General features: G+C 38.2%; 5 protein-coding genes across 6 annotated transcripts in view; 2 read left to right on the top strand and 3 right to left on the bottom strand.

Moving 5' to 3' along the window:
- LOC122028984 (amino acid transporter AVT1H-like) overlaps window positions 1-8 on the bottom strand; it is a 1,640-nt gene extending 1,632 nt beyond the window's left edge. Inside the window, exon 1 of the mRNA XM_042587951.1 lies at window positions 1-8. This exon is cut by the window's left edge and continues 62 nt beyond it. Coding sequence (XP_042443885.1) covers window positions 1-8 — 8 coding nt within the window.
- An 8,459-nt stretch (window positions 9-8,467) lies between these two features.
- LOC122028985 (transcription factor SKN7-like) lies at window positions 8,468-9,645 on the top strand. Its single transcript, XM_042587952.1, has 5 exons — window positions 8,468-8,622; window positions 8,764-9,046; window positions 9,112-9,258; window positions 9,358-9,477; window positions 9,592-9,645. Exons 1-5 carry the CDS (start codon window positions 8,468-8,470, stop codon window positions 9,643-9,645), a joined length of 759 nt encoding a protein of 252 aa, XP_042443886.1.
- Window positions 9,646-12,182: 2,537 nt separating this feature from the next.
- On the bottom strand, window positions 12,183-14,142 carry LOC122029815 (amino acid transporter AVT1H-like). Its single transcript, XM_042588945.1, has 3 exons — window positions 13,799-14,142; window positions 13,099-13,709; window positions 12,183-12,886 (listed from the first exon to the last, which is right to left on the bottom strand). The coding sequence occupies exons 1-3, from the start codon at window positions 14,064-14,066 to the stop codon at window positions 12,347-12,349; spliced, it is 1,419 nt and encodes a 472-aa protein (XP_042444879.1). The 5' UTR covers window positions 14,067-14,142; the 3' UTR covers window positions 12,183-12,346.
- Window positions 14,143-22,654: 8,512 nt separating this feature from the next.
- On the bottom strand, window positions 22,655-29,543 carry LOC122029348 (protein transport protein Sec61 subunit alpha-like). Its single transcript, XM_042588298.1, has 7 exons — window positions 29,392-29,543; window positions 28,069-28,443; window positions 24,248-24,475; window positions 23,827-24,181; window positions 23,619-23,743; window positions 23,387-23,522; window positions 22,655-23,094 (listed from the first exon to the last, which is right to left on the bottom strand). Exons 2-7 carry the CDS (start codon window positions 28,410-28,412, stop codon window positions 22,855-22,857), a joined length of 1,428 nt encoding a protein of 475 aa, XP_042444232.1. The 5' UTR covers window positions 28,413-28,443; window positions 29,392-29,543; the 3' UTR covers window positions 22,655-22,854.
- Window positions 29,544-31,479: 1,936 nt separating this feature from the next.
- On the top strand, window positions 31,480-32,502 carry LOC122030168 (transcription factor MYB20-like). Of its 2 annotated transcripts, XM_042589338.1 has the most exons (3): window positions 31,480-31,649; window positions 31,738-31,867; window positions 31,946-32,502. In XM_042589338.1, exons 1-3 carry the CDS (start codon window positions 31,517-31,519, stop codon window positions 32,403-32,405), a joined length of 723 nt encoding a protein of 240 aa, XP_042445272.1. In that variant the 5' UTR covers window positions 31,480-31,516; the 3' UTR covers window positions 32,406-32,502. The 2 variants fall into 2 exon arrangements, with proteins under 2 accessions (XP_042445272.1, XP_042445271.1); XM_042589337.1 differs by having other exon boundaries at window positions 31,738-32,502.
- Window positions 32,503-72,089: the final 39,587 nt, after the last annotated feature.

Consider the following 72,089-nt stretch of genomic DNA (forward strand, 5'->3'; position numbering starts at 1 on the left):
TTATTCATAAATATTGTTCAAAAATATTATTCAAGAATATTGTTGATGAATATTAAATATCTTAACACATATACATTTAAGTTTGTTCATTTAAGTTAATGTATTATTTTAACTTATTCATTTAATCGATGTTATATATGAAATCGAACGGATATGAATAAATTCTTACTAAATTAAACATTAAATTTGCTCGATTCATTTATATCCCTGCGTGAACATTTGATTTATCGGCAACGGCATTGTTCCTGTCTGCTTATCATTCCTTGAAGTCTAATCTGTGTTTTGTCTCTCTCCCACATGCGAGGGCACATCAGCCACTTCCACATTGGTTGCGAGCTTATCTGTTGCTGCGCCATTTGCAATTTCAGGATTCTCATAGCGGTCCACTTCCAAGATTTGCAATCTTTATCCTTGGTAAATTTGCTCTCGTGGTGTTTCTATATTTCCCAGACCCATCCGAATGGGCAAGTGTATCTTTCCTTGTCTGCTTCTGCACAAGACACAAGCATCCATAAACCATAAGTTGGCTTATTCGTAGCCAAGTCCACTTCTTCCCAAATTGGTCGATTTCTTCCTTGATCTGTGTTGTGCTCATTTGAATAGAAATTTTTATTACTAGAATTTTGGTCTTTAAGGACACACATAAACATCTTTATAGTATACTTTTAGTGACACTAAAACTATAGTAACATCATCAAAAAATATATTGAAATCCGATGTTAACATAGACCCTCTAGTATTCTTGACATTTGTATAATATCATTATAAAATATTTATGCTAACTTCAAAAGTGCCTTAAATATAGGAATATAATGACATTCGAAAATATCACAAAATATTTCATAGACATTTGTGCATGTCTTTTTATTATCTAAATAAGGACAAATATAAATATCACATAAACTAATTTATATTGAAAATTATAAATATTTTAAATTTTTATATAAAGACAATAAAATATGTTAGTAATGATAATTTATAAGGATATTTTAAATTGTCATCTTATATAATCTATAATGACATTATTAAATGCCAATTATAATATTTTATAAAAATATTAAATAGAAACATTTAGAATACTCTATAATAAATTACTAATATTTATTCAGAATACAAAATATTCATTACATAATAGAAAAAGTTACACATTATCACAATTTAACCATCATCATAATTCACCATAATAAGAATAGAAACTGATACGGTGCATGAGAAGGGGGTCAGGCGGATGACGTGGTCAAAGGTCAAGCCCATGGGATGGTCAAAAGTCTATACCCTTAGAGGTCAAAAGTCAAGCTTGCGTGGTCATGGTCAGAGTCTCAGCTGACGGGGCAGTCAAAAGATAAGATTACAAGTTGGATAAGATTCAGCCTCAATGGCAATTAAGGGCAGGGCCCACAGGCCAGGTAAAGGTGCGGAAGGAAAGGCCTCTGGCGTAGAACAGACTTGGCGTACAGGTCGGGACGTACAAACCAAGGATTACAGAGGACCGAAGCAGGTCGGTATACAGACCTGGCTTACAGGTCAGGAGGTACAAATCATAGATTATAGAGGACAGAAGCAGGTTGGTATACAGACCTGGCGTACAGGTCGGGACGTACGAATCATAGATTACAAAGGACAGAAGCAGGTTGGTATACAGACCTAGCGTACAAGTCGGGACGTACGAACCATGGATTATAGAGGACAGAAGCAGGTTGGTAGGTGATATCTACCAAGGATACAGGTCGAGACTTCTAGCCTTACGGCACAAGATACATGCACAAGCGTACAAGTCAGGAGTGTGTTTACCAAGGATACAGGTCGAGACTTCTAGCCTTATGGCTCAGGATACTTGGATCGATGAAACGTACAGATCGGGATGTGTTAGTCAAAGATACATATTAGGATTTATAGCCTCGAGATACATGGATCGATGAAATGTGCAGGTCGGGATGTGCCAGCTAAAGATACAGGTCAGGATTCATAGCCTCATGGTCCAAGATAAGCAGAATTGGATGCAGGCATACAGTTCGGGAGTGTGCTTACCAAGGATACAGGTCGAGACTTCTAGCCTTACGACACAAGATACCTGCATAAGCGTACAGGTCGGGAGTGTGCTTACCAAGGATACAGGTCGAGACTTCTAGCCTTACAGCACAAGATACATGCACAAGCGTATAGGTCAGGAGTGTGCTTACCAAGGATACAGGTCGGGATTTATAGCCTTATGGCTCAGGATACTTGGATCGATGAAACGTATAGGTCGGGATGTGTTAGTCAAAGATACAGATCAGGATTTATAGCCTTATGGCTCGGGATACATGGATCGATGAAACGTGCAGGTAGGGATGTGCCAGCTAAAGATATAGGTCAGGATTCATAGCCTCATGGTCCAAGATAAGCAGAATTGGATGCAGGCATACAGGTCGGGTTGGATGAAGTCAGACGTACAGCTTTGGAGTCAGGATAAACAGAACCGAACTAAGGTATACGGGGCGCGATACGTAATGCAAATAAGAGGCAAGACCGGTCGGGAGTCTACAATATGAGATGCATAGGACAAGGTTAGATGTACAAGTCGGGAGGCGATATCATATCAGGGTTAGCAAGATATCAGATCAGGGTTATCAAGTCCAAAGACTCAGCTTAGTAATCACGAGCGGAGGATACCAGACACTACATGACAAGCAAGCAAGGGAATCGTAACTGCTTGTTAGAGAATAATCAGAGTGTCAAAAAATATGTCAACAGTCGGGGCTCATTACCCCTTTGGTCCTGTCATCGGCCTATGAAAAGATGCTGCATGTCATTCACCGCCAGACAAAGCCTGACATCCGACATTCCCTGACACCCGCCAGACCCCAGAAACATCCGTTGTAGTATAAAAATGGATGCTTTGTCCCTTACGCAGGTACACTCACTCGTCATTTCTTACTCATCTTTTCTTTCCGTCCTTTCTCTGTGCTTCTGGGGAAAAAGTACCTGACTTGAGTGTCGAGGGCCTGATCCGGGGACTTTTTCCCTGATTTCTGGTCTCTGACGACTCGGGGGCTCGTCTAAGTGTGCACAGAGCCCTAGCGTCATCATCCTGGTCATCACCCTTCGTCATCCTCCCGTGTGAACCCTTCCGGAGAGTGCCAGATAGATCGGACTCCGCAGCGACTTTTCGTCAACCCCCAGTACATCGAGGTCCGCCTTCATCCGACTCAGCTTCCGGACGGGATCAGAAACGTTTTACATCCAAAATATCCAATTCATTCACCATATCATCACAATTCATTGCATCATCACAAAAGTACAAATGCAATACTAATGTAAAAGTATTGAATCCAATGCTAACTAAATACTAACAAATCATTGAGTTTTAAAATTAACAAAGTCTTATAAAATAAAAACTCAACTAATTTACTATCAACCATCTTCAACCATCATATGCAAAATCCAAGTACATGTCACCTACAAATACAATCAATAAATTTGTATAAGTAAATTAAATAATGAAAATATAAACCTAATAAACATAATTTAAAAGATTGAAAATCATATCAAACGCGAAACATATAAAGTATCATTCTATATGCACTAATAGAAAGTTTCGCTTATTGCTAACTGTAAATACATTTCATATTTATTTAAAATTTTAATAACATTGTAAAAATAAAAAATTAATAATATTTCACTAAAAGGTTAAAATCATACCAGATGACAAGACCAAGCTATCATTCCTCCAAGTGTATCATCAAAGATCATGAGGTTTAATTAAATTTTCTTATCAAAGATACGGAAGGATAAAGGGTAGACATCCAATAAATCTACGTGACCACAACTCTAGGAACTAACTTGTAAATTAAAAGATTTTGAAATAATAATAATCAAAAGAAGAAGAAGTAGAAAAATAAATTAATTAAGAAAAGGGAAGAAACACATGTATTTCCCTTGACTTTTCAACTTTTAAAAAAAATACTTGTGAGAGAAAGATATCAAAAGCAGGAAGCTTACCCAGCTCCTTTAGAACGTCTAGAACTCTGATTTATTATGATGCGAACATCATGCACTGGATAAACAAAAATCCATTATGAGAAACATCGTAAGATATCCAGATTTCTAATGTAAATTCTTGATTTAGCACAACTGTTAAGCCTACCTAACTGTTGTAAAGAAGTTTTCTTTAAACAATAAAATAAAGTAAGAAAAAAATCTTACCAAATCTAAATGTCCTTTGAAATAAATTTAACTGGATCTGTTGCTAAATTAGTATAGTTATGATTGTCAACTAGCCAAGTTGAGCTAAGCTCGACTATTTCAAGCTTGTTTATTACACTAAGCTTTCTGCAACCAAAAATTAAGGTTCTTAGTAGGGATGAGGATACATGTAGAAGAAAGTAGGAACAAACATGTCCTCCATTTCGTTACCTAGGGAAATACTAGAAAATGGAGGCTCTATGAGCCTTTTCTTCTTTATTAAGTTTGAAGAAACTAATTTAAATAATGCTCTTTAATTTATGCATTCCTGATCAAATTTATTTGACAATTATCTTCCAAATCCAAAGAGACCATGACATCATTTGATATGAATACGCATAGATCATTCAAATATAACTTATCCTTTAATGATTAGACTATTAAGTACTTTATTTTTCAGAATGTCAATCACAATTTACATGGTCGATGATGATGTTGTGGTTGAATATCAATAGTTGAGTATGGACAAGAATATGGGAAGGAAAATCCAATTCAAATTCTTTACCATGGCTTTGGTCTTTATGATGCTTTACAAATTCATGGAGGAAAAGCTTCAAAGTCAAGGCTATAGTTTTCAACAATGTCTATTTAGAATGGTGAGTTATATACTTTGCAAGCCTATTGATGTCTTTTCTTCTTCATCTTCTTAATTTTAACAATAAAATGAAAGTAGATATAGACTTCATAACTTGTTATCTTAATTATGGAGAGGACAAGAGTTAGAGTATGTTTGATTCGATAAAAGTTACTAAGATGAAACAAAAAAAGAAGGCCTTTTACATTTTTAAAGTCATAATCAATGCCTTGACAATGGGAATTACAGTCAAATGTCTAACCTCTTGAGATAAAAAATATTAGAATACTCACAGGTTTTTTCTTTGCATTGGACAACAGTAACTTGGTAAGTCATTAGAAACACATGAAATGTGAAATAAGTTAGTGGTTTCCTAATTTGACAATAGTGATTTCTTTGTATGTCAATTCTGACTATCCCATCTAGGAAAGTACAATATTCTATAAAATTGTTGTTTGTAGAATAGTGGTATGTTTTTCTAAATTAGTTTGTAGGCATTTTGTGATTTCTTAGCAAATGTACTATTATATATCTACCCTTATATAATAAGCACAGTTCTAATAAAATGTCTAAGACTTTGCCTTGTAGCTAAAACAACAAAGGTATATGTCAGAATTAGAAAAACATGCCACTAGGCAAATTTAATGTCAAATATTGTAACATATTTTTGTGATTTCTTATAAGTATGCCAACTCTGATTTCTTAGTGTGATTTCTTAGTATGCCACACAATATAATCTTCCTCTATTCCCATTTGAGAACCTTCTAAAAACCTATGGCAAAATTAATTTTTACTTTTTTAATCAATTGCCAGCCTATATAGTACAATAAACTAAAATAGATTGTCTATAGACTATCATTTTTGTCTCATCATTTGCATAAAGTAGCTTCTTTATCTTAACTTCATGCAGGAGGTAGGATTCACAATCTCGTCAAGTCATGAATGCTAATTATCAAGAAGTAACTAGTTAGGAAAGACAACATCAGAACATGGGCATTTACAAGTATGCTTTTGGCAAAAGAAAGAAGGAAAAAGTCAAATATATAGGTTTTTTCTAACAAGTAAATAAATATGTAAACATTCTTCTAATTATGGATAACGCAACTATCAATTTTCTATCTCTTATACATCTGATTGAAATTTGATTATAGATATATTTACTGAATAGAAGTGGATATCAGAACGTTTAACCTTGCAGTGCGTGCCCATCCAGAACTCTGTGTAAGGACGAGACAGATTGATCTGGGTGCCAGAGTTCCCCTCGAACATATGCACCACCGTCGAATCCTCCCCGCGACATCCCCAATCGAAGTTCTGGACCAAGCACCAAAACTACAACGGCCTCAGCGGCGCCTCCATTGCCTCCGGGGAGAACAGAAACCCTATGAGGAGGAGGGATGAAGGTTGGGGCTCTTCGTGGTGGAGGCAGTGTTGCGGAGGAAATTCTTACATTGCGGCCTAGGCAGTGTTGCGGAGAAATCGTGGTGGAGATGCACAATGGAGGTCGGTGGCTGGCAACGGCGGCGACGAGCAGAGCAGCGACAAAGATGCGTGAGCGTGAGAGAAGCGGCGATGGCAAGAGGAGCAGTAACAGGGATGGATGAGGCTGGGTGAGAAGAGCAGCGACGGCGATAGCAAGTTAGGGAGTGATGGCGGTGGGAACAGATTAGGGAGGGAGAAGAAAGGGTCGGCGTGAGCGATGACGGCGACAGAGGGAGGAGAAATTGGTGTGTAGAAAAAAAGCAAAAAAGGGTGGGCTAAGTTATGTTGTTTGGAAAAATAGGACTTAACTAATGTTATTAGGGTATTATATGATGACATTAATAAAATTTGTCACCCTAAATAGTCTAATATGATATTTTAATATTAAAAATAATTCTTTTTGATAAATATCATTAAAAATTATTTATAATGACATTTAAATTTAAATGTCATTAAGAAAGTATCATAATAGGTTTCTAGTAGTGTTTGCTTCCTTCTCCGTTTTGGTTTCCATTAATTTCTGTCTCCTCATCGCTTCCCTCTCCAGAAAAGAAGAAGGTGAACGGCGGCCTCGCCGCACCCGGCTTCATTATGTCCGCCGTGTACTCCGACAGCAAACCTGATGCAAGCTCTTGTATTCTAGCCTGCAGCTAGCTGTTAATTAGCATTTCTTTCTTCAAATCGATCGCCACACAAATTTCCCTCTATTAACTGATTAGTTTTGATGGTTCATCCTATTGCTATTGCTATTGCTATTGTGTCGCCAACCATCAAAATATAGCATATGTTTAAAAATTTAATTTGACACTTATTTATTTATTATTAATAAAAAATTAAATAAAAAAATTTAAGTCCATCAAAATCAGGGGGCGTTTGGTTCTTTCCTAGGAATCGAAATAGGAATAGGTATGAGCATGGATATGACTCTTAAAAGTAATGTTTGGTTAGTTGCATATTTTCTATTGGAATAAATCAAAATTTCCTTTTTTACCCTTAAAAGAAAATAAGAGAAAAAATTAGATGTAAGAGAAAGATGAATGTGAGAGAAAAATATGATGAAAGAGAAAATATGATGAGAGAGAAAGTGTGATGAGAAAATGAAGAGAGAGAAAGTGTTATGAGAGAAAATGAAAAAAGAGAGTGTGATAGGAGAGAGCATGATGAGAGAAGATGAGAGAGAAAATATGATGTGAGAGAAAGTATGATGGGAGAGGATGAAGAAAGAAAATGTAATGAGAAAAAATGAGGAGAGAGAGTGTGATGAGAGAGATTGAGGAGAGAGAAAGTATGGTGAGAGAGAAAGTATGATGAGAGAGAAAGCGTGCTGAGAAAAAAAGAGAACAGTGAGTGTGATGAGAGAGATTAAGGAGAGAGAAAGTATGATGAGAGAGAAAGTATGTTGAGGAAAAAAAAGGAGGGAGTGTGACAAGAGAGATTGAGGAGAGAGAAAGTATGATGAGAGTGAAAGTGTGATGGAAAAAAGAGAGTGTGATGGGAGAGATTGAGGAGAGAGAAAGTATGATGAGAGAAAAAGTATGATGAGAAAAAAAGGAAGAGAGTGCGATAGAAGAGATTGAGGGGAGAGAAAGTATGATAATAGAGAAAGTATAATGAGAAAAAAAAAAGAGGAAAGAGAATGTGATAGGAGAGATTAAGGAAAGAGAAAGTGTGTGATAAAATGATGAGAGAGAAAATATGATGAGAGAGGAAATATGATGAGAGAGAACAAGGGAGAGAGAAGTGATATGAAAGAAAAAATAAATAAATATATTTTAATATTAAGGGAGAAAATTTTAGTTTTAGGCCAAGGGTATTTTTGGAATAAGAAAATATTTTGATTGATGAAAATAGGGTAATGGCTCATTGAAGGGGAGGTACATGAGAATAAGTTATTATCCAATTTTAAAGATTTATTCCCTTATTTATATTCCTATTTCTATAATCCAATTATTAACAATGACAACCAATCATTTTTATTCACATTCCTTATTCTTATTCCCTTAAATTAAACGTCCCCTCAACATGAAAAATCTCCAAGTTGTATCCCCATCCCTCGAGCTTTCACCGCAGCAACGGCTGACGTCAAACTATTTTTCTTTCACGGCGGGACCCATCGTAACGCAGCCGTTTTTTTCACAGGGGCGGTGTATCCACCTGTCAATCAGGCAACGCTTGCTAAATTTGGAAATGACGAACTTTACTTATGAGTTCACTGAACGGTGCAATAGTCTACTCCGCCGGGCCCCACGAGACTATGGCGGCGACAAGGAACGGCAGCAGCGGGGCACGGATGCACCTGCGGAGGCTGCGCCTTCATCTACAACTGCAAGTGCATTGATACAGTAGGAGGGCTCCACGGGCTATCCGGCTGGTACTGGCTGAGACGTTGCACCTAAGCCTGAGGTCGAATCCGGTGAGCGTGTGCTCTGGGGCGAAGTTCCCGTGTGTCAGATGTCTGATCGATGTCGTGATTTACATCTAAGTGACGGGACGTTCGGAATGAGCGTTATCATCATTGCCACGCAAGTAGGAGGAGGGATGCATCTTCACCGGGTTACCAAATCCGGCCACTATCGGAGCGCACGCTACGACATCGGGGAAGCAACGGACCCAGCCAGCTCACCAACAAATGATACAAGTAGTAGCCACGTTAAATCCGCCCTGCGCATGGTCTGCTCTTCATCCGTGTCTATTCGCATGGCGAACTCGGCGGTTTCTTCTCGCGGCCGAAGAGCGCTCGTCGTCGAGGACAATGCCATCATCCGGGTGAGTACTCGATAAATTATCTTTCCCGTTCTATAAAGGACTTGTTCGATCGGTGGTGGGTGCAGCTGGTGGTGCGTAAGCTGATGAAGGAGCAAGGGATAGTATTGGAGGAGGCGGAGAACGGGAAGGTGGCGGTGGAATCGGTCAAGGAAGGCAAGTCCTACGACCTCATCCTCATGGACAGGGAAATGTCGGTCATGGATGGCCATGAGGTATACCATGCATCCATCTGTTCTATTCTCCTCCTTTCAACTCTTTTCCCACCTCATCTTGCAGTTCTTTATATATTTGATCACTGGATCTGGTTACAGGCCACAAAGCAGCTACGACTACTGGGAGTGAAAACCCCCATAGTGGCTCTCTCGTCGGACAGCCAGCAGTGCGATAGGGACTTGTTTCTTAGAGCCGGCGCCGACGAATTCGTTGAGAAGGTACATGCATATACGATGGATCATGTATATTTCATGGTCATTTGATCGAGTAGTTAATTATATTAATTAAAGAGGGAATATTTTAGCTGCCGTTCTCTTGGTTTGCAATTGCAGCCCCTGACAAAGGATAAATTGGCTGGGATCCTTTCCAAGTATGGTCTTCAATGAGTACATGCTCGCATGCTACACCTTGCTTCTCTTCTATATCAGTAATGACGTTTTCATCGTCCATTGAACACACCCTCAAGTTTCCTTTATATCAGCCTCTAGTTTCTCATTATTAGATCTTTCAGTGTCTATGTTATGGAATGTCTCTGTTGTTGGAAGTCGGTCAAGATCAAACTTCTAAGTGTTTCTTGGGTACGTCATAATTGATAATATAGACAGTCAAACAAATTAGCAGTGTCAGATGCACAGACACGTGGCAGACCAAAAAAAAACTTCGGAGCTAAATGTAGCAGTATATAAATATAAGAAAATATGGCTTCTTCTTAAATGCAGCAAGACAACTGAATAAATGCAATTCCAAAGTTGGAAATGTACAACTGCTCAAGCAAGAGACTGGTGTAAGGAGAGGGAGAACTTTAACCGCCACTCTACTTTCTCACGGGAAACGTGAACCTCTTGCCTATTATTGTACCTATGTGCGGTTTATTATCCTTCTCTGTAGATTCCAGGTAAAGGAAGCAGTTTGATCGGGGAGTTAATCATATTGGATACAATTACCAATATGCTTTGCGGGTTTGGCACGAAGAAATCCTTGGAGACATGGAGAAACATGAATCTACCACAAAATTATATATACCTTTCAGGTAAAATAGTTCATGTTAATTTACGTCACTTTATCAGACTAAACACCTGCTCATATAAAATTAAAATTTCATTATATGTATTTATAGTTACATAATATAATTATATGATTTACAAATAGTTTGTATCTAAATAATATTTCCAACCACGCTAAGAGCATCCACAATGACTAGGAATATTTCTCTCAAGTATTTGTGACTCCTACTTCCACATTATTCTTCAAATATCTCAACTTTCACAATGAAAAACTCTACCAATCAAATATTTATGGGTCCGATCCATCAAACATTCACTCTTAAAATTCACAATCAAATATCTCACCAACCAAATATTTATTTTTTATTTTTTATTTTTTTTAATTTAATTAAATTAAAAAATTAAAAAAACTAAAAGCAATGGCAGCCCACCATTTTGGTGGGCCCCATAAGATTTAATTTAATTAAAAAAAATAAAAAATTAAAAACAAGGACAGCCCACCATTTTGGTGGCCCCATAAGATTTAATTAAATTTAAAAAAAATAAAAAATCAAAAACAATGGTAGCCCACCATTTTGGTGGGCCCCATAAGATTTAATTAAATTAAAAAAAATCAAAAACAATGCCAGCCCATCATTTTGATGGCCCCACAAGAAGGAAATCACCAGACACACAATCACCCATCAAATACTCTCCCATAATGAGAGATATTTAGAGAAATATCTCTTCTAAATATCCCATATACAATGGCAGATTTAGATTATGGAATGTTAGGACACTTGTACTATCAAAAGTTCAGGATATTTTCAGGTATGTTTTAAGGCTCTCATTTTATTTTTAAAAATGTTTGGATCCACTCATAAAATCATTGTGAAACGTAGCTAGTTCCGTCAATTTGGATTGGGCTTATCAGATTGGTCTATTCCATCAAACAATTTAAATAGATTGGATTAAAATTTTATTAATCTATTTAAAAGCGGGTTGAGACGGGTCAACCCGTCTGGGCCCGCGATGAGCTTAGGTTGGCCTGTAATTTGAGGAAACGCTAAAGCAGTCGCTCATGTACCTTGAACCGTCGTTAAAGTCCCTTGGCGCTTCTCTCTTATTTATCATAGCTAAGAGCACACTTGCTATTCTTTTGTAATACATTTATATAATTGAGGCTACTAGATTAATTTATAATTATCTTTATGGTAGACTTTCTTAACTTGTATTTACTAAGTCATATGTGTTAAATTCATTTTGCTTCATGAATATTTTTTCTTAATTGGATGAGCAACCTATAGACCAATCCAAGCCACTGTCAAATTTTTTTTTAATTTTTTTTTTTATAGATCCACGGATTGACCTGTCTAATTCACAACCAGTCATGAGTTGAATTGAAGATTTTTTAATCCGCAAAGATGATTGGTCAATCCTACTCTATCCCATCAAATGGTCAGTCCACCGTAAGTCGCCCGTCCAGAACAAGTCACCTCGTTCTGTCATTAATCGACCTATCTGACCGGTCTAAAACGTGGCTTACAAATTTTCTCGTTGTACTTTGTTACGATGGCGGAGCCATGTATATATAGGTCTATTCGAGCTGTAGTCCGGGGTCCAACGGCGATAAGAAGGGAAAAAATTCAATTTATTGTAAAAGAAAGGAAAAAAAAAAAAAAAAAGAGAAAGAGGAGGCTCGCCCTGAGTGTGACATCAGCATCGAGGCTCATGACCCACAGCTTAGGTAGATTATCGGGGTGGGCTCCGCTTAATTCTTCTTGCAATTAAAAAAAAATAAAGAGTTGTTTTTTTTTTCCAATAAAGAATTTGCATGTGTGACGGACAGGTGATAATTGATAACGAATAAAGCATAATATATATTTGTTAATAACTAATATACTATTCAGATTTTTCTGAATTTTAATTGAGTTATCAGGTTTAAAACTCAGAATCTTTTACATTCTGTTCGTTCCGAATGGTTATATCAGAATTTTTTTATTATGAAATTCTTTTGCCCATACCTACTACAATTAGGTATCGAGAAATCGACATTGAAACTCGATCGATTCACTTGACTTATTCAAGTAGGATCAGATCTGTCTCAATGGGAGTGGGCTCTCTGAATGCTTCGCAGCAAGGCGGCGAAGGATGATACAGTGCCCGCCACCGCGAGCACGACCCCGAACAATATGAGCCCGGCATTGAACGCCACGGCGGGTCGCGAGAGTCGCGCCCAGCAGATCCTGAGGTAGAAGGCGCAGGGAAAGACGACGCTTATGGCGACGCTCACGAGGGAGCCGGTGAGGCTGAGGACGTGCTCGAAGTAGGGGACGGCGAGGGCGAGAGCGAGGACGAGGAGGAGCAACACGGACCCGACACCGCCGCGGATTAGAGTGCGGGTCCGCCAGCCCATGCTCAGGGGCAGCCGCTGCTCCAGCTGGATGGCGAAGGGGGCGAACTCGAGCGCGTACTTGGTCATCGGCGTCAGCACAGTGGCCCAGAGAGCCACTTTCGTCGCGACGATGCGCGGCGGCAGGCTCAGCGTGATTTGGGAGCTCACAGCCGGCCCGAACAGCCACGCCCCCATGAACGCTAGCGCCGTGTAGAGCGTCGACACGATGGCGAAACTAGTCACGGACACCTGATTGATTCATCGTTTCATTTGAGAAGACAATTTTAATGACATAATCAAGTAATTATATTAAATAATGAGGTGGAATACGATATAATATTATCCTAAACTTTCTCCGATCGAAATTCAGCCGCCAGGGATTAATAAAGATTTGCCCCGAAGGAATTGGATGGCTATCAAGTAACAGCCTCGTCCAATGGGAATTAAAGCTGTGTCTTTACCTTGGTGAACTTGGACGGGTCCTTCATGGCGGTGTAGATATTTGGGAAGACAATGTGCCCGGCGAAGCTGAACACATACAACCCCGAGATCCCCGGAATCCTCTCCGCCCTCAGTGCCGGAATCTCATGGCTCCCCTGCACCCCGCCGAAAACCGCCACCCAGGCAACCGTCGCAAAGATAAGCAGCGACATGAGGATCCCCCCGAAGGAGAGGAACGATATGGAGGACAGATCCCGCAGCCACAGCGTGGGCAGCGCCACCAGCACCGCCATCACCGTCAGCATCTGCTCCGTCGACAGATGGAGCCACGGCAACCGCGCGTGGACGACGCCACCCAGAACCAGCGGCAGGTTGTCGCTCAGGGAGATGGTGTAGGACACCAGCGCGAAGAAGATCTCGAGGTATATGAAGGTGGAGGCCACGATCCTTCCTTTGGACCCGAATGCCCGCTCGCCGATGTCTTGGTAAGTCTTGGAGCCGGCGTCTTCGTCGAGGCACTTCCCGATGATGTGCGCCGTGTACGCGCACATGACGCCGAGGCCGATGAGCAACAACACCGAGCTCCACCCCCCGTTCTCGAGTGCGTAGGGAGTCGATAGCTGACCAAGCCCTGAACCAGGAGAATTGATCACCACATCCACAGGTAATCAAAATCTCGAAATTTAAGCACAGAGGCCTCGGTAATTAATGCATGCGTACCTATAAGCATGCCGATCATGTTGATGACAGAATGCGCGAACGAGCTGGTGGCCTTGCCATGCTGCTCACTCTGCAACCTGAAGGCTTCGTCTTCTCCGCACTTGCAGGAACAAAGCTTGCTCTCGGCCTCCACGCAGCTCGCACAGATCGAAGCCTTCGCTGCCTGTTCGCCGTGGACTGTCTCACTCACTACCTGATTCCGGTGACGCTTCGTCTCAAATAATGAACACCAGCATCGGATAATCCTGGCTGCTACCGTATCCGACATGATCCAAGTAGGATTTTATTAATGAAGGAACTCACTCGTGGTGGTTAGAGAAAGTGAGAAGGAACTGTGGTGAATTTATAAGGTTGTGTTCTGTTGTGGGGGCAAAAGAGAAGATGCGATGGACAAGTTGAGGAGATGCTTACAGAATTAGTGTGAACTAGACATGCAATTTGATACACGATGGTCGGCAAATTGAAGAAGGATTAAACCTGCCAGAGATATGGAGCGGACATCCATTGCTGTCTGTTGAGAACATTTTGCTCTGTATTTGCCTTAGATTCTTTATTTGGAATATTGAATCGAAAAGGCACTTCAACATTGCTTCAATAAATTATTCTGTGATTCACGGAGGATGTCAATTGAATCATAGATGATCCCGTCCGAAAGTTAAGTGGGACAGAGGCTGCCCGAGTTGTCGCCGATGTTGACAAAAAGTCCTCGAAACGCTTGATTGATCTGGCTCCTACCAGAAAGGTTCTCACAAGCGGGTGACGGGGGGTGATGACGAGGATGCCGACGCGAGGGTTCTGCGCACGCTCAGACAAGCCGCTTCTACGTTAGAGACCAAGAATCAAGGAAAAAGTCCCCGGATCAGGCCTTCCGACGCTCAAGTCAGGTACTTTTTCTTCATAAGAACAGTGAAAGGACGAAAAGTAAAAGACGAATGTCAAATGACGAGTGAGCGTACTTGCGTAGAGACAAAACCTCCCTTTTTATATGACAGTGGATGCTTCTGGAGTTTGACGGGTGTCAGGGAATGTCGGGTGTCAGGATTTGTCTGGCGGTGAATGACACATGACATCTTTCTATATGTCTGAAGAGGAATCAGAAGACAACGAGCCACAGACCGTTAGCATATTCCCTGACAGATGGTGATTATTCTCTGACCGGTTGTTACGATTCTCTGGCTTGATTATCGTGTAGTGTTTCTCTGCTCTGGTTTGTTAACCTTAGACTGAGTTTTTGTACCTGTAAATCATGACCTGTAGGCCCGTAAATCCTGACTTGTAGGCCCACACCTGCATTCACTGGCGCAATTCCCCGTTTGTATTTGTTGTCCCACGAATCCAAATCTGTACGTCCCGCCCTGCATTTGTCATTCAGTCTATCTTGGTGAATCCATACCTGCGCCTATGACTCTCTGGCTTGATTATCGTGTACTGCTTGTTCGCCCCGATCTGCCAACCTTCGACTGGGTTCTTGTACATGTAAATCTTGACCTGTATGTCTTCGGTTCGTGTATCCTGCTCTACGAATCTTGGTCGTATATCCCGACCTATACGCCTTGTCCGTGTATCCTATTCTGTACATCCGTAAGTCCTGACCTGTAACCCTTGGCTTGCATATTTCGACCTGTACGCTCTGGTCCGGCTATCCGATTCCGTAAGTCTATAAATCCTGCCTTGTAATCCTTGGCTTGCATATTCCGACCTGTACGCTTTGGTCCGGCTATCCCGTTCCGCAAGTCTATAAATCCTGCCCTGTAATCCTTGGTTTGCATATTCCGATCTGTACACTCTGGTCCGGCTATCCTATTCCTCAAGTCTATAAATCCTATCCTGTAATCCTTGGCTTGCATATTCTGACCGGTACGCTTTGGTCCAGCTATCCTATTCTGCAAGTCTATAAATCCTGCCCTGTAATCCTTGGCTTGCATATTCCGACCTGTACGCTCTGGTCCGACTATCTTGTTCCGCAAGTCCATAAATCCTGACTTGTACTCCTTGGCTTGCATATTCCGACTTGTACGCTTTGGTCCGACTATCTTGTTCCGCAAGTCCATAAGTCCTGACCTGTAGGTCCTACCTTACAAGTTCATACTTGACATGTAGGCCTATTTCCGGAAGGCCACTTATGCCCGACCAGGACCATCCTATGACCTGGCCTTTTGAACCCCACATAGGCCGGACTTTTGACCTCCACGTAGGCCGGACTTTTGACCACCATGTAGACTTAACTTTTGACCGCCACGCGAGCTTGACTTTTGATCGCCTCATGGGCTTGACTTCTGACCACCCTATGAACTTGACTTCCGATTACGTCCGTTATCCGGTCTTACTATCATGCGCCGTATCAATAGATAATTGTAAAGATGGCTTGTTTGGCAGCACTGCAACAAAGGGAAGAGATATGTCCACTTTGGGGTTGATTTGGTCTCTGTTTTTAATGGACCAAAGGAATCCTATTTCGTTTCCAAATTGTTGGGATGCTCATGTATCCATGAAGCATCAAATTAACTACAGCGTGCGTGCATGCATGCATGCATGTAACAATCACTATGTTTTAATAAATTAAATATAATGTAATTGGTATCCTTGCTTGGGAAGCTTAAGGAAATGGAGTCGTGGTCAACCGCCACCCACGAATTTGATTCCTGGAACATCTATACATAACAAGCATCTCCAGTAATGGATTGATCACTGTCAGAAACTTGAAAGAGGAGGAAGATGGCCAGATTCAATTGGCATGAGGATGAAAGGAAGATGAATAAGCAGCCACGGAGCCATTAGATGCGCCTCCCAAAGAGGAATCGCAAGATTTGAATTATGTCATATTATATTCCGGCGGAATCCAATGCCTTGGCATGTAGAGCTAAGAATTAGGAGAAGAATCTTCTACAAAATATGTCGCCAAGCACATTTAATATATGAATTTTCGTTGTGATACGGCACCAACGTGAAATCATATTGTTCTTTCCTAGAGGAAACATTAATGTGAAATGAACTTTCATGCAATTCAATTGTGTTAATGCTCCTTAATAGTTGCACGATGTAATTAATTTGGAATATAACTTCAATCGTTAGATTGAGCCGAATCAATTTAAAGGAATTCTTTGAGGGTGAATTGTTATAGTTTTTTTTCTCCCTTTTAGAATCTTTATTCCTATGTTGTTAAAAAATGAAATCCTATTCTATTCAACTTCACAAGATACATATTTTCAATGCATAAGAATGGTCCAAGTGAATTGGGGTATATAGCTTGCACTAGTTAAGAGGACCGGATAGATTACCTATGTATTTAATCGTAAATTTAAACTAGATATCATATTATTTTTCTTGAATGATGATAAATTTGGCCTGATTTTGGGAACTAAATTTGTAATTGAGTGAAAAAAGTAATCAAGAGACGTTCTTGGATCAACCTATATCATTAGTAGACCTGGAGGCAATGAATGCATGGGGAAAGAGATTTGCCATGAGATGGCTGTTTGTGTTTGTATTACCATTAGCTCAATTGTAGTTGTGATGTAATTTTATTGTCTTAGTCACCTTCCTTATCCAAGTCATTGTAGGATACGTAAGGGTGTAAGTTGCATGTGGGATGATGTTTGAGTGATTGCGCTCATTGTAGGAAAAATGATATTTGGAGAGTTTTGAAAATCTATGGAGAGAAGTTTTGGTTAAACCTTTAAATGATAATTAATTTCTTTTAAACAAAACATGTGAGTGAAGATCTTACATTGAGAGAAATGGCTTGTAACTCTTAATTTAGCTAAGATTCTAATTCAATGGAAACTAAATTTAAAGCACAACTTAAACATATTCAAGCATCAATCTCCAAAATATTTGTTTCTATTGGGATTCAATCTTTGATCTTTTTGTTTATTTTCTTAAGTGTTTTATCACTGTATCACATCTATAGGGACTTTTAGTTCCTGGTTTGGTGTTTTTCATTCCTTGAAATTTATTTACCTTGCACATGTTTATTTGTTTAGGTACTGTTTATTTGTTTAGGTATTGCATATTTAATCATGTTGGTGATATAGAGGTGTCAAACGGGACGAGCCGATATGTCAAAAACTCATGTGGACCGACCCATTGCCTAGTGGGTAGGAAAATTCTTAATCCAATCCAACCAAATGGATTGCAGGTTTGGAGCCCGTCTACTAGCCACCAAAAATAAATTAAAAAATTGAAAATTTTAAGTTTTGTTATAATAGATCAATTCATGAGCTCATTGTTCTAAACACATGACTCGATCTAAGCTCGACATGAGTCTGCCCATCTGGACCCATAACCTGTGTGGGCGGGCTCGATTAGGTCCAATTTTTAAATAAATTGACAAAATTTTAATTCAATTTATTTAAATTATTTAGTGGGATGGATGAATAATATTGGTATGTTTTTTTCTTGATAATGCATATTTAGATTTTTAATATTTAATGTTCTATATTTATCATATCATAGGAGCAAGTTTCCTTAACAAGAAAAACCTATACAACAATTTTTATACTTATAGCATGAGGTTTGGTTTGTAATATCAGGTATATTATAAATTAAAAATAGGAAATTCTACTGGGGCATGCCATACAAAAAATGTACGATCGAGACGTTAGATTATATCATCAAGCATGTGATGACTCAGGTTGTTGATATCTAATGAGATTATTATAATTTTATATTAGAAAACACTTAGGTCAAAAAGGGTATTTTTTATCATTGTTTTATTTGATTTATTGATGGTGAATTTTTTTCCTTATAGTCAAAAGTGATTATGTTCAAATTCGCCTCTTAATTCATTCCTAATTTATATGAAATGAAACAAATTATGAGATTGATTTATAATTGATGGTCAAATGATTAGAGAATGAGAGAAATTTTTTTCTCTAAATTTTATGTTGTCACTTATTTTATTAGAGGATATGAGATTACTAAAGGATGATTACGTTCGATTAATAGAGTAAATTTTACGTCGTCAAATGACTAAAGGATGAGAGATTACGTTCGATTACCTTTCTTTAATCGACGGGCTATTCTGAAATGATAAATTATTTTTTTAATTATTTTTAAATTTTTTTTATTGAGCATGAGCAACGTATCATATATGAGTCAAATTTTATACAATTATAATGATGACTAAACTTTTTGCAGTTGACATTTAACGTGGCATATCATATAACTATAATCATCGTTACATGCATGTGTGATATATCAACATGATATATATCATTTAGCTGTCATGTTAGGTCGAACATGATATGACTCATCATGAGTCTTGTCAATTTTAAATGGGTCGAAGTATTTATAAGAAAATTTTAAATTTTTTAGTAGTTTTGAAAAATTATTTAATAATTTAAAACCAGTTCAAAAATACTCACAGATAGTTTGCTTAGTCAAAATATATGATATTTTAATCATTTTGTTTTTTTAATATTAAAATTGTTCTATCTCTCTTTCTCCTGTTTAAGCCCCTTTAATTATATTTGCCCTGCCAAACACGCGTGCTCTTTCTCCCTGTTTAAGTCCCTTTAATTATATTTGCCCTGCTAAACACGCGTGCTAGGCTGGATCTCGCTTGGGATACCTAGTCCAAACCCGATCGATCAGGTCAAGTCTGATGAATGATTAAACTCTTATATGAATGACGTGTACCAGACTCTGATCTCACATTGATGTAATAATGGTTAAACATAATGTTTATAAGGTGATGTTTAGTTCTTTTTAGAAATTAAAATATGAATAAGAATCATAGTATTATGAAATAAAAATGAGTATAAGTATGAATATCATTCTTAAAAATATAATAATATTTAGTTAATTGAATATTTTCTATTGAAATAAATTAAATTTTTTTATCTTTAAAAGAAAATAAGAGAAAAAAATTAGATGTGAGAGAAAGTTGAATGTGAGAAAAATATAATGAGAGAGAAAGTGTGATGAGAGATGAAATGTGATGGGAAAGAATGAAGAAAGGAAAAGTGTGATAAAAAAAAATAAGGAAAGAGAGTGTGATGGGAGAGTGCATGATGAAAGAGAGAATGTGTGATGGGAGATAATGAATAAAGAAAAAGTGTGATGAGAGAGAATGAAGAGAGAGTAAATATAATGAGAAAAAATAAGGAGAGAGAGATTGAGGAGAGAGAAAGTGTAATGAGAAAAAATAAGGAAAGAAAACATGATGGGAGAGAAAACATGTGGTAAAAGGTAATTTGTTCGCCACAGCGCTCCCGCCAACCATTCCTAAGTTAACATGGAAGAGGTAAATCACCGGTGGCTACTAGCCATTAGTAGAATAAAGTGGCAAAGCATGGGGGAAGACATGTTCAGACATGCCGAGTTTCAATCTCAAGACCTCATATGACAACATCCCGTGCCTTAACTACTGCACCACCTCGAGAGGACGTGATGGAAGAGAGAGCATGATGAGATGATGAGGAAAAAGAAAGTATGATGAGAGAGTGTGTGATGGAAGATAATGGAAAGAGAGACAGTATGATGGAAGAGAATGAAGAGAGAGAAAGTATAATAGAAGAGATAAGCAGAGAGAAAGTTTAATGATAGAATGAGGAGAAAGAAAGTTTAATAATAGAATTGGAAAAGTACGATGAGAGTAAACAAGAAAAGAGAAAATGATATGAAAGAAAAATTTAACAAATATATTAAAAAATATTTTCGTCCTAAATTTAATTCTCATTCTCATTCCCATCAAAACCCAAAGGAGAAGTGGATTTCATAACATCTAAAATTTTAAATTTCATTCCAAATTTTAATTCCATTTATATCAATCAAATACAAGATTGAAATATAAATCTATTCCTTTATTCCTAAATCTCTAACCCAAATGCTATCTAAATTTAACCGGTAGTATGAGCTAGACCTTAACGATAGTTAAGAAATTGTCTCTGTGAGATCAAGACATGAAACACAGAGTCAAATCTTATACGTCTCTAATGATATTGGTTAGATATTCAGCGACGACGATAGCTAGATAAGCAGCAGCAAGAGTAGAACAACGACCTTGGAGGTTTGTGCACTACGCCACGCGGGCAGCGGATAACTTTTGTGTTATTTGCCAATTAACTAATTATCAATTAATCCGCCACGTTTTTAAGGCTCAGTTCATTCACTGATCGCCAAAATTAGGTAAACCTGAGATGTTAATTATCAAACTTCATGAACAAATTGATTCAGATAAATGAACAAATCTAAACAATAACAGCAACAGAAATCAATATAACGAAGACGACGAGCAAATCATTAACATAATTACAAGAGAGGAATCACAATGGACTAATGGAATCTCCTGAGAACAATAAGTAGAGCGGAAGAATGTAATTAATAATGACAAATATATAGCGTAATATATATAATAACAACAATCCAGTACTCGATCCCACAACTCACATCAATGGATGAAACTCTCCCTTCCTCATAATCTCCCTAGTAGGCCATGGAGAATATGAAGGCAACGACAGCAGAGAAGGCTAAAGCAACGGAAGGAAGTTCGCGAACAGACAAGTTCTCTGTGGGTGGTGGTGCAGGGCCGTCAGCGGCCATGACGGCGGTACCCATAACCACCATGAAGAGGACAAAGAAACTAGTGGCAAAAAGTGTTCTACCTGCTGCCATCTTTCTTCAGTGAGAACAAGTCTACAAGAGAGAGTTTTTGTGTGTGAGATGAAATGACATTGATCTTCCACTTCTTATAGGAACGCTAGAGAACAATGATGGAGTCAAGTCATCCCTAGCAACTAGCAAGTAAAGGATCACAGGTCGGGAAAGGAAAAGTCGTGGGTTTTATTATGAACTAGAAATTGAGGCAAGAAACTTCCTTGTAAGAAAATCAGTACATATAAAAGTAGGTAAATGAGCTCATTATTAGGAGGTCATCAATATCGATAGAACGATATACAACTCATCGAAGATTTTTTTTGTCAAAGGAGTTGGTTGTTGATTGAACTTTCCAGTATTTTGACGAACTGGCCCTATTTTGGCATTACTTGCAATCTTCTCAATCATGCAAATTAAAAGCGTGTGATGCTGAGCAAAATATCAAAACAGAAGTCAATTAAGTTGTGCAGAAAAGAAGGCATATCTTAAATTTGTTCGATTAATATTGCTTAAGAAATAAGCAGGTAAGAAATAGTCAAAGTGTAGGAAGCATCGATCGGCGGTGTGGTTCTTACCAAACTTGGGTCTTGTAAGTTGTATCTCACCAATTTGAACACTTAATTAAACAGATGCCCCACGTAGAAGAATTGTCTGGACTTGCCTAACGTACAAGATGTTAATTTGAATTAGGAACTTGATAATAATCCGCAAGTAAAATCAAGGACGGGTATACTTTTCTTCCCAACGTGATTAATGGAGCACGCATGGAAAATTTTGGTGAACAATAGTTGCCTTGACTTTAGACAAATGCTATGTTCAGGTACCTGAGAAGGACAGAGTTGTAGGACTTTGAAGGATTGGCAAGACGAGGATCAGCATATTATAAGAACAACTAGTGCACACTAATAGGAAAAAGAAAAGCAAAATCGTCCAAAGAGAAGAATGACATTACTTGAACGTGTTAAACAATACGTACAAAAGAGAGGAAACTATTCTAAGCATACGATTGTTCAAATGCTTAATTAACTGCAACACTTGGAGTATAACTAGCTTAGAAACGTCACATTTATTTCTATTTGGAAATTTCATTTTATTCGTGGGTGCAATAAAAAATTAAATGCTATATTCCAGTTATAATTCCTTTTCAATCCATTCTATTCTCGTTCTATTAAACAGAGCCTCCGTTCAATTACTTTTTTCAACCAAAGAATAAACACCACGATGGAACTCCATGCCGTGACACAAAAAAGGACATCGGGCCAAAAAAGTAGAAATATGGTTTAATCACAATTCAGGAGTTGGCCCGACTGTTAATTTAACATACACTGACTAAAGTTTCGCCCAAAGAAAGTATCGGGGACAGCTTACATTCTGCTAAACTAGTGACTAATGGCTCGCATCTGTTTCAGTTTTAATCAAAACCGTAAAAGTTCAGAAAAGCACCAAAGATTTCGAAATCACATGCCAAAGAACCCAAGCTCACTGGCCTTCTCCTTCTCAAATGTCTCAAAATATTGATATATGATTGTGACAGCAAGAAGGATTCCGGTCCCGGAACCAATTGCACCCATAAAATCAGCTAGAACTGTCAATGCACCAATGCACATGCCACCAAATGCTGCAGCAGTAGGGATGTAACGGTTCAATTCCTTCTGTAAATTGGACTCCCGGTGACCTGGCATAACCATTTGTTGTTCCTGTGCAACACAAAATTTACAAAGAATTTTTAAGTCTAATCTATTCAGATCTACGTATATAATACTGGTAAGTAACTAGTTATCAACACATCAGAGGCGTATCCTCTAAACCTGGCTATGTGACTCCTCAGACTCTGGCATTTCAGAAGATCATAGAGTTCCATTTAGTAAAGTATAGCTCCAACAAGCAGTGGTGTCTATGCAGTAGGTTTTTATTTCAAGGTGCCGAATTACCAACGTTTATAGCTCTCAGGCAGCAACCTTTAATGTAATGGGATAATACTAACTGTACCTTAAGCTGCTTTGCCACATCCCTTGCAGATGAACCAGAAACCTCTATCCAAGTTTTCGAGAAAAGAGCGCAAGCGGTGAGCATGAAGACTATATAGAAAAGTGCATGAAATGGATTTGCAGCCATGTCCGCCAAACTGCATGATTTAGCTTAAATTAAGTATCAAAGGCATTACATTAGCAACATCAAAATGGGAGACGGAGGGAGGGAGGTGCAGAAAGAGAGTGACTACCTTGATGGAGCAGTAATGTAGTAAGCTATACCACCAACAGGAATGGATTGGCCAGAATATTCTGATTCTTTCCATTTACCCAGCAGATTGACGAGGAAATTTCCACTGTACCTCCTATACAACAGCTGCAATGGACATAGAAAAACTCAGATTAACATAGGGCATATGATCCTGTTGTCATACAGATGCCTCTGCAGATATGATGTACCTGGGAGATAAAATAAAGGTTTGAGACAAGAGCTGACTGTAAGATGATGGGCATATTAGAGGTGTAGAACAGCTTGATAGGGTAAGAGCCTTGCTGCCCACGAGCATTCTTCGACCTCACAGGCAACACAACTCGAAAACCTTGGAAGTAGATAACAATGAGAAAGACCAATACTGTGGCCAGTAAGTTGGTCACATTTGGAAGATTCTGACGGTAGAAAGCCTCACGAAGAGCACGGACTTTGTCAGTTCGAGTAATCAGTAGATGGAACAGGGCAATAACAGCACCTTCAAATTCAGCACCACGACCACTGTTGATGGTTGTTGGGCTAAACGCCTTCCAGATGATGTTTTCACTGCAGAATGTGAGAATTAGGATTAACTATCATACAAAGTTAAGAAAGGGAAATGTTGACACTTACCAGATATTAGTAGCTATGAACAAAGAGATACCAGATCCAAGACCATATCCTTTTTGGAGAAGTTCATCCAAACAGATGACAATGATGCCAGCAAAGAAAAGCTGCAATATAATGAGAATAGCATTCCCAGTCCCAAGTTGGCTGACACTGCCATACATTCCAGATAGAACATATGCAACTGCCTCTCCAATGGCAATCAGAATACCAAGTAACTTTTGTGCACCATTTCTGGAAAAGAAAATAGTTACAATGAGATTGTAACTAGCTGACATGTAAATCAGAGATAGTAGCGCACAAGATACAAATGACTTTCCTTTGGAATTCAGTAACTACCTAAACAATATTTCCAAGAAAACAACAAGAAGTTGATAAAAACTATACTTTGAATTAAAAGACAACTGGGCATTAATGAAAATTATCTAATCATAGCCACTTGTATGAGTATCAGCATATCTGATGCCTGGATAACATAGAAAAACTCAAATTAAAAACCAGAAGATATTATATAACAAGGTATCTAAGCTTCTTTTATTATTAGTATACGCTCAGGTCTAAAATTTATTTTTACTAAATGAACAACTCCCTTACAGTTTGTTCTACACCCACAAAATATATTAAAAGCTACATCTCTAGCATGACATTTTATCCTTATAGTTTTGACTTTTCTAAGCATTTGGTGGGGCTAATTATCATTCAAATGTTAACCATATAATATGCTAACCTCCAACCGCTTGCTACCATGAGTACTCAACATACTTTTGTTGGTGCAGAAGCACCAGATGATCGAACATAAATTTTGATAATGGCAGAATTTAAAGTTAAGGTTTGTTGTTATTCTAATAAGTCTAACTAAGTGTATAAGAAAGTCCTAAGTGAACTTAGGCAAGGTAAAAATCCTAGTGGACACTAGACAAGTGGAAAGCCCTTGCGGCCAAGCAAGGAAGTCCTGGTTCGAGAGACTAGGCAGGAGTCTTAGCAGGTCGAGGACATCAAACGAAAAATCCTACTGGTCGAGGATAGTAGGTGAAAGTCCTGGAGATCGCGGACATCAAGGCAGAAGACTGGACGAATAGAGCATCGGACGTCTAGTGGAAAGTCCTAAAGTCTTAGATGCTGAGCAAAAGTCCAAACGGTCTGGAGGACAGATTTGACATCAAGTACACTCCCTTGAGAGGAGCAGGTGAGGATGTGTTTTTCGTAGAGGAAACAGTAAGTGTCGATTCGACCTAGGATTTCAAGAAAATCCAAAATCAGAACCAAACAGTCTCGAGACTGTCCAAATTATATTATGTATATTTTGTTTCTAACTCTGTGATGCGGAATAATGAAGCTTGAAGCTGGCTAGAAAAAGGCGATCCAAGCGCCCGGACGTCCAGTGCTCGGATGTCTAGGCACCCGGATTGGGTCCAAGCATCCGGGAATGAACCGAGCGGGCGACTAGCATGCGTTGAGGTGGCACATGCTAATTGGCCAACATACGTCACAGTCCAAACATCCGGACAGGTCCAAGCACCCAGAGATGGATAAAGTTTGCCGAATAGAGTTTCGACAATTGCACGCCACATCAGCTTTGTGGGGGCGCTTGAGACAGGTCCAGGCGCTCGAACAGGGCTATAAAAGGAGTGCTTGACCAACACCTCAAGAACAATTATTCCAACAATCTTCTCTCTTGCGTGATGCTCAAAAGACAACTCTACAACGTTGTAATGCTTCTCCGACGACCGAAGGCTCACAACTTCAATTCTTTAGTTGTTGGTATAATTTCATTTGCTGCACTTAAATTATTATCCTTTTGTATTTGTAATTTTCGGATCTATTAGTGGATTACCCAACAAAAGCACTATCACGTGTCACGACACCGAACCAAGTAAAAATTCTGTGTCATTATTCTTCTTTCTTACTTTTTGCTGTGTCTCTGTACTCAATAGTTTTACGAACCCCCCCCCCCCCCCCCCGCATATTCGATCCGACAACTTTTTCCTTTTAAGTACAATTTTTTACTTCCCATTTCTAAACAAATGCTGCAATGACTATATTTTAAATCCCTTCATTTTCGATTAACTTTCCTGCTTATACTTCATTGCCTCTCCATTTTTAAATGTTCCCTGATTTCAAAATGAACTATATCTTATGAAAATCTTCATTAGATTGCTGCCACAAGTACTTGGTATCATTTTGCATTACTGCAATAATTAACTTTTTAATCCTTTCATTGTCAAATAGTTTTCCTGCGTATACTTCCTTTCCTTTCCATCTTCACATCTTCAGAATATAACCAGATTTCAAAGGAAAATATGTAGCATGTTGCCGGTAAAAACTGATTGAGATAGGAATGCAAATATCAATGAAAGTCCTTGAGTTAAAGATGTGATTAGATTTTCCTTTGAAAAGAAGCAATTCATTTGCTACAAAGAAAAATGGAGATTTATCATGTAGCTCAGAATCATGTTATTCTCCATACAATATTTAGACGTATAAATTAGTTTTAACTACCTGATAGTTGATTTCTCTGAATCCCTATTTCAGATTTTATTTCTAGTATTCTTATGCTTATTCCAGATAACTTACTAGAAAAAGTAACATGTAGGGAAGGATATATACTATATTCAGATTGAAAAACAATACAAAATATTTAACAAATTACAAATGATTCGCAATTCAATCAAAGATATGTACTATGAAATGGAAAGTCAATCTCATTTGTTTCATCAAAATTAAACTGTATGCAACTATGTATCACATAAATGCATCTTCTTAATATACAAAAAAAAAACTTTTTTTTCCTTCATTAGACTACTTTTATTTTAATAATGTTCTTAGCCTTACAACAGATAGTGCTACACTGGAGAATTCTCAAATAATACATCAAATAATTGACAATTTATTTCATATTATTTTTTCTATGTAAATTTTTGGTAATAGTCATGTAACTAATTTCAATAATTTTGGATATAGTCTATCTAACAAAATTGCATACTGTCATTTTTAACCACAATATTTTCCTTCGATAAAAAAGATACAGTTATGAACTATTACTTTACCTTCTGGCATAATGTCCAGGTCAGCAACTAGTTGGACTAATAGTTATTTTCATCAAACCACTTTAATGAGATAGAACTCTCTGTAGATAGTTTAGGTTCTGGAATTGAAGATAATGGATTTTTCATCCCAGTATGTTACAATTTTGTTCTTATCAAATAACAGATTCATCACTTGAAATAAATATTAAAATATCATACTAGTATCACGAAAAGAATGATTATTTAAAAATGAAAAATTATATAAGGAAATCAAACCATGATTATAAAGTTGCACCAACTAAAAGGCATTTTCAAGCTAAATAAATGCTTGATTTCAACTTTTTTCTTGAAGAATACAACAAAAGAAGATAAAAATGTGATATATGAACAATACAAGCATACGCCACCAAAATGACTTATAGTAGAATGCATTTGTATCTTATAACTAAATTTGTTCTCTAAGCAAGAATTTTAATGTTTGCATTAATTATGAAGGACTAAAATAATTCAACCATCAGCTTGCTATAACACATTAAAGCTATTAATTGTTAACAACAAAGTAGTCAGTATTGAACACCCATGAATAAGAATAGGAACATAATTATCACGATATTTGACTAGGAATATAAAGCATGCATTCAATTAAAAATCAATGGAATAGGTTGTGATTATCCAATAAAGGCAATAATACGATTTAATATTGACTAACTAAACTTCTTGTACTTATTTGGAAACAACCATCATAATATCAAGAATACTTTTTGCTAATTTAAAAGAAGAAAATTCTCAAATAAGACTTACAAAAGAGCACGATCCTCTCGCACACTGTTATCAACTTCAATAATCTTGGAACCAACCAAAAGTTGCACCACCAACCCAGAAGTCACAATTGGAGTTATTCCAAGTTCCATGACAGTTCCACGACTTGATGCAAGAATAACACGCATCCAGTAAAAAGGATCCGCTCCAGTTGTTGAATGAATGCCATAAAGAGGTAGCTGACTGCAAACCAGAAAGATAAAGAGGGAAATAACAGTGTAGATGACCTTTTCTCTAAATGGAATTTTTCGATCAGCACTCTGAACTTCAGGCAAGAAAGCCAAAAATGGCCTAACAAGATGAAGAACTCTGAAACCACCAGCCATTTCGTTGACACTTTAGAACAGCAAACCACAACTGCATAACAAAATGACCTCTTTTAAAAAGCCAATAATAACATAGGCAAGATCATTCTATTGCTTTGTCCACATCACAAGAAACAAAATACAGGCAGGAACATTGCTGCATAAACGTTGGAAATACGGGCTTGTTGCAGTTATCCTTGTGAAAGACAAAACAGAATTAAAAAAACTATCCATGCTGAAAAAAATATATAAGCATGACCTGGATTTTAAAAGGAGATCAATTAAAGCCAACTGAACTATGAAATTATCCACTGCCGTGAGCTAAAAAAAACGCATCTGATATTTGGCTAAAAAAATAATAAAGATAGCATGACAGTGATTATGTCTAATAACAGACGAGAACAACATTCAATCAGACTTCTCTTAAAGGTTTTGGTTTCTGATACTAGTTAATCAGCTGCCAAACTCACCTGCAATCTAGCAAATCCATGATTCGGAAGAGGATGCGGTTCACGTTGAAAGATGCCAAAGATCTTTCGCAAAGGCAAAAAAAAAAGAAAGTAAAATGCATCACTTCATTAATCTCACTAAGTCACGCATGCATCTATGAAAGAGAAAAGGAAATACTGAAAAACCAGAAAATTCCTTTTTCACATGAATCACATCACCGTTATCCGTACGACGTTGTTTTGGTGTAAACAAAATCATAGGAAATTGCATCGATTCAATGCAAAGGAAAACAACAATATCAACCACAAGACAATAAAAAGGTCAAAGTGCACTGATGACGAAGAACATCATGGATGCAGAACAACCACGATCTGCAAAAGTGAGAACGAAGAACAACAGATCAATAGAAATAAAACAGGAATCGTAGATCAAAGGCAAGGAAACGATCCAAAATCGGTAGATTAACCAAATCGTCACGTGACCATACAATTACAAAGGAATTAAGTACGAGAGATCTGCGAAAATGAAGACATGGGAGCTAAATTAATACCTCCCAACAGGCACGGGATCCCGCATCGCCTTCGATCAGCCCTAGTTCTCTCCCGGCCACCTCTCCCTCTCCCTCTCCCTCTCCCTCTCCCTCTATCTTTCCTTGAGATTTGTCAAGGCAGGGACATCCAGTCGACCTCGATGAAAATACCTGGTCCGGATTAATTCCCAAGTCCGACCCGCAACTTGATTTAATCCGAAATAATACATTTTTTTTAAAAAAAATAAATAAATAGACAGAGCAAAATTTTATTTATCCAAAAAAAAAATAATAATAATAGTAATAAAGATATATATAATATATATGCTAACGATAAATATTTATTTTATTTTATTGTTATTTTTTAAAAATAAAAATAAACAAAGAAAAATAAAAGAAACAATGCGGTAAATCTAGACTGAGAAAAATTTCGCCTGCTGAGTCATTCAAATTTCAAATATACTACTGCTGTTGTTAAATACAGAAACTTAACTCCATTCTTAATTTCCAAATTGATTTTCTTTGATCTATATGGTAAACAACAATTGAGAGTTGTCATTTCTACTAATCATGTTATTGAGGCGCTTCCTTCTTTTCTTTAACTTTCCTTCTGTATCTAATAGAATCACATTCAAATCTATTTATCTTGCCTTATATGCAAATCAAGGTCAGAAAATTCCCAACTAACTTATTTACTTAGTTTTTACCACTATAACTAGCTTACTTTATTGAATTCTTTCCCAATTGAATTTATTAGATTCATATTCATCACCAAATTGGTTCACAAATTCTATTTTGCTGTTCAAAATTGTTATTTTACATTGTGTGACCAAATCTTCATGTGGGTTTAGTTGCTTAATCAATTATGTTGCAGAATTTTACCATGACCTGATGAATGATGCTTCATCTCTTTGGATACAAATCATCTATTTTTCTCTCTCATTCTTCTCCTTGATAGGTGTCATCATCAGTAAATAGAAATCTTCACTGACTTTGTGTTTTGTCCCTTTATTGTACAGGACAGTTATCTATTTTTCTGCTCTACTCTAAGTCCACCAAAAGGTAATATCATCGGCTAAAAATATATTTTTTAATATGATTACATTTTCGGACACCATCATATTTGTAACTATCTTACATTTTCGGCTAAAAATATTATTTTTCATTTTGATGCTTGTTTTAGCTTATTATCAGTTCAGAATATCTTACTCAGCCCTTTTACATGTCCCAGAATTACTATAACTATGCCATAGGTGACGATACTGAAGGTTTTATTTTACAGTGCTAATTCCATTCTTTCACTAATCTTTTTTCTTTCCTAACACTTGATGTTTAACTTAATCCTTATATATCTTGTTGTTTTCCCTTTTGCATGGTGAAGAGCTGATTTTTTAAGGAATCCCAGGTGGATAAAGATCTCTGAGTCACAGTCTTTTCTAATACTGCACAAATCTATCAAAGTTCTCTGTGCTCATTAGTATAACTTCTATTTATATTTGTATCAGAACATTGAGTGAAAATATGCTTCAAGTTTTCTCCTCTTATTTCTCTCCTTATGTTCCAGTGAGTAAACTGTGGTATTAATAACAATTTGGACGGATAATTCCAAAAGCCACAAAGCCACAATCCAAATTCCAATCAAATACAACCTTGAGTCGAGTGTAAAAAGAAAAGGAGAAAAGAATAAGGAATAGAGCAGCAAAACAACAATGGAATCTTCAAATGGACAGCCGAATCTAGATGGCAGCATCTTGTGAATGCTTCTGATCTTCTCGCCCACTCATTGTGGGCAAATGGCAGGCCACTCCTGATGACAAAACTTTAGCCTCCTTTTCCTGGTGGACCATTGATATATGGAATCTGATCTCTCAGCCAAGATAATTCAGCAAACATGTGTGCTTGTTTTCTTCCACCTCAACCACCATCTTATTCTAATCCACAGTAAGGACTCAGTCACGAAGGTTAGACTTAATGCTTTAAGTTTAATCATGTGAGCCTTGAGCTAAATCATTTGTTTAGGGAGAAAATGAACTGGCAGCATCTTGAGGTCCAGGATATAAAGACTTTGTTTGTTCCCTCCCAGAGTTCCTACTTTGTTGTAGCTTTTTCACTTTTGTTTGGAATAAGACTGTCTCTCTTGTGGGAGATGGGGAGGCAACCCTGCTGCGATAAGTCAGGACTGAAGCGAGGTCCTTGGACGCTTGACGAGGATCAAAAGCTCACCAACTTCATACTCAACAATGGCATTCATTGTTGGCGCATCATGCCAAAGCTTGCAGGTAGTTATGCTCTTCCTCTTTATCAAGTGGGGTTGCAGTGGCAATGGAGCTTCAACTTTGTTGAGGAAACCTTTTGATCCCTTCACAGGCCTGTTGAGATGCGGGAAGAGTTGCAGATTGAGATGGACTAACTACCTTCGTCCGGACCTCAAACGAGGAGCCATTTCTGAAGAAGAAGAGGACCAAATCATCCAACTTCATTCGCGATTCGGTAACCGGTATGCAAATTCTACATGGCCTTATCTCTGTATCAGTTTTCCTCCACTCTTTATTGCATTGTTGATCACTTTGTTCAGGTGGTCTAAGATAGCATCGCATTTCCCTGGCCGCACTGATAACGAAATCAAGAACCACTGGAACACCCGGATCAAGAAGAGATTTAAGCTCCTAGGCATGGATCCAGCGACTCATAAGCTCATAAATCAGCCTGCTGATGACTGCGTCAATCATCATCAATTCACTAACACTTCTTCACAAGCATCTGCGGCCTCGCAAGCCCAAGAAATGAACACAGATGCCGTCCCAGAATTGATCGACATGAAACCCAACAAAATTGAACTAAGCCTGGAGGACAGATTCGATCATAGTCAAGGCAATTGGACATCAAGTGAGAGCTTAAACGCAGAAGGAATAAACTATTCTTCCTTCACAACTGATGGCTCGCTCTTCCCAGCTTCCATGGACACTTTTCTTAGCATGAATGATTCTTTTCCTCCATGGGAGACCGTGTTTCCACTCGAAGACCTTTTTCTATAATGAGAAATTCCTATGAGTTGTCAAACTTTCATCTAGTTAAGGCAAGGGAGCAAGAAGAATTTTGGGCAGAATATATTATATGTGATAGTATTGGAATTCCGAATGTTAAAACTTCTAGAAATTTTTTACTTCTTCATCTCATATCTCATGTATTTAGAGACAGTTTGTATTCTCGCCACTTTTTATACGAACGATTGGCTAAATTTTCTCTTAGAAAATGCTTGCAGTTTTCTATGATTATATTTAATGACGTCCAAACCACGGGTAAAAATTAAAAACAAATAAATTATTCTTTGGTTAAAATTGACGAGGCCATTTAATTTTTTACAAAAAAAAAAATCCACTGAACACCCAATCATCAACGTAATGATTTTTATAAAAATAATTTACTTGATGGCATTTAATCAATCATAAGAAGTTTCTGTACGCTTCCTCCTTCACCTCATCGTCTTGTCGCCAAACATGCCTACAACTTTGAATCCGAATAAACAAATATGAGACAGAGTTTTAATATCCTGAAATCGTGAGGATGCAACTTTGAATCCGAATAAACAAACATGAGAAAAAATCTTTAATATTCTGGAATAAAGCGGATGAAGTCATGCAAAAAAAAAAAAAAAAAATTATGAACCGTCATATCAACAGTCTCCTAGAATCGATTCCACGGATATCAAAGAAAATAAATACAAATACATAGATGAAAAGTACATGACGGAGATATTAACCTCAGACAACGACATCTCAAAAATCAACCCCTGAACTTTTCAATTACAGAATCATACATTCTTCATCTGTACTATGTTAACACCGGATGAAGTCATGCGAGTTTATAGGAGTCTTCGTCGTGGAAGCCCACAAATTTAAGATGAGTTTTTTTTCCTCCCCTGTGAATGGAAAGTTAAGACGCGTCGTTCTGTCCTTGTGCATGAATTTTTATTTGATGGAATTTGAGAATAATAAATAGGAAGCCGGCTCTCCACTTATTTAAAAGAACACCTTTTTTTATTAGAATCATGGGCGTTCTTTTTTATTTTTTAATTCAAAAGGTGCTCCCTGTAAAATTACTGCGTGACTTTCAAGTGCACGATAAGTCCGTGTTCTATTTATAGATTTCATAACCATTAAAATGTAAATTTTACATGGTCATCTAATATTTATATTATAGTAATACAAACTACAAATTAAACTTGTTCTATTTAATAATATTTATATTATAACAATTATATGTTATAATTATTACAATTCAAATTTATCATATTCGATCATATTTACGTTTTAAAATCTACAATTTCATAACGATTACAATACAAATTTATATAACTGTCCAACTAATTCAAGATTTAATGCATATATACATGAAATAATAATGTCAAATCGTGTGAGTAAAATTTAACAGGGGATGGCTAACGTGAACCACTTTTAATCTAAAAAAAAATGCTCACGTAACATTACATTCCAAAAATTAAGGACGTTATTTTATCCTTATTATAAATACCTATAGGTATTTTAACAACAATACATTTTACTTTTTAGATTTTTCATCTCAAACTACCCCATCATAGCTAAGATTCAAATTATGAGTGATTGAAAGTCTACTTTATCACTGAACTGCCTGAGGCGTGTCCCTTTTTATTCTTGATCTTTAAAATTATGCTAATACGGGATTACGCTAATCTGGCATTGTTAATCTTTATATAGTCCACTACAAAGTAATTAAAAAGAATAAGTAGATCTTCAATTTGTGTAAAAATTAATATTTGTCTTTTCATAAATAAATAGAAACGAAAAAGAAATGAATCAAATGGCGGTCCCCTACTCCCCTTTGACAACCTCTTGCTCGTTGCCCATTTGTTGGAGCTCAACTTAAGAAAATAGTTAATAAATGCACCGACTAGAATAAGACCAAAAGGTGATGGCAAACTAGTAGTTGGCATGTCATTGCGCATACAAATCCAAAGTATATAAAAAGGGTAAATCCAGTTAGTAACTAGTCTTGGGGTTATCAGCTTAGCCCAATTTCTATTAGTGGCATATAAATTCCTATAAGTATGTCATAATTAGAGATCGAACCGTGAAAATCTATAAAGTGTATAAAAGAGGTAAACCCAATTAACAACTAGTCTTGGGATGATCGGCTTAACTCAGCATCCGTTGGTAGCTGAAGATCAAACTGTTATTGTTTGAGTGACAACCTAAATATTCTATCACAGTACTATAACCCTGGGACCCATTGATGATTAATATTTAATGGGATCGAATTTAATTAATTAAAATATTTTTTTCTGAAGATTTGGATTTTGGAAGCAATTTTGAAGTCAATATGTGTACACTAATTGCTCCTTATCGTTGCCCCCATAGTGATAGGAAGGAAGGTAAATCAAGCAGTCATCTAAGTGGGAAGGGTTATTTGTCACAGTCACACTTAAACTCGTGCCAATTGATATAAATCTATCACTTAAGTATTAACTCAGCATGTCGTAGGACACTCTATATAGAGAGAGATATATAGATAGATAGATTTATATATCAAATGATGTCCTCCATGTTGACAACACGTCAACCCACTCCATTTTTCGACCAAGCTTGTTGCAGACCCGACCCACGAATGGTTGGCGATAGATGTGTTGCGCCCTAGTGGAAATAAAAATCTAAAATCTTATACATAGTGATTGGAAGCCCGAGTAGGGATGACAATTTCACCCGAATCCGATGGAGGATTCGATATTCGATCCGAATGGCGGAGGGTATGGAAAGACTATCAATATCTGATTTCCAACCAGAATACCTGATTAAATAATATATATACATATTGATCCGATGGTAAGGATCGGGGGCCCACATAGGAAGGGGTCAACGACACGGGAGAGTCAAACTCAAGATCAGACTTGGGACTCGGCTGATCGGGGGAAGTCACCTGGCCGACCGACCAGAGTAAATCCCGGGCCGGTGCGAAGATAGCTCGACCTCGGGTCGAGCTTCCGATGCTCACGAGTTTCCCTTATAGAGGAACCGTTGTGCCGAGCGGACGATCCGCTCGGCTGAACTGCAGATCAACCAGCTCCTACTCCCGTCCGAGTATGTGACCGAGCGACCTTCTTGCCCAGTCCGATGCACATACATACTCGAGCACCTTGGAGGTCGAGCGGCCATCCCGTCCGACCCAGTAAGAGATAAAAGACTTAGAAGAGGACAAAAAGAGCAGCTAGTGATATCATTCTCGAGACACCTGCCGCCGACAAACAGCATGGTCGGCGGCCGGGCCGTACCAAGGATCATACGGTGGAAGTTTCCACTGTCATGGCAGAGATATGCTCGGACGGTTGCGGTATGGCGTCAGACACGCTTTTCTGACACAACCATTCTGAGGTATGCTTTGAGGAGCGTGCACGCGCCTCTCCGGGGTCCTATATAAGGACCTCCAGACTTCGGCGGAGGTATTCTTTTCTCATCTACTGTAGCCACAGTCTCGTTATTTTGCTTCTGCTTCATCTCGTCGTTGCCTGACTTGAGCGTCGGAGAGTCGTCGCCGGGAACCCCTTCCCGGCCCGGCTTTGTTGCAGGTCCACCAGAGGTCCACCGGAGGTCCACGTCATTGCGGAGATCATCCGAAGGCAGCAGAGAGCGCCACATCCCCAGTTTTCATCGACTCAGCGTTCGGACAGGATCACATATATTAAAGAAAATTTTCTTTTCCCAAAATTAACTTACTATTTTTATTAATATTAGGAGCAGATTATATAGATGTTTAATCTATTTTTTATTATATATATATATATATATATATATATATATATATAGGATATTAATTTTAATATATTTTTTATTGAATGATAATAATTGAGTAGAAAGAAGAAAAAATTATAACTATAGAAGATATCTGATCATTTAATGTATATGGTTATGCGCATCAGGTATCCTATACCCTGACGGGTATAAAAATGGAGGATATATAATCTGATCCAAACCTGACCCATTATTATCTCTAACCCTGAGCTTAGTTCTGAAGAAAGGGGAAGGCAGGGTGCTCAAGCATCTAGTGGCTCAGTTGCAATGCTCAGGATTCGAGTCCTTTAGAGCTTGGAAAATTGAACGATTAAGTGCTTAATAAGGAGTTGAGGATTCAGAAAAAAGTTGTCAGTCTGGAAGTGACAAGGTGATATGCAATTAGCTAGTATGGAAAGTCATTAAGAAATGACAACGATCGTTACATCGAAAGTAGGGGCAAATTTATTAAATTAAAAAAAATAATATAACACGAAATAGTTAGTCATTGGTTCTAGTTGAAATCATAATCTGTCAATCCCCAAATTTTATTATGACTTAAAGTTAAAGAATTATTTATGATTTAACTTCTTCGTAAAATATAAAAAGATAAAACTAGCAAAAGAGGAGAGTTTTACCTTCTTTACTAGCAACCTCAACTAGCTTCAATAATAGAGAATAGAGAAGATTGCTCACGGGAAAAGATAAAAAGAAGATTGTTATTTTTGAGAAAAATAGAGAAAAAGAAGAAGAAGTAAAAGAGGAGAGTTTTACCTTCTTTACTAGCAACCTCAACTAGCTTCAATGCGCTCGACAACGGCACAAAGAGAGTAAGGTAAAATAGGACTATTCTTACTGTGCCAACAATATCCTAAAAAACAGCACATGAAGAGAAAGAAGATGCAAGGGCCAAGGGCTACTCTTGTTGCACAAAGAGGGTAGCATCTGATGTTGTGTTTCTTGCTTGCGGGAGAAAAGAAAGGAGAAGAAAATAGAACTCTTATGTTTGAGTTGAGGAAAAGAAAAAAACAACTATCGATTTACTATTGTTGGAGAAGAGAAGGAGAAGAAGGAAATGAGGAAGAAGAGGAAGGGAAAAATAAAAAAGAGAGATGGGCGAAGACACAATGGTGGCATGCGACATGGTGGGGCAGCATCATGCATAGCGAAAAAAAGAAGGAAAAACATGAAAGAGAGTTTTTTCAAAACTATCATAAATCGTTTTAAACTAATCAAACTAGTTTAAATCTTAAACTTGGTTTGGTTATAACTTGACCAAATTAACTCCAAATCAATCTCGATTTAAACTAACGTTATCCTTATCTCCACCCCTACCAGTTGGATTTAGTTCGAACCCAATCGAATTTTAATTTAGCACCCTCATTTTGTATTCTATGATTTAGTTTATCTGTTTATTATTATATATTTTATTTTTAAAATTCAATACTTAACATTCCAAGTCGCAATATTTCTTCGTAAAAAGGTATCAATGGATAGCTTAGGTCGAGTGCTTTCAAAATATGTGGTATATTTCAATTTTTCGTCAATGAATGATGATGCATCAACCGATGAAAGTGACAGTGAGGTATAATATTATTTTTTTTAAAACTCATGGTGGTGGTCGCACCTCCTCATGTCTATTTGGCTACGCCCTTGACTGAAAGGGTTAGATCATTAGTGAAGGATGACTGCCATTACAGTAAGGCAATTATTGTTAAAACTGCTACTTTATAAGGGTGACCTAAAAGGTATGGTGATTGAAGAGGTAAAGGGAGTTTTTTTTTTCTCATTTTTCATTTTCTATTACTTTGTGTAAACTATTTCAAAGAAAAAAACTAGTATCAGCGGGGTAATGACGAATCTCATCGGCATCTTCTGACTCATGTTGATCTTGGGCAGGAAGTTACTGTTGGAACATGTAGAGAGCTAGAGGGGGTGAATAGCTTCTATCGCTACTTTGAACTTGATTTGTGATAGAAACCCTAAAGCAATACTAACACCTCAATTTTACTTAATCTTCACCTCCTTGAGGTGACTAATCCAAGGGGCTGACTCTCACGATCTAATCCACTATGAATTCTCTCCTTTTCGTACAAGTTCAACCAAGAAATACAACATGAAAACAAGAACGCAAATATAAAATACAATCGAACATGACTTTTAGGGTGTGTTTGGTTGAAGTCATCATGTATAACCTTGGTTATATGATTACCAAGTAATCACATAACCAAGGTGATCAGGAATAAAACATAACCTATTAAGTGTTTGGTTCAACTTAGGTTATGCAACCACTTAATTTTACATTTACTAATTTACCCATTGACCTTTTTAATTAATTTAATTAAATAAAAACCTTATTCTCTCTTCTCTCCCGTGACTTCTCTTCTCCCCTTCTTCGCTGCCGCCGCTGAACAGAAAAAGGGGAAAAGGGGCTTCCCCTTTTTCTTCTTGTCGCCGCCGACTAGCCACACAACACGTGACTTCTCTTCTCTCCCTCTTCGCTGCTGCCGCTGAACAGAAAAAGGGGAAAAGGGGCTTCCCCTTTTTCTTCTTGTCGCCGCCGACCAGCCACACAACACGTGACTTCTCTTCTTCCCCTCTTCGTTGCTGCCGCTGAACAGAAAAAGGGGAAAAGGGGCTTCCCCTTTTTCTTCTTGTCGCCGCCGACCAGCCACACCAGCAGTGGTTGTCGTCACCATGCAACACCAAGGAAAGGAAAGGGCTGCCCTCTTCTAGCCGCCGACTAAAGAAGAGCTTTCTAAAGAAGCTGCCCTCTTCTAGCCACCGGCTAAAGAAGAGCTTTCTAAGCTGCTGCTCCTCCTCTAAAGAAGCTGCCCTCTTCCAGCCTGGCTTGCCGTCCAAGCCTGCTGCTCCCATCAAAGAAGAAGGCTAGCAGTAGAGTCAAAGACGAAGGAAAACAGAATTAATTTTGTTATCTTTATGGCGTCGGGCAAAGAGGAGAGAGGGGAGAGAATTGTGGAGGGTAATTTTGGGAAAAAAATGATAATCCCAGAATCGTCCAAAACCTTATATTTCGGAGGTAATGTAATTCCGAGTTGCATGCCGACTTTGCTGATGTGGCGGGAATCGCTTATTACCAGGAATCTCTGATTATCCAAACCAAACAATGTTTTTATTGATAACCTACCAAGGTTATCAACGATAACCCCCAACCAAACACCCCCTTAGGGTTTACAATGAGGAACCTTGTGTTGATTGCTATTTTTTTTTTTTTGCTTTGGATTTCCTCTTGGTGGATGGAAATTCAACAATACTATGCTCCAAAACTCCCAATAATTGGCGCGAACAAGTGTTATTCAAATCTTCGCGAAAACCCCTTTTTTAGGATTACTTCAACGCCTCTTAGTCGATTATCTTACTCCTAATCGATTGTCACATCAGATTGATAGTTAAAAATATGTAGAATGACTCTTTTTCACCTAACTAATCAATTTTTGAGTCATACCAATCAATTCAGCAACTTCTAATCAATTGCCTAATTGATTTAGAAGTTTTCTGTTCTTGTGGGAATCTCTTAATTGATTTCCCAATCGATTTCAGCATCTACTGTGCTCTTGCGAACAAGTTTCAATCGATTACCCTAATTGATTGGTGAAGCCTAAATCGATTGTCTCAATCGATTCCAAGCTCTTCTGTTCTCACGCAAAACGTCTTTAATCGATTGCCCTAATCGATTAACATAAGGCTTAATCGATTAGCCAATTGATTCAAAGTCATACTGTGTTTCACGAAAACCAATCAACCTAATCGATTGGAGCAGATCCCAATCGATTAGGCTAATCAATTGCTCAACCTTAAACTTTGAACTCGAGTTTAGAATTCCTTTGCCCAACCTTAAAGTCATACGTGACTCATTGAGACTTCCCATTTCCTAGCATCGGGTCATGCTTGATCTACCAAGGCTTCTTAATCAAGTGTCCGGTTAATCTTTAACTCACTTGAACTTTTCATCTCGTGTAAACTCCAATTAGACTTTCGATCACCAAGTGTCCGGTCAACCTTTGACCCACTTAGACTTTTTCCTTACCTAGACCCAGTAGGACTTCCACTGCCTAGTTCCCAACTAGGTCTTTACTGCATAGCCCCTCTATGACTTCTATTATTTAGTTTCTAACTAGGTATTCACTATCTAACCCCTCTAGGCCTTCAATTGTCTAGTTCTCAACTAAGTTTTCACTACCTAGTGATGACTAGCATTTTTATCTATTATTATTGCTCTTGGACTTGACATTTTTACCTTATCGTATGATAAAATTGGTATTTATATCATGATTTACAAGTAGAAATGTATTTTAGACTTAATTATAAATTTCCTACAATTGTGAAGTTTAATCTCATATTTTTGATATGGTTTTGTAGAAAATCCAAAGAGTCATGGATTAGGGTCGAGTTAGATCAAATTTAGCTTAATTTGGATGTCAAATGGGGGAGATCAAGTAAAATCAGTGTGAACCGTTGATCTAGATCAAGAGAGATCTTATTCCTTTATTCAGATTTAAGGATTCTGCCCTTGACCTAGATCTGAAATGAGATGGACCATTGGATCTAAGCAAGGAGGCAACTTGATCCGGACCATTCATCTCTTCATTAGCTAGATCAAATGGCCAGATCTTCATCCATCTCCCTCACAAAGATGGACGACTCAAATCTAAGGAGGAAAACCCTTCCTTTCCTTTTATTCACGCGAAGGAACAATAAACAATTTGGCTCAACACTATTTTCTTCTTCGTGTTTTCTTCTCCCGACGTCGCAACACCCAAATCTCCTCTTCTCTGATATGCTTAACTTGGTAATGGTACAACGTTCCTTCCAACAACTACTAACAACATCAACGACATTCCGATCGTGCTCAGCTCATCAGAGGTGTTCTTTGGTGAGTCTCCTTCCTTCGTTTCTTTGTTGATTCTTGCTTGAGCGGTTGCGAAAGTAGGCTTCAAGGTAGCGGCAGCAAGCTCCAATCAACTCTAACTCATCAAAGGGGTTCTCCAGTGTTGTTCTCCACCTTTCAGCACCTTTCTGAGGTTCTCTGCCTCCAACGAGTTGCAAAGGCTAGGGAGGTTCTTCTAAGAGACGGTGACAGTCTATCTCTATCTCTCCGGTGGCAATCCGATCAACCTTAGTTTATCAGCAAGCTCCATGGAATTCTCTGCCCCCAGCGGATTACAAGGGCAAAGAGGTTCTCAACGAGTTCCAGCAGGCTCCTTCAGTCTCTGGTGAGTTTCTAGTGGCTGCTCTCTTTTCTGGCTTCATCCGATTGGGCTAGGCCAGAATGGTTTGCTGGGGCAGAGCACCGATCAACAGATATAGACAGTCATCTTCATTTTCAGTCAACTTCCATCAGAGGAGTTCTTCGGTGAAAGATTAATTCATTGTCGTAATCGAAGCAAGCACCGCCAGCATCTTCGCTACTGTCCACTGGCTCTGGGGGTTCCAGATTAGAGTTCTTGGTGTGACGACGAAGAGTAGTCAACTTAGAGTTGATTGCGGAAGAGGGTTTGGTTAACTTAGTTGCTTTTCTTGTTTGTTACATCGTGTTATTTCCCTATTCATGGTTGATTGTTGTTATTGCACTTTATTTAGTTTCGTTATGCATGATAGATTGTTTTTTATTGCACATTGTTAGTTTCATTTATGTATGATTGTGTTGGTCCCTTGGAGGCCGACAAGAGGGGGGTGAATTGCTTGTATAACAATTACAAACCTTTCTCGACTTCCAACTCTAATTAGTAGCATAGTTATAACAACAAATTAAATGAATAACTTTAAAAAGAAAGAGGCAAAGAGTTACTTGGTTACAACCTAGATAATTGTTAATCCAAGGCAAAGAAAGCACTACAAATTTCCTTCGTTGAAGGCGGAGAAACCTCTTACACTCTTTGAACGTTCAGAAATAAGCTAGGAAATGAATACTTGAGTTATTATATATTTTCTAGGTCTAGGAATATTTTTATAACCCTTGGAAAATCTTATCTGAGGCTGGAAGATACCTCCAACAAGGTGGAAGGAGCCTCGAGTGAGGCAAGTGAAGGTAAGGTTTTATCTTCACTAACGGTTAATTTTACCCAATCTAAGGCGCCTTCCATGGGTGGTTGAAGGCACCTTCAACCCTGTTGAAGACGTCTTCCCACAGAAAGGCATGAAGGTGCCTCCAACCACACTGAGGGCACCTCTGTTGGTGCAGGAAGTACTAAATGATTGAACCTATATTTTGATAATGACAAAGGGTTCAAAGTTAAGGTTATTTGTTATCTAACAAGTCTGAATGAGCTTACAGGAAAGTCCTAAGTTTTTTTAGGCAAAAGTCCTAGCTACGGTTAGGTAGGTGGAAACCCCTAGGGAGAGGTAATCCTAAGCCCTAGGGGGTGGTAATCTTAGGCGGGAAGTCTTGGCGAGTCAAGCACTTTGGGCGAAACCTTAGAGTTGGGGACTCTAGGTGAAAATCCTGGTAGTCGCGGACCAGGTAGAAGACTGGACGGGTCGGGAATCAGACGTCCAGTGGAAAAGTCCTGGAGACGCAAACGCTGAGAAAAAGTTCAGTCAGTCTGGAGGATCGGTCTGTCAATAAGTAAACTCTCCTGAGAGGAGTAGATGAGGACGCGTTCCCCGAAGAGGGAATAGTAGACGTTAGTTTGACCTAGGGTTTTCGGAGGAAATCCGAAGTGAGAATTGGACAGTCTAAAGACTGTCAATCACTTACTTTATTCATATTTTGTTGTGCTAACTTTATTTTACAGGGTATACTTTGTTTATAGACTAATATGCCTTGCAGGAATGGAGTTGCACAAGGAAGAGCTTGGATGAACAGTGTCTGAGGCGCCTCCGAGGCTGTTGGAGGCGCCTCGGGCGTCCTAGCTGGAGCTGCGTAGGAAGCAAGGCTGAAGCCGCCTTTGAAGGGGCTTAAAGGCACCTTGGACACTAGATGGAAGGCGCCTTCCATGGTGCTTGAAGGCGCCTTCAGATGGATAAGTAGTGAACACAGCGGAGCTAATCGATTTCGATCGAGGGGGGATAAAGCCTTAGCTGAAGGCGCCTTCCATGCAGGCTGAAGGCGCCTTCAGCAGGCTATATAAGGAAGTCTCGAGCAGATGCTTAATACACAACTTAGATTCATAATCTTTCTCCTATGCACTGCTTAAAAGATGATATGGCAAAGCTGTAACACTACTCTGACAACCAAAAGCTCTACTTTCAGATTTCTTAGTCGTCGGTATTCTTTTAATTAATGTACCTTAATTGTTGTACTTGTAATTTTTGGATTGATAGTGAATTACCCATAAAAAGCACTCTCACATACAAGCCTTGGAGTAAGAGTCGCCACAGGCTTCGAACCTACTCTCGGTGTTTGCGATTGTCTTGCTATTTCATTATTTCTGCGGTGTCTATCTCAGAGTTTAGTTTTAAAATGAGCTCTATTCATCCCCCCTAGCGCAACGATCCTACAATTGGTATTAAATCAAGGTTGCTCTGAATTAGTGAAACCATCAATCGAGTAGAGGGAGCTCTTTTTATCGTTTGTATTCAAAAATTACTTTTTTTTTCTTTTTCTCTCTCTCCCACACTACTAATCCAAGACCAAAGTCTTGGAACATTGGTTTCTATTTTTTTTTTTTTGTGTGTCAGATTTCATTTTAACAATGGCCCACTAAGAAGGTTATAGCACAACACGCCACCTCTCTTCTTTGGCGAGGATTTCGGCTATTGGAAAGGCCGAATGAAATACCACCTCAAGACTCAAGTCGAGATGTGGATGATTATTTAAACTGGTCTCATGCTCCCACTAGAAAACAATGGAAAACCAGTATCTTGCAAGAACTAGGACTCAGGCCTGATGAAGAAGATTGAAGTCGATGTCAAAGCAACCTGCACTCTTCAATGTGGCTTAACCAAAGAGGAGTTGAATCGAGTCGGCCCGTTCTCAAGAACCAAAGATCTGTGGGAAAAGCTAATCAAGCTGCACGAAGGGACCTCCGACACTAAGGTAAGTAAAAGAGATTTAATTTTAAATAAATTGTATAACATAAAAAATGCAAGATGGAGAATCGGTAAGTCAACTTCACGCTCGGATCCAAGACCTTCTCAACGGCCTCCACGCAATCAGTCAGAAGGTGGAAAATCGTGACGTCATCAGGTACGCATTAAATACATTTCCTAGGAACATCTTGTGGGCATCAATGGTAGATGCTTACAAGGTATCTAAGAATCTTTCATCAATTAGATTAGACGAATTATTTTCAGAATTCGAATTACATGAACCGACTAATACACCCTCGGTCAAGAAAAGTATTGTTTTTGTCACATGTACAAACAAGACAAAGGAATCAAAAGTCAAGCGTCGAACTGACCCTGAGCCCGAAGATGAATCAGACTCAAAAGACGACAATGAGATCACCGCAGAGCTTGTTAATCTTGTGTGAAAGCTATGCAAGAAAAAGAAGGGTTTCACAAAGTGAGAAATCAAAAAGGTGATCCAGTCAAAGACGACGCAACCGAGCCCAAGCTCAAAAACAAAGATTGAAGTCACCTGCTATGGCTACAACAAAAAGGGATACATCAAGGCAAATTGTCTAAATCAGAAGGAAGCGAAGAAGCAACAGAGAAAGAAGGCGCTACAAGCAACATAGGATGAATCATCATCGAAGGAATCCGATGAAGATGTCGAACAAACGAGTTTCCTTGCACTTTCAGCCTGAGAACAAGTCGTCAAATCCGAGTTCGAGATAGCGCCGGAAGTTGAGTCCAAGCGAAGCCATGGATCCGTATCCAACTCCGAAGGTTCCCAAACCAATGTAAGTATTTCTTTAATTAGATCGCACAATTTAATTTCTTACTTGTCAAGAAAATTAGCTAAGTCCAACCTCCGGGTCAAGTCACTTCAAGAGGAGGTCAAAGCCCTCAAGGAAGTGACTATCCCAAGCTCCCTGACTAACTCAGTTCAGACTAGAATCTCAACTCAAGTCCAAAAACTTGAGGAAGAAAATTCCAATCTAAAAAGTTAAGCCAAGGAGCTGAAAGATACGTTGCAACAGTTCACCTTGGGTTCCAAGAATCTCGATCTAATTCTTAGAAAGCAAAGAGCCGTATACAACCAATCTGAACTTGGATTCAAGGCTAAGAAAAGATTTAGATATTACTTGTCACTTGTTAATCGAGCTAATAGAAGAATAGTCCAAGCATGGGTTCCCAAGTCTAACTTGATCAATCAAGTTGGACTTGGACGATATTGGATCCCCAAGGATTAAATTCATTATCTTGATAGACCCTATCGAGGCTATAATCCAGGGGGAGCCACTAGAAAAACCATACACATTAGATAAACTTGCTTGATGTATGCTTTTTCCTGCTTTCTATTATTCATGCTTAGATTAGAATAGATAAGGACTTAGGCTTGATTCACACTTGGTTAGTTAGACCTAGGATTTTTAAAAAGGAAATTAAATATTCAATTTCTCTGAAAGACTTTGTCTAGAAGTGGTGGATGGTCCCATATCCAAGAAGGCCTAGTGCCTCGTCACAGCCTAAAAGTCAATCATTGAAATGGATATTTAATTAACTAACTGTTAAACCTTAGTCTAACTCAAATGTGAATAAATTCTTAGATTTTAATTTAAAGTAAAGATAAAATTAACCATCTCACAAAATGAATAAGATTCTCTGATTGATAATCTAGAAACAGGGTGAGATGGATCTAGGTTTAAATTAGTTTAAAATTAAAATTCAACTTAATTAACCTAAATTAAAATTAAAATTCAACTTAATTAACCTAAATTAAAATTCAACTTAATTAAACTAAATTAAAATTCAACTTAATTAACCTAAATTAAAATTAAAATTTAACTTATTTAACCTAAATTAAAATTTAACTTAATTAAACTAAATTAAAATTAAAATTTAACTTAATTAAACTTACTTAATTAATCTTACAAAATTAAACTAACTTAAATTAAACTCACTTAAAATAAATTCAATTCAAATCAACTTAAAATAAATCATCTCACAATCACCCATGTTTTACAATCTAAATTGGGTGAGATGAAAAATTAAGGAGCTGAATTCAATTAAATTATCTTTTAATCCATCAAAATTGGATCCAAATCAAATACTTTATGTATAAGAACATAATGATTTGAACCAATGGATGTTAGATAGTAGATGCTCTAGACACATGACTGGAGACAGATTAAAGTTCACTAAGCTAAAACTCAAGAAATTAGGGTCAGTTGCATTCGAAAATGAAGGAAAACTTAAGGTAATCAGAACAGGTAATATCGAACTGAATTCTGATTTTATTATTCAAAAAGTACTATTAGTTGATAAATTCAACTTAACTCACTTAGCATAAGTCAACTGTGTGACTCTGATTATTTAGTTACCTTTTCCAACTTTTAGTGTATAATTAAAAATATTGAAAATCCTGAAATTACACTTAAAGGAATTAGGAAAAATAATGTTTACACTATTGACCTACCAACCTTCTCACTAAAGTGTCTACTGACACAACAAGAGGAAACCAAGTTGTGGCACAGAAGACTGAGTCACACTCATATCAGACTCATTTCAAAAATGAGTCAAAATGGATTAGTTAGAGGTTTACCCAAATTAAAAAACTTAGAAAATTCAATCTATAATGCTTGTTAACAAGGTAAATAAACTAAGTCAACCCACAAACCAACAAACTTAAATCGAACCAACTCAATACTTGAGCTCCTATATTTAGATCTTCACACGGAGCCAAGTCACTAAGCAGAAACCAATACTACTTAGTTATAATTGATGATTACTCAAGATTTACTTGGGTAAAATTTCTAAAAATGAAAGATGAAACTTTTGAAATTTTTAATAATTTTTGTAAATTAATAGAAAATGAAAAAGATACCAAAATTAAAAGAATTAGAAGTGATCATGGAGGAGAATTTGAAAACTAAAAATTTACTGAATTTTGTTAAATTAATGGATATATTCATGAATTTTCATGCCCTAGAACTCCACAATAAAATGGTCTAGTAGAACGAAAGAATAGAATATTACAAGAAGCTTCTAGAACTATATTGAACGAATATAATCTGAGTAGTCAGCACACTTAGAAAACAATTAGGTATGTACATAGTAGAATAGATTACTCCTTTTTATTATGTTTTTTTTTTCAAATCATGTTTTAAAATTCTAGGAAAATGATTTTAAAAAAACTCTCAATTTTACTAGTATTTTCAAAGGTTGGAAATAGTTTAGGACTCTCCTCCTAGAAAACATGTACCCCTAGGTTTCAGCCAGTGCATCTCACAAGCACACTAGGAATACCTTGCTTGTGTATGACAAACACTTAGAATGGTGTGAGATGTATAGGGTACTGCCTGGACTTCAGCATGCTTATGTCATATCGACATAAATCTAGGTAATAAATACCAAAATTAAATTAATAAAGTTAAGTTATCCATTTTAAGTTAAGCTAACTAGAACACTTGCTTAAATTGACTAACCAAGTGAAAGCTACTACCTCATGGTAAATAGCTATTAGTTAAAGGTTAGACATTTGTTTAAAGAAAAGAAAAGGTTTATGTTGAAGTTTTTTTTTTTACACTCATGCTTGGACTATAGGACCCTCAAACATTTTTGACATTAATTAAGGGGGAGTGAAATGAAGGTTAAGACATTAATTTTTATTTTGTTAAATTATTATTTTTCAAAGTTAAACTTTTCTCAAAATACTTCTAAAAGAAGAAACTCAATTTTTTAAACTATTTTTAATAAAAAATAAATTATTTTTGAAAAAACAGAAAGTAAGTATTTAATAAAGTATTTTTCAAAGAAATCATTTACTTAGCTAAGTGTTTTCTCAAAATATATTTAAAAGCTAAGATTTTTACCAAAAATATTTTTAAAGCTTATTGTTTTCCAAGATACTTTTAACGCTATGTGTTTATCAAAATCTTTGTTAAGCTGAGTACTTTTAAAACCTTTATAAAGATAAGTATTAAAACTAAGTTATTATGAAAGTCTTTTTAAAGCCAAGTTTTTATCAAAATTTCAGAAAGCTAAGTACTTGACAAAATTTTCTCAAAGAGTTTAGCTAAGTGTTTGTCAAAATGATTATTTTCAAAGCTAAAATTTAGCTAAGTTTTTTTGAAACAGCTAAGACAGTTTCAAAACTTAAAATTAGTTAAGTTTTTAAATGCTACCCTTCAGGGGGAGCTTAAAGTTAAATAGAGTAAAATTTTTTCAAATAACCTTCTCTACACTTATATTACTTTTTGATATATGTCAAAGGGGAGAGAAGCTAAAGTTAAGAAAAAGAGAAAATTTAGGGGGAGCTAAGAGAAAATTAAGGAGAAACTTAAGGGGAGCTAACAAATAAGCAAATTTGTTCCATATGTTGCATTTCCTTATTCCTTCATTTTCATTAATAGCTCTTAACTTGTTCCATATGTTGCATCTCCTTATTCTTTCATTTTCATTGTTATATGTTTTACTTAACTTTGAATTTTGTTGCCATAATCAAAAAAGGGAAGATTGTTGGTGCAAGAAGCACCAGACGATCGAACCTATGTTTTGATAATGACAAAGGGTTCAAAGTTAAGGTTATTTGTTGTCTAACAAATCTGAATGAGCTTACAGGAAAGTCCTAAGTTTTCTCAGGCAAAAGTCTTAGCTGCGTTAGGCAGGTGGAAAACTCTAGTGGCAGGTAACCCTAGGTTCTAGGGGGTGGTAACCCTAGTCGGAAAGTCTTGGCGGGTCGAGTACTTTGGGCGAAACCCTAGAGTCGGGAACTCTAGGTGAAAATCCTGGTGGTCGCAGACCAGGTGGAACACTGGACGGGTCGGTGATCGGACATCCAGTGAAAAAATCTCGGAGACTCGGAGTCTGAGCAAAAGTCCATTCGGTCTGGAGGACTGGTCTGACAATAGGTAAACTCTCCTGAGAGGAGTAGGTGAGGACGCGTTCCCCGAAGAGGAAACAGTAGGCGTCAGTTCGACCTAGAATTTTTGGAGAAAATCTGAAGTAAGAACCAGACAGTCCAAAGACTATCAATCACTTATTTTATTCATATTTTATTGTGCTAACTTTATTTTGTAGGGTATACTTTGTTTATAGACTAATATACCTTTCAGGAAGGGAGTTGTACGAGGAAGAGCTTGGATGAACGGTGTCTGAGGTTCCTCCAGGGCTGTTGGAGGCGTCTCGGGCATCCTGGCTGGAGCTGCGTAGGAAGCAAGGCTGAAGGCACCTTCGAAGGGGCTTGAAGGCGCCTTGGACGCTGGATGGAAGGCGCTTTCCATGGAGCTTGAAGGCACCTTCGGATGGATAAGCAGCGAACACAGCGGAGTTAATCAATTCCGATCGACGGGGATAAAGCCTTAGCTAAAGGCGCCTTCCATGCAGGATGAAGGCACCTTCAGCAGGCTATATAAGGAAGTCTCGAGTAGATGCTTAATACACAACTCAGATTCATAATCTTTCTCCTATGCACTGCTCAAAAGATAATCTGATAAAGCTGTAACACTGCTCCGACAACCAAAAGCTTTACTTTCAAATTTCTTAGTTGTCGGTATTCTTTTAATTAGTGTACCTTAATTGTTGTACTTGAAATTTCCGGATTGATAGTGAAGTGCCCATGGAAAGCATTCTCACGTGTGGGCCTTAGAGTTGGAGTCGCCACAGGCTCCGAACCAAGTAACTCTCGGTGTTTGCGATTGTCTTGCTATTTCATTATTTTCGCTACGTCTATCTCCGAGTTTAGTTTTAAAATAAGCGCTATTCACCCCCCCTTCTAGCGCAACAATCCTACAACCTCCAGCAGCTTCATACCTCCCCATTGGCTCTTCCGCTGAGCCAATCGCCTGGGTGATTTCGTCCATCTGGAATTATCCTCACTGCTCTTAATCATTTGCTTTATATCCCCAAGCATTTGAGCTTGACTGGCCAAAATTTCTTCCGCCATCTTTTCTAATATATCTTCTTGAGATGGTGGTTGAACTTCCAATGTCGGGCCAAAATAATTCATCCTTCCTTCTTGTTGATTATTTTTGAAAAAATTTTAGGGATTCCTCCGGCTAGATATTTGAGAATGTGAATTTGAATAGGTCATTTCATTAAACTTTCTTTCAAGCTCTTCCAATGATTTCACCAGATTATTGATCCTTAAACAAGTTGCAATAGAATGACCTGTTACTTTACAAGCCTCACATTAACCTTGTTCTGGCTTCTAATTATAGTTGGGGAGGGAACCCCATAAGGACAGGTCAAATAATATTGGACAAGTACTTTCCACATGACCTATTCTAAAACAAATGTCACAAAAAATAATATAAGAATTCACGTTTGCATTTTGGTTGAACCTATGAATCAGAGTAAGTAGCTTCACCTTCAAGGAGTCCATATCTATCTGAAAGGTAATGCGTAAGAAACAGATAGACATTAAGTAACAAAATTAAAGCAGGAAAGAAAATAAAATGCAAAAAAGGAGATATAATGCAAAGATGGAAAATAAGGCATAGAGAATAATGAATGAAAGTGTTGGCGCAACGGGGCCAGTGAGAGGATGTTGCGTCTGTAAAGAAGAAAAAAAATCTTTCTCTATTTTTCCAACTAAGATTAGTAGCACTATCACAATAATTATAATCTCAAAAGTGAACAACTAATAAAAAGAATAGGCAAACATATTTGACTTGGTTACAACCTAGGAAGTTGTTAATCCAAGGCGGTTGCAAAGCTCTACTAGAAAAATCTCCTTCTTTGTAGGCAGAGAAGCCTCTTACACTTTTTGAGAAGTTTAGAAAAGACTAGAAAATAATTACAGTAGTTGTTCACCAGTTGTTGTTGTATTTCCTAGCTCCAGGAGCCTTTTTATAGCTCCTGAAAATCTTATCCTAAGCTTGAGGGCGCCTCCAAGGTGGATGGAGGGTGCCTCCAGCAAGGCAGCAGCGAATAAGGCTTTATCCGCTGCCAACGATTAGTTTAACTGGCCGAAGGCGCCTTCCATAGCCTTGGAAGGCGCCTTCACACTGTTCATTAAAGGTGCCTTCCAGCCATGGAAGGCGTCTTCCACAGAAGGCGCGGAGGCACCTTCAACAGCCTTTGAAGGTACCTCCAGCAGCACTTGCAGCTCCATTTCACTCCTTTGCTGCTGCGATCTCCTGGGTGATTTCGACCACCAGAATAGGGTTCACCCAAACCCAATTTTCAACCTTCTCCTCGAACAGGCTTCCGCTCTGGCTTTTCATCCCTCGAATGTCGCATACGTTCTTCTCGTCCATCGGTGTACTCTTCTACAGTCTTTTCATCCCTCGGATGCATCGAGCCCGTCGGCTCCCTTCCCGTTCCATCCTTCTCGCTTAGCTGCATTTTCTGCTCGACTTCCTATGCTCCTAAGCTCCTGCACACTTAGACACAGGGATTAAAATAAAATAGGACTCAACCTAACTTAGTTGATCACATCAAAATAACCACAGGGTCCAACAATCTCCCCCTTTTTGATGAGCATCAACCCAAGTTCAAGTTAGGGTAATAACAAATAGAAATAAAAGAATTTACAAATAAAACATTTTAAGTATAAAGTTTGCAATAAAGAAATTGCAACACTAAGTATGAAATAAACTTGATTTATCAAAATTCAGACTTATGATAGAGTTAGCAAAAATTCAAAATTTTGAAAAAAATTCTAACTCCCACTATTCCCCCCTAAACTTGTACTTATTCCTCCCCCTTTGATCATATCAAAAAATATGAAAATTTAAGTTTTAGGAAGAGAAGAAAAAAAACTTGATTTAATAAAAACAAGTAAAAGAAATTTAAAATAATTTCTAATTTATGGAGTTTTCCAAAAAAAAATTGACAAACATTGAAAGTAATTATTTTAATTAATTTCACAAGCTTATCAGTTTGTAAATTAAATATTTAATTCAATAATCGACTTCCAGACTGTGGTGAGGCACTAGGCTTTCTTGGTTATTATATCATCAACCACTTCTAGACAAAACTTTTTAAAGAATTTAAACATTTAATCTTTTCTGAAAGCCTTAAAAAAATGTTTAATCTAAGTAAGACTTTGGAACCCAATATAGGTTCCTTCCTATTAGGTTAACTAAGAATTTGGGAGGTAGATATTCTCTGAGAATTTTTCTAAGTTGACCTTGGTGATGTCTAATATATCAATTTAATCTACCATAAATTTTAAGTTTTGATTTTTGAAGTTATTTGATTTCAAGCATGTATGGTCATTTTTCAATTTTTCGATTTCTATTTTCAATTTTTCATTTTCTAATTTTAGATTATCATATAATTCTAGAGGACATGCCTTTGCTAAGTTTAATTTTAACTCAGCATTTTCCTTTTCTAATTTCACTAGATCTTTAGTAAGAATTTTAATAAAATTAAAGGACTGCTTAGGAGATAGAGCACGTACCTCACTTACCTCAATTTCTGATGCTCCCCCTTCATCGCTGCTTTCTTCCGATGATCCTCCCCCTTCATCTATACTCATCTTTGAGCTGGTCTCATCTTCTTCTTGATGGATTAACGTTGGGGCTAGTCAGGCGTATGCTTCAATCTCAGATTCGAAGGATGACGACTCGTCCCACATGGCTTTGAGATTATGTTTGGGCCGAGCTAACTTCTTATTCTTTTCCTTGCCTTTGTTCTCCAGTTTCGGGCAGTCATCTTTGATGTTCCCTTCTTCGTTGCAATTATAGCATCGAACGGTCCTTTTATTTCGATACTGCTTTCTCATCTGTGATTTAAATTTATTAGATTTAATAAATTTATTGAACTTCCTGTAAGGAACTAGGGCGCTAAACACGCTTAAGCGCAACGAAAAACTTCTAGTTCCTCTAGAAGATCCATACGAAGGGAAAGACATGTTACGATCTATACTAAGTTTATATCATGATAGTATACCTTTGATGCGTACAAACGAACTCCAGAAAGCTTGGATCTCAGCATGATCACACGTTCGCGCCCTTATGGTATCCACACGAACAAGTGTTCGTTTGTTTCACAAACTCGCAAAGTGGAGAAGGCAACCACCTAAGGTTGTGCTAGCAACCTTGATAGGAGGTCTCAGACTAGAAGAGAAGAGAAGAGGAAGGAGAATAAAGAAGTACACCAAAATGAGAGAAAAAATGCTTAAGTATTTTCATCCAATGAAAATACTTAATGAGCATTAATTCAATTAATGAGCATTAATGAATATTTACACTCCATTAAGGACCACATTTGAACCTCTTCATTTTGAATTCAATTTCAAAAATTGAATGATTCATTGAAATTTGAAATTCAATAAATTAATCTCCATTAATCCTCTTAGTGAATGAATTCACTTGAGTCTAACTCAAGTCTAATCTACTTGAGTCTAACTCAAGTCTAATTCAATCAAGTCCTACTCAATTGATCTCATACAATTTCAAATATAATGAATCACTATTTCATTAATTCGTATTGACTCCATGAGTCTAGTTTGAATTGGACTCAATCCAATAATTAGATTCAATTGAGTCTAACTCAATAAGTTCAATTCGGATTAGACTTAATCCAATAATTCATCATATGAACTTATCTCTAAATCTACTTGTTCTTTGTATGTGACCCAATAGGTTCTCGTAACATTGACAATGTATCCAAATCAACATTTAGATACATAAGCAATGAGTGACATCTAGTAAGGCATCATTGCTACCCAAGTGATGAGAAAGTTGAGATCCGATCTAACATTCTGTGGCTATTATCTTGTATGACTTGGTCCCTCTATCCTTGATATCTAGATTAATCAATGAGGTATAGACTGTGTCATCCTCTTATTAACCTTTTATGTTTCTTGATCTCTAAGTAGGTACACTCAATCAAATAAGCTCAATATCTCATATTGACTTATTTGCGCATGACCATGCTTTCTTGTGTCCTACTAATCAAGGGGCCCACAGATATCACTTCTGTCATATGGAAGGGATAGATCACATCTACATCACTCACATCCCTTCGCATAATTTATTGCATATCCAGTGATCAACTTTATTGTCCACCTTGTTACAGGTGACGTTTGCTAATACCAAGTACACAACTCCTTATGTAGGGAACCATAGTGACTTTAGGTCTAAGGACTATTCATATCAATAGTCACATGAAAATATTTATGACACTCATATAACGATCCATAAAATATTCTCATGGCGGATCATTCAGTATATATTCTCTAATATATACCCATGTGTCAACCTAATATCTCATATTCATGACTTGTGAGATCAAGTTATCCGTTGACCTACATGCTAGTCTCAACGTATTAATATTGTCCTTGTATATTAATGATTGACTAGGAATAGTTAAGAATAGTGTTCCATATATATCTACAATATCTCACTATTAATTCAACCAATTGATATGTTGTAGATAAGAACCTACTACCCAAGGGCATTATTATACTTATTCAATCGACATTGAACTGAAATAAATATAATAACCAACTTTGCCTTTTATTAATAATGGAATATGATACAAAATGAGCCATTTACAATCATCTCATAATTGGTACTAGGGCTAATACTAACACTTCCTCACCATTAGTGCTACTTCGTTTTCATCAATTGATTGTTTAGAGTTTGAATCGTTGGTTCTTGCCTTCAAGGCAACGTTCTGACTCGGTCATTTTCTTTGTCTTGCGCACCGAGATTTATGTAATTCAAAAATAGAGAAAATACTTTCTAAAGTACTTACCTCGAAATCCTTGGATATATAGTAGGAGTCTACTATAGTTGTCCATTCGAGTGTTCTTGGAAACACATTTAAGCATACATTTATGCATCCCGATTCGTTACCGTTTCTCCGAGGTTTGTTAGTTCGGTGATCAGCTCCTTGATTCTTCTGTGTAGTTGTGCTACTGACTCTCCTTCCATCCGGAGGTCCGTCAGTTGATTCTGGAGCACGTCCCATCTCGCAAGATTTGTTTCGGAAGTTCTTTCATGTAGTTCTAGGAACTTCTCCCAAAGTTCCTTTGTTGATTATGTAATCTTCTGTGTAGTTGTTGCTGATTTATAATCTTCCATCCTGGGGTGGAAGAACGTTGAGCAGATGGAATTCTGCTTTACCGTTTGCCACGAAGTCGACTTGTTCTTCCTTCTTCCACTGATATTCTTCTTTATCTTTTGGAACTCTAAAACCTTATTTCATTATTAAAAGAATTTCAAAATCTATTTTGAAGAATACCTCTATCCGGCGTTTCCATTGTGCGAAGTCTCCCTCGAACTTTGATGGGTGAATACTTGTACCGGTCATCATCTTGATCTTGATGCTTCAGTTGGCAGTTATTCTTTCTGAGGCGGTTGGGCTCTGATACCACTTGTTGGCACAGCGGGGCCAGTGAGAGGACGCAACGTTTGTAAAGAAAGAAAAAAAAAACCTTTCTCTATTTTTCCAACTAAGATTAGTAGCACTATCACAATAATTATAATCTCAAAAATGAACAACTAATAAAAAGAAGTGGTAAATAGATTTGACTTGGTTACAATCTAGGTGGTTGTTAATCTAAGGCGGTTCCAAAGCTCTACTAGAAAAATCTCTTTCTCTATAGGCGGAGAATCCTCTTACACTCTTTAAAAAGCTTAGAAAAGACTAGGAAATGATTACAGTAGTTGTTCACCAGTTGTTGCTGTATTTCCTAGCTCCAGAGGCCTTTTTATAGCTCCTAGAAATCTTATCCTAAGCTTGAGGGCACCTCCAAGGTGGATGGAGGGTGCCTCCAGGAAGGCGACAGCGGATAAGGCTTTATCCGCTGCCAACGGTTAGTTTGACTGGCCGAAGACACCTTCCATAGCCTTGGAAGGCGCCTTCACACTGTTCATCGAAGGTGCCTTCCAGCCATGGAAGGCGCCTTCCACATAAGGCGTGGAGGCATCTTCAACAGCCTTTGAAGGCACCTCCAGCAGCACTTGCAACTCCATTTCGCTCCTTTGCTGCTGCGATCTCCTGGGTGATTTCGACCACCAGAATAGGGCTCATCCGAACCTAATTTCCGGCCTTCTCCTCAAGCAGACTTCCGCTCCAGCTTCTTGTCCCTCGAACGTTGCGTATGTTCTTCTCGTCCACCGGTGTACTCTTCCACAGCCTTTTCGTCCCTCAGATGCACTAAGCCCGTCGGCTCCCTTCCCGTGCCATCCTTCTCACTTAGTTGCATCTTCCGCTCAACTTCCTGTGCTCCTAAGCTCCTGCACACTTAGACACAAAAATTAAAATAAAACACGACCCAACCTAACTTGGTTGATCACATCAAAACAACCACGGGGTCCAATAAAAAGAATTAAAGAATTAAAGAGCTAAAGAATTAAACAATTAAAGAATTAAGGGATTATCCAGACAAACTCTAATGTAAACTAACTAAACTTAAAACACTCAGTCCCTGGCAATGACATCAAAAACTTGGATGTGTAAAAACTGCAAGCGCACAGTTGTCATCAAGTAATAAATGTCGATCCCACGAGGACTGATGATTAAGTGTTAGTCGGTTTTGTACTTTTAATTTAGCTAGACAACAATCGATAAATGAGTGTTTTAGATTTTCAACAAAGATATAAAAATAAAAAAAAAAAAGTAAATTGAGGAAGTCCTTAGTTCAGTGAATGTTTTAGGTTGTTGGTTTCATTGTAACAATGAATGTTGTGCTATGAACTTTCCCTTCCCTAGTTCTATACTTATATGATTGTAGGACAATTTAAATTACTACCAATTACCACCCGTGATGGTGTATCAGAGTATTTTCCCTGCTAGTAACCAAGTAGGTCATCAGGTGAAGAAGTAATTTAGAGAGTCCGTGTTTTCAGTAGAGTACCTCTTGTCACAAGGTCTCCCCCGGGTATATGTCTCTAGATTATGTAGGTCTCTTGCGTAGCATATGATTAAGAGAGGATCATTAGGTTAAGTGATAGACTTATCCATACATAGAATCGTCCTCCCTTAGGAGGTTACATTCCATATAGAAGGATAGTTACCTTAGATACTCAACTTTAAACAAGTATCCTAAGGTCATGCCAAGCTATATCGGAATATACACTCAAAAGAGACAATGATTTATGCATCTAATCAACAAAAATTCAGGTTCACGCACAATCCTAATTTAGAAACACAACAATGTATCTACTCAGAATAAAATCTATGCATACAAAAATGCAATCTAGATAGACAAATTTATGTCCATAAAAGGTAGTCTTCTTACAAGCATTTCATCGAACAGAACATATGCATACAAGCTTCATCAAACTAAGGAATTGGCAATTTAATAGAGTTTATAACATCCACACATTACAATTTCTACCTACACCCGAGAATAGTAAATATCTACTCCATAACAAATAGAAATACAATCTAAAGACTCAAATACATAAAAATTTTCCAAATCCCTAAAGAAAGGGAGTAGAAATTTGACCTTGATGTTGAGTGGAGTCTTTTGATGCAGATCTTGGAATGATGATGAGGATGGAGTAGCAGAACGACCTCAGATCATCCAGATGACGACTCCGAATGCAAGGATTTGACCTAGATATATGGTCTCCTCCTGCCCACCAAGCTTCCACCTTAAGGAAGGAGATGAAGTGCCCTTTTTATAAGGGTGAGACACAGAGTGGTCGTGCCTCTAGGCACAGCGAAACCATCTCTTGGCTACCTGGTCGTGCCTAGAGGCACGGCCAGAGCCAAGTTGGCTTTGGCTATGGGCATCTGGCCGTGCCATTTGGTACGACCAAAGCAGGGCTTGCTCTACTTTGTCCTTCTGGGTCGTGCCAAATGGCACGGCCAGTTCCTCAAAACTATAATTCTAGAAGCATGGTTGTGCCTCAAGGCATGGACAAACCCATTTTGGCTCTGGAAATCTGCACGGGCAAGTTCATGGTCGTGCCTCCAGGCACGACCTCCCCCTTTCTTAGACTATTTCTTCTCTCAAGACGTGCCATTTGGCACGACCATGACCATCTTTGCTTCCTTGGTCATGCCATTGCACACAACCACCATCTGAATCTTTATCTGGTCGTGCCTCAGGGCATGGCCAGGCCCAGTTGGATTCTGAAAATGATTTGAGAATTCAATCCTTGCTTCATTGATCTTTATTTGCGTCTTAAGCATTCTTTTTAGCTCCAAACTACTTCTGAAAGTTAAAACAAGCAACGAGCAGATCTCTGGACACAAGATAGTAATTATGATGAAATTAATATGTTACAGGGTGCAAAAGCATAGATCATAGACAATGAATGCAATAAAATGTGTGTTAACCCCTACAAAATAACATATATGATCTACGCACATCACTCACCCGGACCCATCTTTCGGCCTTCTCCTCGAGCAAACTTCCGCTCCGGCTTCTCATTCCTTGAAAACATCATGCGCTCCCTTCTCATCCATCAACGTACTCTTCCGCAACACCTCATCCCTTGAACGCACTGAGCCCGTCGACTCTCTCCTGTGTCATCCTTCTAGTTAGTTGCGTCTTTCACTTGACTTCCTGTGCTCCTAACTTCTGCACACTTAGACATAAGGCATCAAATACACACAGAATCTAACATAACTTGGTTGATCACATCAAAACTACCACGGGGTACTTACAATCTCTCCCTTTTTGATGTGAGCAACCAAAATTAAGTTAGGGTTAATCAAACATAAATAACAGTAAGGTAATAATTTTTGCAAATACAAAATATGCATAAAAAATAAATTTACTCTCCTCCTAGACTTAATCTTACTTCTCCCCCTTTAATCATATTAAAAAATAGAGTACTTTAAATTGACTTGGAAGTCAGTCCAAAACAAGTCAAAGGGAAAATACTATAATAATGATTATCCAGGAAATCATGAAAGTTTAAATTTCGAAAAAATCTGGACTTTAATAAGGTATAAATGAATTTTAAAAAATTATTTGAAAAATATTTCTAAGTATTGACAGATTCTAAAATTTTTAATAGGGGTTGAATAGACATATATAAAGCAAATATAAAATTTTGCACAAATGAGTTAACTTAAGTAGGAAATAAATTTCAAAAAACTTAAATTTTAAAAACTACCCTTTTGAGTAAATGACAAATATTTTTAGATTGGGAAAATTAAAAAAAATATAATAGCTAACTATTTAATAATTAGTTAATTAAATATTCATTTCAATAATTGGCTTCTAGGCTGTGGCAAGACACTAGGTCTTCTTGAATATTGGAACAACAACCATTTCTAGACAAAGTCTTTTAAAGAAATTAAACGTTTAATTTTCTTTCTGCAAATTGTAACTTTTAAAAAAAATTAATTTATTTTAAGTAGGATTTGAGAATCCAATATAAGTTTCTTCCTACTGAATTGATCAAGTATCTTTTAGGAACATATTTCGGTAATAACTTTCTAATTTGACCCTTATAGTATCTAAAATACAAATTTAGTCTTTGATAATATCTAGAATATGAGCATGATTTTTTTTTAAAAAAAAAATTCTATTCGTTCCTTTAAATCAGCATTTTCAATTTTCAATTTATCAAGCTCCTCTATTAAGCAAGATTTTGCTAAGATTCTTTTTATTTCTAAGTTTTATTTTTTCAAATTTTCCTTTTTGGTTTTTAATTTGCACATTAATTTAGTCATAGATTTAATGTCAAAGTAAAGTTGATCAGGAGGTAAGAGGTATACCTCACTTACCATGTCAGATCTGAAGCTTGATTCTCCCTTTGCTTCGCTGCATTCATCTGATGTCTCTCCCCCTTCATCGATGCTGGCTTCTGAGGAGTTTTATTCTTGGTGACTAGCCAACAGTGCTAGTCCAGCGTATGCTTCTATTTTTGACTCAGATGATAAGCTTTCGTCTCAAGTGGCCTTAAGATTCTTGTGCTTGTTTTACTTGGGGTCTTTGCTTTTTTTTCCTTTTTGAGCTCCAAGAAGTCCTCCTTTATGTGTCCTTCTTTTTGACATTGGTAGCATCGAACATTTCTTATATTTCTTTGATTTTTTCTATTCTGCAATTCTTTAAATTTATTAGACTTAATTTTTTTTTAAACTTTCTTACCATGTACGCTTCTTGGTCTCCTTCCAAATCTGAGTCTGATTTAAGTTCATCCTTCTTGATGGCTCTTAGTGCCAGATTCTGGCTTAACTCTACTGTTGTACCTACACATCGAGTCTCATGTAATTTTAAAGTTGAAAATAATTCATCTATGGTACTTACCTCCTGGTCCTTCAAGATGTAAGTGCCTATGATCGAAGTCCATTTAGGGGTTCTGGGAAAGATGTTTAGTGCGTAGCGTATCGAGTCCCGGTTGGTTACCGTTTCACCGAGGTTACCTAGTCTGGTGATTAACTCCTTGATCTTCGCGTGCAGTTGTGCTACATTCTCACCATTTTCTAGATGGATCTTCATCAGTTTGTTCCGAAGAATGTCTCATCATGCGAGTTTCACTTCAGATATTCCTTCGTGGAGTTCCAAGAACTTCTCTCAAAGGTCTTTTGCCATGTGTAGCTTCCGATGCGATTTACTTCTTGAGGCGGTAATACACTTAAAAGGTGATATTCTGCTCTCCTATTGGCTATGAAATCACTTTGCTCCTTTTTCCTCCAGAAGTGCTCTTCTTTCTTTACGCCTTGTTGATCTTTTGGAACTGCAAAATTATACGTAATTATCAAAAGAATTTCAAAGTTGATTTTTAGGAATACCTCCATTTGGAGTTTTTAGTGTGCGAACTCCCCTTCAAACTTTGGTGGGATGAGGCTTGGTCTAGCCATTGATTTTATTTCTGTTGGCGATTAGTCCTTCTGAAGCGTCCTTGCTCTGATATCACTTGTTCGTCCCTTGGAGGTCGACAAGAGGGGGGTGAATTGCCTGTATAATAATTGCAAGCCTTTCTTGACTTCCAACTCTAATTAATAGCACACTTATAACAATAAATTAAATGAGCAACTTTAAAAAGAAAGATACAAAAGAGTTACTTGGTTACAACCTAGATGGTTGTTAATCCAAGGCAAAAGAAAGCACTAAAAATCTTCTTCGTTGAAGGCGGAGAAGCCTCTTACGCTCTTTGAACGTTCAAAAATAAGCTAGGAAATGAATACTTGAGTTGTTGTATATTTTCTAGGTCTAGGAGTCTTTTTATAGTCCCTAGAAATTATCCGAGACTGGAAGGCGCCTCCAACAAGACAGAAGACACCTCCAACAAGGCGGAAGGCGCCTCCAACAAGGTGGAAGGCGCCTCTAGCGAGACAAGTAAATATAAGGTTTTATCTTCGCTAACGGTTAATTTTGCCCAGTCTAAGGCGCCTTCAAAGGGTTTAAGACGTCTTCCATGGGTGGTTAAAAGCGTCTTCAACCCTCCCACAGAAAGGCGTGGAGGCGCCTCCAACCACACTGAGGGTGCCTCCAGTAGCTTCGCAACTCTCCATTGGCTCTTCTGTTGCACCGATCGTCTAAATGATTTCGTCTATCCGAAATTGGGCTCACCCAAACCCATCTTCCCGCCTTCTCCTCGATCAAGCTTCCGCTTCAGCTTCTCGTCCCTTGGAAATGTCGTGCGCTCCCTTCTCGTCTGCCACCGTACTTTTCTACAGCACCTCGTCCCTCGGATGCACTGAGCCCATCGACTCTCTCTCGTGTTGTTCTTCTCGCTAGCTACGTGTTTTGCTTGACTTCTTGTGTCCCTAAGTTCCTGCACACTTAGACACAAGGCATCAAATACACACAGGACCTAACCTAACCTGGTTGATCACATCAAAACTACCACGGAGTACTTATAGATTGTTGATCTTGTGTCATAGGATGACAATGTGGTACAAGTTTAACTTTTATGTATAATTAGGTTTTCTTAATTGTTGTTAAGTTGTTTAGTCAATTGCTTTCGTTTAACTATTGCTTTCTTTATGCACGTTTGAGTTCTTTGTTATGTTTAATGTTATCTCTATTGATGACGATTGTTGTATCGTAGTGTGACAATATGGTACAAGGGTAGTTTTCGATAGTTAGCAAGGTTTGATAGTTAATTTCATTTATGTATATTTATGGTGTTATCCGTAGTGTAGAGTGACATTACGTTATGGGTTCATCGTCGCTTGTTAGTTAGAATTTCCTTTATTGTGTTAGATTTAGAGAAACCCCCAAAAACAAACTCCTGGTTTGATTTTGTCTGAAAACAAATGTCTTGCGATTAATTCCACGTGAAAGATGTCCCGGTCCTTTACTATACTACCTAGTGGAGGTTAAAAGGTTCGATAGATTAAAAATTAATTAAGTTGACGTGAGCGAGTGATAGTCGCAAACACTTATCACCTAACCCTATTTCATTGTCTAACATCATTCACTAGGATTTTTTTGTTGTCTAACTTCCAGTCAAAACTTTCTCAATTAAGTATCTAGTCCTTCCTTCACCAATTTAACTATTCTCTCACATATTATCAAAATTCAAAACTTAAATTTAAATCAACTTAAACTTAATTAAACTGATGAATTTTCACTCCAGGATGATTACACTAACAGCTTCTCATTGGATTGTAAGAAACAATTCTCGGGAAAAGAGATTGAATTTCTACACTAACAATTTTAGTTTTGCTTTTCACTTTCAAATAATGATGTCTTACGGACAAATATTTGAAATCCCTATGGAATTGAAAAGAATCGGTACATTAAAATCCAAGATATCTTAGGAATCGATAAATTTTATTGAAATTCTTTAATATGCTGAATTAGATATGATCAATCGAGAACGAGTAATTAAAATGTTTGATAGGTTTAAAATACATATAAAAAGTTTAGAATTTTTTTTTAAAGTTTTTCATCGAGCAAAACTTTGTGAATTATAAAATAAGATGGTAAGAAACAAGAGGAGAAATTTTGTTAGGATTTGAATTGAAAGTGAAATCAGACGAGGAATAATATAATAGTATTATTCTGATGCTAGTGTTGTGTGTGTATTAACATATATTTTTTTATTTGCTATTTTCAAACTGACCAAAAATTCTTTAAAAACAAAAATTAAAAAAATGATCCACTTGAAAAAAAAAATTGAGTTTGATGCTTTTTTTTTTGTTAAATAAAAAATTGAATTCGTATTCAAGTTCTAAAATTTTTTACGTCTTAAAATGAAGTTGGGTCAAGTTGACACGTATTTTTTTAGGAAGTATTATTTACTACAATTTGACACTTCTGAGCCATGATCAATGAAAGAAATAAAGCATGTATTGAGATTTAGGATGACAATTTGCTAGTTAAATTTAACCGAATTAATAAACCAGTTTGAGCTTTATTTACAAAGGCACGCTCGGAGTTTAGGAAAAATAGAAATATGTTATTGTCTGTTAATTTATCATTAATTTTATTATAATAAAAGATATTATTTTCATCTGACATCCGTATTTTTTATTAATTTAATTGAAAGAAAGTAAATTATTGAAATATAAACATAAGAGTTTTTTTTTTAAGATATATGTACATTAAAAGTTATCCCTATTCTTTTGAATCTGGCCATCTCTATCCACTTATTCTTGGGAACCGTTGACAATTATCTCAAATTATCATGTGTACTTGGACTTTCGTTTTTTTAAGTATATTTCAATAGCAATAGCACACTTATGGAGGAGATTAAATCCATTAAAACAAAATAAATTAATAAAATTAAATATAGAGTTTCATCCTATCTAAAAACAAAAAAATGATTGACTAAGAATGTGATTATATGATTAACTTAATGAAGATTTTATATGATTCTGTAATACATGGAGTGTTAGTGCTAGGTCGGAAAAGGGTTCTTGCGTTGGCCCTTCGACACTTAAGTTCTCGGTACAGTGGAAAATAGTAGAAAAATTATAGCAATGAGCATATTGAATAGCAGAGTAATACATATCTCCGCCTGTAGATAGAAATCCCTTTTTATAGTGTCACTATAGCGTCTGTGCACATATTTCAAAGCATATACACATTTTCCGAAGTGTCCTAGGAAAAGATAAGTCGAAAAGTGTCCCTAACATCTTTGCTTAAATGAGCACACAAATCTCTGATGTGATAGGCTAGAAGCTTCTAAAGTACGATTTGTCGGTTGGACATATTCTGTTGCCAATGACACAAACCTCCAAAAGGGTACGATGACATATACAAGTGGGTCCCACTGTAGGTCGACCGAATGTTGCTCAGTAGGGACGTTCCAACTCGGTCGTACTGAGCAGAACTATCTTCGTTCACTCGACTTTCCTATTGTCGGAGGGTTGCCTTTAATTCGACTGGCCATGACGTCTGGTCGACCACGACGATGGTCCAGGAGATTTATTGTTTGTCTCTTAACCCTAGTCGTAGGTTTTCCGTGGACGGCGATTCGAATGACCACGTTCGACTGACATTGGAGCTCGTTTGGCCAACTACGCCCGACTAGTGGAACTGTGCTTATGATTGTATTGACTTTGACCTTCATGTCAGTCGCTCTTTCCTAATTTGACCTATCTTTGGTGGGGCTCCTCTTCATCACCGTGTCACAAATATTCCCCTTAAGTCTAGTTGAAGGAGGTTACAAGTTTGATTGATTGGACAATTAGTGTGTTCTGTAACTCTTCTTCCCGATCGAAGTGTTCTAGGATTTAGAGCCACCGCTCGGCTATGACATTTCACTACTCCTGCTATTTGTCAAGAAACTAACTTTTCCTTGATAGGATGTACTAGGGTTTAGAACCGCCGCTCAGTTGTGACACTCACTATTCCTACTACTTTTCAGGAAGTTGATTCTACTCCGATCGACCAATCATCTTTCAAGGTTGATGCCGCTCGGATCGAACACGGATAATACTTAGCCATTTTTTAACTTCTTTCCGATCTCCTTTATGAGCGACCCCCCCTCACTTAGTGCCTTTTAATTACTGCTGACGTCACCATAATTTCTTGAAAACTATTCAAATACCTGGTCATTAATATAAAGCATACTGACCATGCCTTTTAATCATGCGCACTCATTCCTCATTAATGTCACCTGTAATCAATACCACGTGTCACTTTTTCCCGTCGACGCATGTGTGATGTGACAGACAAGTATTTGGATCCAATGTGATGGCTGCCTTTTCGAATTCAGTGGCCAAGATTAAATTATATCTTCCTAAACCCTTAATCGGACTGCTCAGGGCAGCTGTCCTCAGGGTTTTTAAACCCTTCATTTCTTTCTCCGCCCACTATATATATTGCCTTCGTCTTCTCCTTGTTTATCTCCTTGCTCTCTATTCTCCGCTCGTCGCCAGTGATCCTTCTCCGGTAAGCTTCTTCTCCTTTCTTCCTTTCAATTTTCAATTTCTATCATTTGTTCTATGACACGCTCTCCTTCTCCACTCCTAGCTATTTGTGGCAAACACATAATCTAAATTACAAACATCACAAGCATCATGTATAATTACCAACAACAAACACAACTAAGTAACTTCTCTACTGTATTCAAAGTCAACAAAATCAATCAATTGATGATTAAAATCCCTATAGTTATTCAACTAATGCAGATCAAATTAATTAGGAAAAAAGAAAAGGGTGAGAATTTCAAAAGTAGGTAGTGATGTTGCTACCTCACAACAAGCCACTGCCCAACGAGGCATCGACCCCCTCATATGCAGTTGTTTGTGAGTTGACTACCTGGCGAGACATCAACCCCCTCTCATGCGTCTGTTCGTGAACTGGCCATTAGCGAACCATTAGCTTGGAGAGGTTGTGGCCCCCTTGAGTGTGGCCATAGGCGAAGCAGTTGTTCGTCACCTAGCGAGGCAGTGCGTGATGCTATGAAGAGGGAAGAAATAAGAAATATGTTTCCTTTGAGCTCCTCTTGCTTGCTGTGGAGAGGGAAGAACCTGACTACGCTGAAGGAAAGAAGGGGGTGGGAGAGGGAAGAAATGGGCTATGTTGCAAGGAGGAAAGGAAAGGATTGGATGGGTGGGAAGGGAAAGTTTAGGTTTGGGGAATGTCTAATATATTTATAATATTATGACACTTATAAAATGTGTCATCATAAACCATCTAATATGATATTTTTTTCTAACAATATTATCAACTTTAATAAGTGTCGTTATAAAATATTTATAACGATATTTTTTAATAGGTGTCATAAAGAAAGTGTCCTAATAGGTCTTTTTTTCTCATAGTGCTTCCTTTCTTCAAAGATCAATTCTATGCCAGTTTATGATTTCATATTCATCACTTCTTTTTTCTGAAGTCTTTAGGTACTTCCACGTTCCCTTGCACTAGTTAGTACCTAATTTCTTTAGATTACTATGCGGGGTTATTGCCCTATTATGCCTATACGGAATTCCTCTTTTACCTCACATTTTCCACTGCTTTTATTATCCGAAATTGCCTGAGTCAGACACTTTTCTCTTCCAAGCCCGAGAGGGTGCTGTCTACTTTGACAAGATGCTTTCATCTAATAAAGGCTAGAAGGACTACTACTTCCACGTTCGACTTCCCGATCGATCGATTTTCTCGCCCGACTGGCAAATGGAGTTGTTGAAATCCCCCACGCTGGGAAAATACCGATGGGAGCCGACCTACCTTCAGGCGGTTGCATACTTGTCCGGTCAGAAATATCACATCTACAAATTATTGTTGGAGGGTGTCCTATATATGTTTGGGATGAGTTCTATCCGAGCATGTCTACCCGACTCATTTGGTAAGCCATTTTCTCTCTCTGTCATTTTTGATGTAAACTGATTTCTTTTTCTCTTTTACAACCAAAGTCATGTTTAGGCCGTTGATGAGAGGCAAGGATAAGCTGACCGATGCTGAGATCAACATGGGGGGGGGGGGGGGCTGCCGAGCTGGAAAGTTGTGGGCGCTTACCGGTCGACACTTAAGAGGAGCAAACTGGAGAAGCAAGGCGAGTGGCGGGAAGCGACGTCGTGACTACCATAGGTGAGCTTCCACTCGCCCGACCCTCCATGGTCCAGTGGCAGTCCCTTCTAAGTTGACCATCTCCGGCGAACCCCTGATCTAGTGCCAACGCTGGAAGAGGCTCTGATCGAAGGCTTCCTCCCGCTCGGAGGCCTCTACTCCGCAACCTTCTATAGCCACATAAGCTCCTTGGCCTCCTTCTGAGCGGAGCGAGAGCTCTTCATCCGCTATCCCTAAGAGGACGGACGACCTGCCGACACTGCCATCGTCTGATCGGACTCCCTCCTTGTCTGAGCTTCCAGCTAGGATGACAATAGCGCAACCGATTTCCTACCCGCCGCTGCCGTCGGTCGACCCAACGCCCCTTACTTCAATTATTCGTTCCTCCCTGATGTTTAAGTCCAAGGGAAAAGCTACTTTGGAGCCTTCAGATCCGAACGACCGTAGGCATATTACGATTATCATCGATTGCCAACCGATGATTAGTGCCACCCGGACGACACTGTGCCACGCTCCCCAAAACATCATATCAGATACAATGTCCCCTACCCCAAACTTGGGCAGATGCTAGGGCCAGGGCAGCGACTATTCTGCCCGGGGAGTTTGCTGACAGTTTTAGTTAGAAATCTACTAGGGTAAGCTTATTTGACATGTCTCATTTATTTTTCCCGATCGACGGTAATTGACTTCTTTTACTTGCAGTTCTGGGTGGAAATCTTGACCATGTGCTAAATATTGACCTTCCTCAAATATGAAAATAGGCAGCTGCAAGCTCTGACCATGGAGTCGAGCACCTTGCAGGCCATGGTCGATAGGCCCATTGCTGAAGTGACTAGGCTTAAAGAAGACCTGGAGAAGACCTTTGAACAACTACTAGGATCCGAGTGGGTGCTGACGGTTAAGAAGAATAAAAATCATGATCAGGCTCTTCAGCTCGACTGACTGACCAAGTAGGCTCACAATTTCGATGCTAAGATCAACTCAATGAACGCTCGAAAACTTTGGGCCATCGAGGACTTAGACATGATAAACAAAGAAACCCGTGTCTTGGCCAAGAAACTTTAGGAGGCGGAGGTAGCTCTGGCCATGGAGCAAGTTAGCCGAACGGCCGACCAGATGGCTAGCAAGCTCCAAGTTGAGGAGCACAAACAAAAAGTCACTGAGAGAGATGTCAAGTTGCAATCACTAAAGGCCAAGCTGGAGGCGCCCAAGGCCCAACTCACCAAGTTCTAGGAAGATGAGCTCGCCCGATTGGAAGCCTTTAGAGTTGAGTATCTCCGTTCGGAGAGCTTCAATCAGATGCTGACAGATCGATCCTTTCAACTATCCGGCTATGTCATCAATGGGACCCTGCAACAGCTGAAGGAGGGCAGCTACCTTTCCACCGAGGTTTTGAACAAGATTATCTAGAAGGAGAAGATCATGGATTCACTCCATAATGATGTAACTGCCATCCGACGTAGTTTTTCTATAGATTTAGCAACAACTCCTTTTGTGTCAATCTCGTAACTCTTGTAAAAATTTTCTAAGTCTAAATTGATGAGCATTCGTTCGGCATTTTAGAGTTCTCATTCCCTCTAACCTTTATGTTCCATCCTCAAAACTTACTTAACGTGAGCACAATACGGAGCGCGAGAGCTAAGCTTGCCCACAACTTGGCTAAACGGCTCAATATTCAAGGATGCTTAGTGCGAGGGCTTCACTTGCTTATAACTTGATCGAACGGCTCAAGAGTCTAGAGGTGTGAGAACTCAACTCACTTATAACTCGCCTGAAGGGGTCAAGAGTCTTTGACACTTAGGCGCGAGATTTTTGCTCACTTATAATTTGGCCGAACAACTCAAGAGTCTGGAGGCGTGAGAGCTCAGCTCGCTTATAACTCGCTCGCAAGGTGCAAGAGTCTTTGACACTTAGACGTGAGGCTTTGGTCACTTATAACTTGGTCGAACGGCTTAAGAGTCTAGAGACGTGAGAATTCAGCTCACTTATAACTTACTCGAAAGGGTCGAGAGTCTTTGACACTTAGGTGCAAAGGCTTTGCTAGCTTATAACTTGGCCGAACGGCTCAAGAGTCTGAAGGCATGAGAGCTCAGCTCAATTATAACTCACTCGAATGGGTCGAGAGTCTTTGACACTTAGGCGTGAGGGCTTTGCTCGTTTATAGCATGACCGAATGACACGTGAGTCTTTGACACCTTTAGTGCGAGGGCTTTGCTTGCTTATAACACAACCGAAAGACACGTGAGGCTTTGACACCTTTAGCGCGAGGGCTTTGCTCGCTTAAAATACGACCGATAGGCATGTGAGTCTTTGACATCTTTAGCGCCAGAGCTTGGCTCGCTTATAACACGGTCAAATGACACGTAAGTCTTTGACACTTTTAGCGCGAGGGCTTTGCTCGCTTATAATACGGCCAAATGACACGTGAGTCTTTGACAATTAGTGATTTTTCATGTAAATGCTCTTGTATTCATAGAACAAATACTTTTACAATTTGCATGAATTCAATCGTGAACTTACTACCGGACATGGTAGGGTTGTAGATGGTTTGCTCTCCAAGGTTGTTCCAGACTCCTATTTTCATCTTGTAAATGATAAGATCCCTAATTGAGCTTTTGGATTACTTTATATGGTCCTCCCCAAGGAGCTTCTAGCTTGTTGACACCGCCGACCGGCTTAACTCTTTTTCAGACTAAGTCGTCGACCTAGAAAGATCTGAGAATCACCCTTTTATTGTAGTCCTGCCTCATCCTCTATCAGTACGTCATTAGCCGAACGACTGCTTTATCCCTGACTTCATCTATCAAGTCTAATTCCATAAGACGCCTCTCGAGATTTTCTTCGTAGTAGATTTGCACCCGATCAGACTCCGTGTCTATCTCAATTGACACCACTGCTTCCCCCGCATATACCAAGTGGAACGGGATTATGTCAATGGCTTCTTTGGGCGTGGTGCGGTAGGCCCACATCATCCTCGACAGTTTATCAACCCAGCATCCTCTAACGTGGTCAAGCCGGACTCTAAGTCCTCTAAGGATTTCTCTGTTGATGACTTCCTCTTGGCTATTGCTCTGAGGATAGGCTATTGAAATAAAGACTTGCATAATATTATAGCTGGCACACCACTCTCTCAACCTTCATCCTTGAAATTGCCTTCTGTTGTCAGAGACGAGCTTGTGAGCGACGTCGAATCGACACACAATATTATGTGATAAGAATTTGATAATCATCTATTCAGTTATTTGACCAACAGTTTGGCTTCCACCCATTTAGAGAAATATTCCACAAATACGAGCAGAAATTTTTTCTGACCGATCGTCATGGGGAAAGGTCTGACAATATCCATGCTCCACTGGTCGAACGGACAAGAAACAATAGTTGCCTTCAGCTCTTCAGTAGGTCATGGTGATATGTTTTAGTATTTTTGACAAGATAGATAGATTGACACTGTCCGGACAATATCTATTTGTAATGCTGATTAAAAATATCCAACTAATAAGATTTTCTGAACCAGTGATCAGCTACCCCGATGACTACTACAAGATCCTTGGTGAACTTCTTTCAGGATGTATTGAATGTCTTCTGATCCGATGCACTTGAACAATGGCCTCAACAAAGCTCTTTTGTATAGGTGATCTCCAATTAATGTGAATCGTCCGACTCTCTTTTTAATCAACCAAGCTTGCTCCCGATCGACCGACACACAATCCAATCAGATGAACTCAATCAAAGGTGTTCTCCAATCACTTGGGGCTCCTATCTCAACCATTCTCTCAATATAAGCTACCAACATCACCTACTCAATCGGCTTATCCAAAACTACAAGGCTCAAAGAACTTGCTAGCTGACTAGCCCGTCCGCATATTGATTGTCTATCTGGGGGATCTTTTGCACAATTATCTCTTGGAATCCTACCTTCAACTTTTTAAAGGTCTCGACATATAATTCAGTCTAGCATTATTTATTTTGAAAATACCTTAAAGCTGCTGAGCTGCCAATTAAGAATCTGAGTGGATAAGAATTCTGTTGCACCAACGTCAATCTAACCGCTTGCTCTATGAAAGATAAGTATATCTAGTGCGGCTCGCCAGCAATGGACTTGGCAAGTACAAGTAAGGAAGACAAATAACTCATGAGCTCCTCCAACGCCTTGTCGCACTCAGCGTCCCACTGAAATCTGGTGGCTCAACGTAGAATTTTAAAGAATGGTTGGCTTCGATCGGACGACTTGGAGATGAATCTTGACAAGACTATAATTCGCTTGGTCAACCGCTGAGCTTCCTTCAAATTGCGTGGAATGAGCATGTCTTGGAGTGCCTTTACTTTGCTCAGATTTGCTTCGATTACCCACTCAGTTACAATGTAATCAAGAAATTGTTCACTCTTTACTCCGAACAAGCACTTGTCAGGGTTGAGCTTGACTCTGTATTTCCTCAGCGTCTGGCATGTCTCCTCTATATCTACACAAAGTTAAGCAGCTCGGAGGGATTTTATCAATATGTCGTCGGCGTATACCTCCATATTTCTACCGATCTACCTTCGAAACATGTTGTTCATCAATCTTTGGTACATGGATCCGGCGTTCTTCAGCTCGAATGACATGACATTATAGTAGAAGGATCCGTCTATCGTAATGAAGCTAACCTTTTCTTGATCTTCTTTGGTGAGCAGAACCTGATGGTAGCCCTAATAAGCATCCAACATGCAGATCAGCTCGTAACTCGCCGTGGAGTCCACCATTTGATCGATGCGTGACAAAGGGTAGTAGTTCGTTAGGCAAGCTTTGTTCAGATCTCAGAAGTTAATGTAGACCCATCATTTGTTATCCGATTTAGAGGCTAGCACCACATTGGCGAGTCAACTCGGGAATGATACTTCAAGGATGTGCCTGGCCTCCAATAGCTTCTCCACCTCTACTCGAATAATCTGGTTCTGTTCTAAGTTGAAATCTCTCTTCTTCTACTTCATTGGTCGGGCGTCCAATCAGACATGCAGCTCGTGCTATGTTATCATTGGCGAGATACTCGGGAGCTCATGAGTTTCCCTAGTGTGGGCGGCTCCTCTAGAATTGCATTTAC

This window comes from Zingiber officinale, chromosome 10B (genome assembly GCF_018446385.1).
Source record: "Zingiber officinale cultivar Zhangliang chromosome 10B, Zo_v1.1, whole genome shotgun sequence".
NCBI lineage: Eukaryota > Viridiplantae > Streptophyta > Magnoliopsida > Zingiberales > Zingiberaceae > Zingiber > Zingiber officinale.

Bases quoted from the DNA above. Each gene is read 5' to 3' on its own strand.
- LOC122029348 (XM_042588298.1), bottom strand. From the start codon at position 28,412: ATGGCTGGTGGTTTCAGAGTTCTTCATCTTGTTAGGCCATTTTTGGCT. The intron at 24,182-24,247 runs GTAAGTGTCAAC...CACATTCTGCAG, and splicing joins TTCATAGCTACTAATATCTG to TGAAAACATCATCTGGAAGG. The intron at 23,523-23,618 runs GTAGTCACTCTC...TAAATCATGCAG, and splicing joins TACATTACTGCTCCATCAAG to TTTGGCGGACATGGCTGCAA.
- LOC122029815 (XM_042588945.1), bottom strand. From the start codon at position 14,066: ATGTCGGATACGGTAGCAGCCAGGATTATCCGATGCTGGTGTTCATTA. The intron at 13,710-13,798 runs GTACGCATGCAT...CTCCTGGTTCAG, and splicing joins CATGATCGGCATGCTTATAG to GGCTTGGTCAGCTATCGACT. The intron at 12,887-13,098 runs GTAAAGACACAG...TGAATCAATCAG, and splicing joins ACCCGTCCAAGTTCACCAAG to GTGTCCGTGACTAGTTTCGC.
- LOC122030168 (XM_042589337.1), top strand. From the start codon at position 31,517: ATGGGGAGGCAACCCTGCTGCGATAAGTCAGGACTGAAGCGAGGTCCT. The intron at 31,650-31,737 runs GTAGTTATGCTC...ATCCCTTCACAG, and splicing joins CATCATGCCAAAGCTTGCAG to GCCTGTTGAGATGCGGGAAG.
- LOC122028985 (XM_042587952.1), top strand. From the start codon at position 8,468: ATGACGAACTTTACTTATGAGTTCACTGAACGGTGCAATAGTCTACTC. The intron at 8,623-8,763 runs GTAGGAGGGCTC...TTTACATCTAAG, and splicing joins ACTGCAAGTGCATTGATACA to TGACGGGACGTTCGGAATGA. The intron at 9,047-9,111 runs GTGAGTACTCGA...TGGTGGGTGCAG, and splicing joins AGGACAATGCCATCATCCGG to CTGGTGGTGCGTAAGCTGAT.